At 36.7% G+C, this 72,089-nt stretch overlaps 2 protein-coding genes and 2 long non-coding RNA genes across 5 annotated transcripts; 3 read left to right on the top strand and 1 right to left on the bottom strand.

Annotated features, from left to right (window-relative positions):
* The first annotated feature begins 10,753 nt into the window (after positions 1-10,753).
* Positions 10,754-12,116, top strand: LOC128219365 (uncharacterized). The gene is made up of 2 exons (XM_052927173.1): positions 10,754-11,779; positions 12,015-12,116. Exons 1-2 carry the CDS (start codon positions 10,754-10,756, stop codon positions 12,114-12,116), a joined length of 1,128 nt encoding a protein of 375 aa, XP_052783133.1.
* Positions 12,117-34,213: 22,097 nt separating this feature from the next.
* LOC128219364 (uncharacterized) lies at positions 34,214-35,902 on the top strand. The gene has a single exon (XM_052927172.1). It carries the CDS (start codon positions 34,214-34,216, stop codon positions 35,900-35,902), a length of 1,689 nt encoding a protein of 562 aa, XP_052783132.1.
* An 11,732-nt stretch (positions 35,903-47,634) lies between these two features.
* Positions 47,635-61,805, top strand: LOC128218826 (uncharacterized). Of its 2 annotated transcripts, none has more exons than XR_008258476.1 (3): positions 47,635-47,705; positions 61,348-61,483; positions 61,730-61,805. It is a non-coding gene; the product is annotated as an uncharacterized LOC128218826 (long non-coding RNA). The 2 variants fall into 2 exon arrangements; XR_008258475.1 differs by lacking the exon at positions 47,635-47,705 and adding an exon at positions 47,750-47,944.
* On the bottom strand, positions 50,937-52,135 carry LOC128218825 (uncharacterized). Its single transcript, XR_008258474.1, has 3 exons — positions 51,945-52,135; positions 51,593-51,745; positions 50,937-50,963 (listed from the first exon to the last, which is right to left on the bottom strand). It is a non-coding gene; the product is annotated as an uncharacterized LOC128218825 (long non-coding RNA).
* Positions 61,806-72,089: the final 10,284 nt, after the last annotated feature.

The following is a 72,089-nucleotide window of genomic DNA, read 5'->3' as shown; positions in this document are numbered from 1 at the left end:
AACATATGTATAATGATCAAAAGTTGGACAAGAGCTTTTTTAGCAGTTTATTTATTCCGATTTACCAAACCACTCCTATCTCGAGTATAAAACATTAAATGTCGAGTCATTTTGTAGAACGCTTATGTCTAGTGGCGTGATCGTAAGGAATTCCCCCTATTTGTTCCATAAAAGCGAGTTTATACCTGCAATATTCCTCTACAGAATATCTGACAAGGTTGGGATTGACTGAATGAAGAGTTTATTGAACAAAAGCATTGAAAATGTTTGTTTTGTTGCCATCTGAGTGTCAATTTCGTACCAAAGTGTATAATGCATTATATATTTTTTCCTATTCATATACCACGATCATTTTGTATGACGAGCATATAAACCATTTTGATCATCTTATAGCCAAATAGAGCCTCATACCATTACATTTGTTGTGTACATATAACGTTTTTTGTCATCAGTTAAAGCTAGTCAAGCAATTGTCTAGCATTGGATCGTTGTCGGCAGCATCAACAGTGTGTTGGAGTACGAAACATTCCAGATATCCAAATGTAACTTGGTACACATATTACCTGAGATAATATGTAAAATAAAAGCAAAGACCATAAATCTGGTTTTAATAATTGTAGAGTTATGCCCCTGTTTGATTGAAAAACAATATACGAGTGTTTGCGTTAGCTCTGCAGTGTTGATCCGTCTGAAATATTCCTGCATCCGTCATCAATATTTTGGTTTTGTGTACGCTCATTTCATGCTGTACTTTAAGTATTACTAAGGTGTATTTTTACTTATAACTATGAGTTTATATGTTTATGTGTTCTTTATAAAGGTATAATCATGTACAAATTCTGATTCATTGATTTGTGTCATACTTGCTACATATACCTTAGTCCTCAAGTTATGTATCATGTCTTGTTCCATATATCAAAATGTTTTGAATTCACGTTAAGTGTACTCTACTTAAGTGACTATTTAGAGTCATTGTGATTTATAATGATAATACATAGCTTTACTTGCATGTAACCGAGAATTCCATCATAATCCTGAAAACTATGTTGATAAACATGATGTATCAACATTACTTTGATTGAGGTACTTAAAGTGCTGTTTCGTTAGAATTTTAGAAAAATATACAATCATTTATGTAAATACGGGTTCCAATAACCAAGATATTTCAGGAAAGTAATGTAATTTGCTAGAAAAAGTATAAAAGTATTAGAGTGTTAATACTATATTTTTACCAATGATTAGAGTGTTCTGAAATTCATTTGTGTGCTGCTTAATTTGAGAATGTTTATGCTTATTGAGAGCCATAGTTATGTATAACAAATTGTGTAAGATAATACATTTGTGTTTATAAGTTGAAAGTTAACACTTGAAGTTTGTTACAGGTGTTTATGTTTATTATTGTCTAGACATGTTTTGAATGTTTTAATGGCTTTAACATGTTGTTTTATAGAGCTCTTTCAAAGGAAACAAAACACAACATTTATAAAAGGCATATTGATTCTGTTTAAAACCACTATGCTTCATATTTTAATATCTCACATTATGTGAAGTATAATGTATATCATAGATAAAGTTGAATCTTTTGTGAACAGCGGTGTCGAGCAACAATTTTAATCTTCGAATGCAATACAGGCATTGCAGTAACTCTTATTTTCTACCTTTCATGATATTTTCTTGTTAATAAGTGATAAATTATTGAGCGTTTGCACATATCATATAGTAAAACACACTTTGTATTTAAATATGTTTGTATTTCAATATTGTTGTATGAAACCAAGGATAATGTAATTATGTTCCTTATAGATTGTTCACCATTGAACTATCTTTTCTTAAAAGGTAATTAAGGAATTGAAAAGGTATTCATAGTGTGCCGTATACCATTTCAGACTAACAACCTCAATGATATGTCATTCGATATGCCACTGAATAATGCTTACGTGCAATAATGAAAGGCAAATAAAGGTAATTGAAATATCATCAGCTCGCAAACCCTGTATCTAAGAGCTATAAATATTTACTCAGTGTCTTGTCGATATGGAAAAAAATGTTTTACCCTTTTAAAATAGAAACCATGTTTTAAAGATACACTATCACACATAAACTGTTTTGACCTATTTTCTTGTCCAAGAATCAGCTCATTTTGGCATCAGTGCCTTCAATTTAGTCAAATACGATAACTTACATTGGTATTTGCCCTACATTGTCAGCCAATCAGGGGCGCTAGATTTTTAAAAAGTTCAGTTTATTATTTATGTCAGAAGAATCGTTACTTATTGCTGAAGACATCTCTTCATGAATAAGTAAATTGCTATAACTGCGCATGCGCATATATTCACGCCTACTGTTTGCATGTGCAAAGGCGCGATTTCAGCGTCAACGCTGATTTAAATGACGTCACACTATCTTGCAGTGATTAACAGGTCTTTTTGACAGGCGCACGGATTCAGTTTAAAGCTGATTATATTTGGGAGGCGCTTACACTAAGTCGGTTAGAATCTATTAAGCTTCCCTAGGTTAATTATTCACGAAGAAATTACTTAACAAACTCTAACCTATACATAAAACAGATCTCGATTTTTTGGTGAACTGCCGGAAAAAATCATATTTCTTAAAGCTATTAACGCTTTGAGCCATTCCAAGACAAACATTAAAAGTTGTCGAAACAATCAATCTGTGAGAGTGCAGCTTTAATTGTGACCATGTAATAAATTATAATATTTTACAGATGAATTAAAACCAATTGCATTATCATTGAGATTGACTTTACTGATTTTAAAACATGTAAATAATGCGTGGTAACCAATGGTGATATGAAGCGAAATTTTCAAGAACATTTAGTTATAATTCAAGTGAATACCTACCTGATTGGTAATCAGTATACAGCAGTAGAACGCCCTATCTTAATAATGCTCTCATATCTGGTATAAATATGCATGTTTGATTATTAACCAAATATTTTGGTGTTGTTGTTGTTAATCTTAATCCAGATATTATACATCAACACCACTGGATAGTTTACACTTTATTCAGACTTCACAATAAGTAGTCACGCAGATATATTTCACACTGATGTTGCTTAGCATGTTCATAACGTCATGACGTCACAATGACGTCACCTAATGTTGTTTCTAAAGGAAGAGTATTCTAACTTAAAACAGAGTTGTAGAACATGAAATTAACATTCATTATATTTTCTTTTCTTTTCTTCTTTCTGATTTTTATCTATTTAATTATCAGAAATAAATATTTTAGAAATAATTCAAATTTAAATTAATATGATAAAATGAATATTAACACAGTCTATATAAATTCTTCTGAAAATCGGCGTCCATGGAACACTTCTAGCAGATTGAAACCGGAAGCTCCTCCTTTGGTCATGCAGTCTGCAAGGTGGTATTTACCCGGACACCAACGTATCTCCTTTACTTCATTCCTGGACAGAGAATCACTGATGGCTGCTATGTCGACACGCAGGCGCTTGTCATCAACTAACTTGGTGGAATGCACAGCATCAATGACACTCTTGTTGTCGACATGAGCAATTATTGGTATAGTGTTTCTTTGAAGCTTCATAATGTCCTCTAGCATCTGTCTATAGTAATAGCCACATTCAAGACCTTCTTGTAGACTGAGTGCCTCAGCAGCAATTGTTGACCGAACAACCCTTTTAATCTTGTTTGTACGCCAATCAAGTGGGCAACATTTTCCCTGGTTGTCAGCTAACCACACAACAAAGGCTGCAGTACTTCCAGTCCCATTGTTGATGTTACACAGAGAAGCATCTGTGAATACCACGATTCTCCAGTCACCGACATTTCTGCTAAGTCTTGGGAATGAAATAATCGATTTTACATCTTTCAATCTGTTGACTGTTTTTACAGCCCTTGACAAATCACCTACAGTTGCTTGTTTTAACTTGGTACTCAAATCTATGAGTTCAAATGCCATGTCCGGTCTAGTTCCCTGTACAGCCCAGTTGATCTGACCAAAGATTTGTCTGTAACTAGTTTGTTCTTCAGCTGTAAGAAAATCTTCTTTCTGCTGCACCCGCTTTGTATCTAAAGTTTGGCTCTTTATATTTCCTACATACCTTGATTGGTCAAGAAAAATTTCTCTGGACTGTTGCATGACTTTGAATCCAATATAATTAAAACTTCCTTCCTCTACTTTTCCCGCTACAAATCTTTTTCGCAGACTTGTCATAATTCTTTCAAGGCATTCATCTCCAGCATGCAAAAAAATCGTCAACGTGGCAACATATGATTCCGCTCAACTTTCCATTTGTATGCAAAAGGAACATTGCAGGATCCATTTTAGAAATTTGGCATCCGAGTTTCAGTACTTCTCCCTTTACACTCAGATAAAACTGTCTTGCACCATCCTTAAGTCCATACAATCCATGACGTAACTTCCAGACAATTCCATCAGCATTTTCGCAGTCCTTTGGCGGCTTTATGTAAACATCTCTCTTTATCTCTTGACCTGGTAAAAATGCTGATTTAATGTCGGTGGTCTTAACAATCCAGTTGTTGATGGACGCAGAAGAAATGTTCTCATGGCTCCTTTTCCCACTGTCGGACTGTCACATTGCATTGAAAATTCTTCTTCGAAACCCCTAACAACAAGGCGAGCTTTTGTCTGTTCATTCTTTGTAGTTATGACCCACCTAGTTGATAAAGTACTTTGGCCACAATCTTTCACCTCCTCATATGTGCTGCATTGTCTCAATTTCTGTAACTGTGCAATTTTTGCCTCTGAGACATTTTCATTAACATTACTGTTCTTCAACACTAGATGCACATCATCAGTCAGATGTCCCCATTCAACTTGATCCAAATTGATACTCTTTTTCTCTTTACTTTCATCTTCCATAATGTTGTACCAGTGTTTGTTATTTCCTGTTGCCTTTCCTGCCCTCCCAAGAACCTTTGCATGGATCCATACATCAGTGTCTGGTTCTTTATACTGAATATTATCATTGGGTTTCAGTATTTTTCTATCCTTTCTGGTATCTTGTGTCTGTCTTTCTCAGCCTAACACTACTGGTGTCTCCTCTAACCTTGTTTGTATGTCATCATTCAATTGTTCGGATGGTAATTCTTCAGAAATCATTTGTTGATCACTTGTGATCTTCATTTCTGGCTGAGCATGGTTTCGTCCTGCATCTAAACTCTGATTCTCACTGACATCATTTTCTCCTCCATTGTCCAAAAAATTGTTCACCTTTTGTAGTCTATTGGGGGATACACGTACAAACACTGCTCCATGTCGCACAAACACCACTTTCCCATCTTGGAAAACTACTTTTCCTGGTCTAAGCCAATGTTCTCGACCCTCTCTCTTGTAAAATACACGGTCTCCATGTTCAAACAACTGTTCCGAAGCTCTTACCTTATTTCTGAGTGCTCTTCTTACTCTTTCATCAGCTTCAGACTGTATAAAAGCCCTTCGAGTTGCATGCAATACATTCAAATGCTTTGCAAACTCTTCACTGCTTGTGGATCCTTGTAATGCTGGCAAATTCTCACTCATGATGTTTGGAATGTTGGGGTTCTGGCAAAAAAGACAAGTTGGTGGCTGCTGTAACCGTTCCACATTTGCAAAGAGTTCCTCGCCATGTTTGCCCATGATAGGAGTGTCTGCAAATTTACCTTTGTGTTATCTGCATGAAGCTTGGTCAACATCATATCAGTAATTGCATGCACTCTTTCACACAATCCATTTTGAAACGGACTATCAGCTGATGTGGTACATAACTGAATGTTCATTATGGATGTAATTTCCCTTAAGTCGTCCGAGTTGAATTCCCCCCATTGTCTGTCATCAAAGATCCCATCACTCCAAATTTCCCAACCCATTCCTTCATTAATGCGTCTATGATATTACACGGCTTCTTTCTGTCTACAAAAATAGACAAAGTATATCTTGACCACATGTCTATGATGTGTAAAATCCACCGCCCATTCCATTGTTTTAGGTCCATTGCAACCTTTTCGTTGAACTTGGAGGCCATTGGCATACCTACTACTGGCCTTGAAGGAGTCTTGGCATATACTTTGCAAAGTTCACATCTGTTTTCAATTTGGTCAAGATCTTCTTCATAATCGTTTTTCCATATCCCCGCATCCTTCAAAAGTGCTGCCAACCTTTTCTTTGGAGGATGTGCAAATTGTCGATGCAGTTTCAGAAGAGTTTTGTATCTCTCTTGTGTGTTCAAATTCTCGAGCTTGACTGCAAACACTTTTTCTACCAGAACTTCCACTGTTTTATCTATCGGAATGCAGTAATGACCTGATGTTGTTAAGTTCAGCGCTACCTCCTGCCCCATAATTGTTGCCGTATCATTTTCAAGATCCATTTTTATTGCTGCTGTCTTCATTGCAGTGCGGGAGAGTAGTAGAGGAATGTCTGATTTTACGACATCAGTTTTTATGGTGACCGCTTTTCCAGCAAATACAGCAGATATTCTAAACTCACCTTTTGATTTCAGGCAGGTCCCCCCTCCGAATTTAAACATTCTCTGACCTTCTGATTGCAACACTTTCTCTCTGTCTGTCTTGTCCAAAGATGCTATATAGTTGTCCATCCAACTGCTTCCACATACCGTACTGCTACAAGCACTATCTAGGACTGCACAGTTTCGAGCATCAACCCCCAGGCGTCTGACCTCGTTTTTACCATACCCTGTAAATAGAACAGCGTGTTCTTCTTCAACCGCATGAACTCTCTTCATATTTTCCCAACTATCTGGGCATGCAGATAATAAATGTCTAAAAGACCCACATGATTTGCATGTCAATGGTCTACCATCTGGTACTGTGGGATTCATGCTCTTTATCAATCCCTTCTTTCTATTTTCCGTGGCAAACTCTCCTCTCTGGTTCTCTCTCCCATTAGATTTTCCCAGTTTTCCTCGCTGCCAAATGCTTCCTCTCTCACTACTGTAATTACCCTGATAGCCTTTATAGCCACTCCGAGTTTTTGAATACCCGGCTGCAAGCAGAGCCTCTTCGTTGGCTGCCAGAAATGCCGGTTCTAGCTTGATACTTGCGTGGCTGTTTAATGATTCATTTTCATTGCCCTTGAATTTTTTAAGAGACTTCTTGGCTTCCTCATAAAGTGTCTTCTTATTGTCATAGTTCATACCAGTTAGTACTAGCAACTTCTCCTCCTTTGAAATGTTAGCCTTCCTTAGTAGCTTGAAAGCCAGTATCTCAGTAGGCAGTGTCATATTCTTCATTTCTATCTTTCGATACTTAGAGTCAAACATAGCCACAAATTCATTGATAGATTGTCCTTCTAACCTTTTTAAGTCTTCAAAGTCCTCAAATTTCTCCAGACTGTCAGTTAGGTCATCCTTAGGCAAGATGCTGATCCAGGAAATTAATTAGAACATTTAAACCGTCATACCCTTTTAATTCATCCAATCTAAGTTGGTCAAAAACTTTTTCCCGAATTTGTGATTCATCATTTTCAGGAAGTGTTAATGCCACAACAATGCCTTGTTTTTCTTTGCTTAATTCTGTGATTTCTTTCCATGCCAAAAGCTCTAACTTAAATCTTTCATAGTTCTTTTCTTTTCCAAATACTGGGGGATTTATCCTAGTTGTCATGCTGAATTCCCTACTTGGAAGCTTAATTCTCTGCTGAAACTCCAAAATCACACCACACTACATTGATTTCCTCCATGGATTCTTTAATACGCCTCTGCTACCATTGTTAATCTTAATCCAGATATTATACACCAACACCACTGGATATTTTACACTTTATTCAGACTTCACAATAAGTAGTCACGCAGATATATTTTAGACTGATGTTGCTTAGCATGTTCATGATGTCATGACGTCACAATGACGTCACCTAATGTTGTTTCTAAAGGAAGAGTATTCTAACTTAAAACAGAGTTGTAGAACATGAAATTAACAGTTGTGAATGGGTTAAAATTCAAATATAATGCCATATTGTTTTGTTAATTATACGGTTATATTTATTAATGCACTGTATACATTGAAGAGAAAGAAGTTTGAATACCTTATCACAGTAAATCTTTTAGCATTCACCACTCATTTAATATTTTTGCGTTTTCAGCTTTTAAATACACGGTTACAATCTTGTTATCAGTAACCAATAAATGCATTATTTAGTAAGTATTTTCGGAAGACCTTGTCCATATAACTGGCTTCGTATTGTGTAAATGAATTAATGATTGTGGTTTATCGAACTGCAAATGAATATTTTTCTCTGATTTGCTTCTAAGTTTATTGTTGAATTATCATCTTAATATGTGCCATATGTAGTATATATGACATTTATATGTGCCGTGCCTTTATGTGGCGTCAATTGTGTTCGTGGATCACAATATATAATTATTTAAATTAATGTAAACTTCTGCAATGAAACTGATATAACATTTATGTTGAAACAATGCTTAGAACCATGAACAAGCTCACGACATTTTTCATTTTGCTTTTAAATTACACGAGAACAAACCACTCATGATGATCAATTGTATTTGGTATTGTCCGTCGTCCGACGTCAACACTTTTCTTCATAAAGGGACTCGTTCACTTTTTATAGGTTCAGACATAGACAAAAAAGCATTCATGCGAAATATAAACAAACTGTTGGTTACAATAATAACACATCAACCAAAGTTCAACCTAGAACTGTTTTTTATTATTATTTTGTTAAAAGTTGTTTGAACATGCGACAAAAGTATGTACGTGAAGTTAGCGGCCTAGCGGCCTAGCGGCCTAGCGGCGTGAAGTTAGCGGCCTAGCGGCGTGAAGTTAGCGGCCTAGCGGCGTGAAGTTAACGGCCTAGCGGCCTGGCGGCCTAGCGGCGTGAAGTTGGCGGCCTAGCGGCGTGAGGTTAGCGGCCTAGCGGCCTAGCAGCGTGAAGTTAGCGGCCTAGCGGCGTGAAGTTAGCGGCCTAGCGGCGTGAAGTTAGCGGCCTAGTGGCGTGAAGTAACCTGCCTAGCGGCGTGAAGTAAGCGGCCTAGCGGCGTCAAGTTAGCGGCCTGGCGGCGTCAAGTTCGCGGCCTAGCGGCGTGAAATTAGCGGCCTAGTGGCCTAGCGACGTGAAGTTAGCGGCCTAGCGGCGTGAAGTTAGCGGCCTAGCGGCGTGAATTTAGCGGCCTAGCGGCGTGCAGTTAGCGGCATGGCGGCCTAGCGGCGTGAAGTTGGCGGCCTAGCGGCGTGAAGTTGGCGGCCTAGCGGCCTGCCGGCCTAATTTTTTTCTCTATTACCAAGCAATTTGTATGCGTATTCATTTTTATTCATACAGTTACATAGCGGCCTTAAATTGTTTTCTATTCAGAACATACTTCTATACGTTTTAATTTAAAACAATTATAATAAGCAGTTTTATGCACAAGTTATCACTCTGAAGCGTTTTTAACTTTTTTTCAAAAAAGTCGATCAAGCACTTCAGCGGCCTAGCGGCCAAGCGGCGTGAAATTAGCGGCCTGGCGGCCTAGAGGCCTAATGGCCTAAAATTGAATCCTATTTTAAAACCTGTATACATGCATTTTCTCCTAAAAAAAGCAGTCAGCTAATTCAAAGCATTAAACATGCCTGATCTTCTAAAACAATGATATATTTACTGTTTTTATGCACAAATTATCACTCTGAAGCGTTTTTCAACTTTTTTTCAAAAAAGTCAATCGAGTACTTCAGCGGCCTAGCGGCGTGAAGTTAGTGGCCTGGCGGCCTAGCGGCCTAAAATGGTATCCTATTTCAAAGCATGTATACATGCTTTTTATTCTCAAACAATGATATATTAACTGTTTTTATGCACAGACTATCACTCTGCTATCACTCACTATTAACAATTGCTTGGAAATAGAAAAAAAAATAGGCCGGCAGGCCGCTAGGCCGCCAACTTCACGCCGCTAGGCCGCTAGGCCGCCAGGCCGCTAACTTCACGCCGCTAGGCCGCTAACTTCACGCCGCTAGGCCGCTAACTTAACGTACATGACAAAAGTACTATACTTTGCCAAAACAAATTAGGAATTCAATTCAATATACAATACTTAAGGCTTAAGTCATAAAAAAATATGTTCAAAAGACTATCTGAAAAAGATTTGGATTTCATATTGTTACTTCACTGTTTCATAACTAGATCTTACTGATAAAATTATATTAACTACCGGAAAGCATCTATTTCATTAAATTGAATAACAATATAAAAATAAGCATGTATTGATTATCAACTTTTTATAAACAATGTATGAAAAACACAGTAGAAGAGTAAAGATGGAACGTGCCAGCCTATTTATTGTCTAATTGTAGGGAATAGTATTTATCAATTTATATTGATCACAAACTTCTTCTTTTTGACCATTTTTGAATGTTCAATATAACTGCATTGAAATAGTTCGAATATCAATCTGTGAAATTGATTACCTGGATTGTAATCGTACTCATATCTTTTACAAAATTCAAAAGAAACCAATTGGGCGATGTTTTATATGACAGCGTTTAAAACTTAAGTGGATAAAGAGAGACATACCATTCCAATGAACCATTAAATAAATTATAAAGACGACAAACTGAATGCATTTCTTTACCTGTATCATTATTGGAATAGACTATCTATAATCAGTTGAATATTGTTCCATTCTTTTGTTCAAATGTTAACAGAGGTATTGAATATGGAGCGCACACTTGATCAATTCAAACTTGAGATTATATTAGTCTGTTGACGTTCAGTAGAGACATTTTATATCGTTATACGCTTAATTTATTAAATGGCTGAGGGCTACCAAACGACCGTACACGATAAAGTCGGGGGACGATCAGCAGACGCGGATCAAACGTGTGCCGAGGATAACGTTCCCGGTCGGAAGGGGAAACGTTGCGATCCCTGTAGAACCAAAGGGAGGTGGAATGATGCGGTGGTGCTGTGTAAAACCTGCCAACAACACCAGTGTGAAGAGTGCTCAATGAACCATTCATTGAATGACATCATGGTTGGACACGATCTACAAGGTTTGGAGGAAGAAGAGCAAAGGAAAATATGCATCAAACACAAACAGGATGTAAACATATACTGTGTGGACCACGATGAAATGTGTTGTGGACTCTGTTGTGTAATGTACCATAAGCAGTGCACTGAAGTTACAGACATCACATCAGGTGGGAAATTGTCGCTTTCAAATATTCGTGGCATGTGTGAAAATATTAATAAAGATGCGGAAAAACGAATGCAAACTTACCAAAACCAGGCTAAAGACATTCCCGATCAAATCGATATCATGAAGAATGAAATAGTTAAACTATTCGATGATTTCAAGTGCAACGTTGTTCAGAGTTTCCGTGATGCAGTCAAGATTGAATCAAAGGAAATAGATGAAGAAAAAATAGTTCGAACGGCCATTACTAAAGATATTGATACAACATCATACAGCGACGATTCCTGCAGAATGTATCTCTTTACAAAAAAGATAAGACAGCACAAACATGCGATTTCGAAACAAGAGTCCGATCAACATGTTCTGGACTTCATTTTCGAAATCAACAAGACACTGCTTTCTTTCATACAAAGCGGGGATGACATCGGTTCACTCCATGTGCAGAATACTTTCACCAAGGCAACAGCTGGAACGTTTGCACGTCCTTTTATGTTACGTTTGTTGGCGTCAAGAAATTTGAAGCAAGGTGGAGGCTATGATCAGGAACCTTTCGTAACTGGACTTGACTTTCTTCCAGACGGCAGGATTGTTGGAGTGGACAATACGAACAATGAACTGCTGATTTTCGATGACAGTTTAGATGTACTAGCAACACAAAAAACAACACGATCCTATGATGTTGCATGTTTTAAAGATGACACTATTGCTTATTCATGCGGAACGCAGGTCGTTTTTACTGAGATAAGCAAAAATAATACAATTAAGGTACTACAAGCAACGACATATACGCGTAAAAAGGGTTCGTTCTCGATAATGCATGGCGATCGTTTATGTGCATCGACATATGACGACAAGTATCCAGCCTGTGTTGTTTCAGCATCTGAAGAAAAAGAATTTGAACCCAAACTGCCCGAACAAAAATATAAATGGGGTGAGTATGGAAGCGCCACCACCTTCATTCCTAATCGTCAAATTGTAGTTGTAAGTGACTTATTGGACAACTCTGTATCTTTCCATGACGTCAGCGGTTCGATCTGTGTTACCACAGTGGTAAAAGATGACAGAATCAAATCCCCTCGTGGACTTAGTGTAGGTCCCGGGGACTGTGTGTTTGTATGTTGTAGTGGTACCAACTCTATCGTCCAGCTATCTCCTACAGGGAGAGTGATTGGTTCATGTAAGGTTAACATGAACTCTCCAAGGGCAGTTGCTGTGTCCAAGGACGGTCAAAAGCTGGTCGTGTCGAACAGTTATCCAGGACAAAAACAAATACAAGTGTATCAATTTAAATAAAGGTAAAACATTGACATTCTGTATATATAAAAAAAAGAATGTCGATTCTTTTTAGCCTGTATCGATCATGGATCGTATGTTTGTTAACTTCCTAATATCTGAACTCAATGTGCTTTAAATCTACGTCTCGTACGTACGTGTGGTGTTATTTAGTTCATGTAGTTAGTTAACGTACTGGATGAATATATGGTGTACAATAGCTACTTATTGAATCTGTCATAGATATTTTTTGTAGTTCTAAATGTATTTAAAAACACACCTTATCAGAGTCCGTATATGTAGGGTGTTGCATGTCGTAAAGCCAGGCGTAAAGCACACAAGCAGTGCACCTTAATGTTAATGTTAAACATAAGTATTTGGGTAAAATGTAAGTGTGAAAACTAGCTGCAAGTCTGATTTCTTGTATGAACTTTATTGTCTTATTTAAACACGCCGCGATTTACCGTATGGTGATAACTATCATATTTGATGGTTATTTCCAGTAGCTTTTTAATTATTAGTAATTAGTTTATCAATAAAGTCCCGTGCCAAAAAAAATAACATATTACCGTATTTTTTTTGGCACGGAACTTTATTGATAAACTAAAAACTAATGTCACCTTAACAAATTATAAGCTTAATTAACAGTTTGAATTTTGCAAGTATTAGGTACCTGAAACTCCATGTATGATATATATATATATATATATATATATATATATATATATATATATATATATATATATATATATATATATATATATATATATATATATATATATATGATAAATATGTTCATTTTAAACTGATATAAATTATATAAGTATAACAGTTAAAAGCTTCATTAAAAGATGCACTATAACTCCCAAATAAGATGTACCACAATTGATGCAATTTGTTTTTATGCACCAAATAGGGTGAAAAAATGTCGAAATCAACGGTTTTTAAGAAGGATACAGAGTTGAATTTGAAAGAAAGGTGCAGAAAACACGGTAATTCTATCTCATGAGACGACAGTATATCGCAGTAAATCTTTAAACACTCACCGATCATTAGTACTTTTGGGTATTCAGCGTTTAAACACACGGTTGCAATCTTGTTATCAGTTATTAATATTTTCCATAAATGCATTATTAAGGAAGTAGTTAAAGGTTTATCACTCAACATTGATGTTCGTTATACATGTGTATGTATTGCTTTCGAATAAGAGTGTCACTTTAAGTATCTGTAAGACTTTCTTAAACTTATTTTTGTAACGTTTCTTTAAAGTAATCGATCAAAACATTTAAATGGTTTATAAGCAGTTTAAAAACGCATTATAAAATTGACGTAATTAAGGCACCAACAATTGTTCCTGGAATCACTACGACCTTGGAACTTGATATATAGTGTTTTAGAATGTTATAAAGAGCTTTATAAACCTTTTATACCTTAAACATTAACAAACAAACACTTTTTATTAGAAAGGCTTCCATATTATTTATGTACGAGTACATGTATACTTTGTGTTGTATATTTAGAATAAAACGTAAAATATCTCTTTATTTGCGTGTATCATTTTTACATAAATTCGACTTGAAATAAGAGTGTATCAAATTATGTTTGAAACAATTAATTTAGTGTTTTTTGTCGCAATGGAACAAAGCGTTTGGTCTGTATTGGCCCAACTATCTGCTTGTTATCCTGCTTGCATCCATAACTTACAGATTTTGTCAGAATATGTGTTTCTATTTTCCCACAAATATATTGAGATGTATATGGTCATGATCTCTGTATCTAACCAAATCAAAAAAGAAGGAGATGGAAAACAGTTTACCAATTAAGCAAAATGTTTATTGACTTTACTATAGTAATTGTGTTCCGGTCGAACGTGATTCTTATTTCACCGGTAGCGGTTTCGAATCCATCTGACGTTTAGCTTTTTGTCAAACCAAATTAAGTTACGTAAAATAATTGATATAAATTAATGATCAAACACGTTTTGGTTAGTTAAGTTAATTGATATAAGATTATAAATCAGTGATTGAACACGTTTGGGTTTTTAATTGCATTTACGTTTCATCTTAATAACAATTAAAACAGAACCTTTTACGTCGATAATAATTACTGTAGCATATTTGACATATTCTACACAGTAACTGTTATAATGGAACGGTAGCAAGTGGAACGTGCGTTTAGGAATCCATCATGTGTTTCCAGTACGGATAGAAATATCCGACCCGAGAGCACGCGCGTAAGCCGGTAACGAGGCTTGCTCCGGACCGAAACAACATGATTGATATTTTTATTGCATATCTAAAATTATCAATTTGTGGGAAAACTGACGTAGAAAACGTACTTTTGTTCATTTCACCAAAACGCGCGTGTCGTTGTTTACTGACGCCATAAAGCACTGTAATTTTGAATCACTTTTGACGTCAAATAGTTCCTCTAAAATCGCGTTTTTACGATTATTTACTTATATATTTAATTGCGCTTATTTGAAATGACAGAATATACTTTCCATAAACCATACAATAAAATAAGAAGTGGCGCGTTGTTGCGCATGACTTATCTTACATTGGGTGTAAGACGGGTTTTTTCCAGCATTGGTCACATGACCGGAACACATGTCCGGTATGCGAGAAAAAAACGGTCTATAACTTCTGTGCGGATAAATTACAAGCTATTTATTTACACCGCTCGCTATTTATTGAACGTTGTCCTTGACAATACGAAACAAAGCAACCATACAAGGAACCATCAGGATTGAAATGGTCAATTCATAGCACATTATTAAACAACCAATGGATTACCCTGACCACCCTTGGAAATTGCATCTACGTCGCATGTTAATAATAAATAAAAAGTGTTTTGCTTTTGTTTACACCCCCATATCGTGAGGGTAGCAAGCGGAATGTGCGAAACCGTTCTATAACTTCTGTGCGGATAAATCACAATGTTCGCTATTTATTGAACGTTGTCCTTGACAATATGAAACAAAACAGTTACGTCACCCGCAACCATCGGGTTTGAAATTAAACTCGCTCTCAATTTCTATCTTTCGTCAATCCATAGCACAAGATCAAACAAACCAATTGAATACTTTGCCCACCTCTGATAAGCAACCTCTGTCATGTGACGTGGGATGTATTACTTCCATTAGCGTCATGTTAATCATAAAACAACCTCATGCAACATTGTAGAGACAAGTTTTTCATAAATCTTCATTGAACGTGTGGAAAAGGTTGTAATCGCTAAATTAAGACCAAATTCATTGCGCATTTTAGATGACAAAGTTGGCAGTTTTGGAGTATTTATTAAGGATGAGTTGGTTGAATATTATTGTTCTGAACATTGGTCGTTTTCTTGAATTTAGAAATGTTTCAAGTGTCACTTAATGTTCAAGTAGCTACTGTCGTTAGGAATTGTATGGTCGTTTTGTAAAAATTATCAAACTAAATGATTCCTATAAATGTCAAGAGATAAAAATCAAAGCGCTAATAGCGCTGCATGAACAGGGTTTTATACGGGTTTTCATTATACATTATTTACATAAATATAATATAAAAGATAAATAGATAATATGCAACGGCTGGTGAATTATTGAAATAGCATGGAAACAAACTCCAAGAAGCCTTTCTCCACGTAAATGTGTGAGGTTTGATAATAGAAAATGAAAGGTAAAGAACACATACGTTTGCGCACACACATGGTAAGGCACACATACGGTAAGGCACAAGTACGTTAAGGCACACACACGGTAAGGCACACACACCGTAAGGCACAAGTACGGTAAGGCACACACACGGTAAGGCACACATACGTTAAGGCAGACATACGTTAAGGCACACAAACTGTAAGGCACACATACGTTAACGCACACACACGGTAAGGCACACATACGTTAACGCACACACACGGTAACGCACACATACGTTAACGCACACACACGGTAAGGCACACATACGTTAACACACACACACGGTAAGGCACACATACGTTTATGCACACACACGGTAAGGCACACACACCGTAAGGCACATACACGGTAAGGCACACATACGTTAAGGCACACAAACTGTAAGGCACACATACGTTAACGCACACACACGGTAACGCACACACAAGTTAAGGCACACATAAGTAAACGCACACAGACGGTAAGACACACACACGGTAAGGCTCACGCACGGTAAGGCACACACACGGTAAGGCACACATACGGTAAGGCACATTCACGGTAAGGCACACACACGGTAAGGCACACACACGGTAAGACACAAACACGGTAAGGCACACATACGGTAAGGCACACACACGGTAAGGCACACACACGGTAAGGCACACGCACGGTAAGGCACACATACGTTAACGCACACACACGGTAAGACACACACGTTAATGCACGCTTACGTTAAGGCACACACACGTTAACTCACACCCACGGTAAGGCACACACACGGTAAGGCACACACACGGTAAGGCACACGCACGGTAAGGCACACACACGGTAAGGCACACACACGGTAAGGCACACACACGGTAAAGCACACACACGGTAAGGCACACATACGTTAAGGCACACACACGGTAAGGCACACGCACGGTAAGGCACACACAGGGTAAGGCACACACACGGTAAGGCACACACACGGTAAGGCACACACACGGTAAGGCACACATACGTTTATGCACACACACGGTAAGGTACACACACGGTAAGGCACATACACGGTAAGGCACACGCACGGTAAGGCACACACACGGTAAGGCACACATACGGTAAGGCACACATACGTTAACGCACACACACGGTAAGGCACACATACGTTAACGCACACCCACGTTAAGGCGCACACACGGTAAGGCACACACACGGTAAGGCACACAAACGTTAAGGCACACACATAGTAAGGCACACATACGTTCACGCACACACATGGTAAGGCACACATACGTTCACGCACAGACACGGTAAGGCACACACACGGTAAGGCACACACACGGTAAGGCACACACACGTTAAGGCACACATACGTTAACGCACACGCACGTTAACGCACACACACGGTAAGGCACACACACGGTAAGGCCCACACACGTTAAGGCACACACCCGGTAAGGCACACACACGGTAAGGCACACACACGTTCAGGCACACACACGTTAAGGCACACACACGGTAAGGCACACACACGGTAAGGCACACACACGGTAAGGCACACACCCGGTAAGGCACACACCCGGTAAGGCACACACCCGGTAAGGCACACACACGTTAACGCACACACACGTTAACGCACACACACGGTAAGGCACACACACGGTAAGCACACACACGGTAAGCACACACACACGGTGTCACACACCCGGTAAGGCACACACACGGTAAGGCACACACACGGTAAGGCACACACACGTTAAGGCACACACACGTTAACGCACACACACGGTAAGGCACACACACGGTAAGCACACACACGGTAAGCACACACACACGGTGTCACACACCCGGTAAGGCACACACACGGTAAGGCACACACACGGTAAGGCACACACACGGTAAGGCACACACACGTTAACGCACACACACGGTAAGGCACACACACGGTAAGGCACACACACGGTAGGGCACACACACGGTAAGGCACACACACGATAACGCACACATCCGATAACGCACACACGCGGTAACGCACACACACGGTAAGGCACACAAACGATAACGTACACACACGGTAAGCACACACACGGTAAGCACACACACACGGTGTCACACACCCGGTAAGGCACACACCCGGTAAGGCACACACACGGTAAGGCACACACACGGTAAGGCACACACACGGTAAGGCACACATACGTTAACGCACACACACGGTAACGCACACACACGGTAAGGCACACACACGGTAAGCACACACACACGGTGTCACACACCCGGTAAGGCACACACACGGTAAGGCACACACACGGTAAGGCACACACACGGTAAGGCACACACACGTTAACGCACACACACGGTAAGGCACACGCACGGTAAGGCACACACACGGTAAGGCACACACACGGTAAGGCACACACACGATAACGCACACATCCGATAACGCACACACGCGGTAACGCACACACACGGTAAGGCACACAAACGATAACGTACACACACGGTAAGCACACACACGGTAAGCACACACACACGGTGTCACACACCCGGTAAGGCACACACCCGGTAAGGCACACACCCGGTAAGGCACACACACGGTAAGGCACACACACGGTAAGGCACACACGCGGTAAGGCACACACACGGTAACGTACACATCCGATAACGTACACACACGGTAGGGCACACACACGGTAATTCACACACACGGTTAGGCACACACACGATAACGTACACACAAGGAAAGGCACAAACACGGTAAGGCACACACACGATAACGTACACATCCGATAACGTACACACACGGTAGGGCACACACGTTAAGGCACACACACGGTAGGGCACACACACGGTAAGGCAAACACACGATAACGTACACACACGGTAAGTCACACACACGGTAAGGCACACACACGATAACGCACACACACGGAAAGGCACATACACCGTAAGGCACACACACGATAACGTACACACAAGGAAAGGCACAAACACGGTAAGGCACACACACGATAACGTACACATCCGATAACGCACACAAACGGTAAGGCACACACACGGTAAAGCACACGCACGGAAAGGCACACACACGGTAAGGCACACATTCGGTAAGGCACACACACGGTAAATCACACGCACGGAAAGGCACACACACGGTAACGCACACACACGGTAGGGCCCACACACGGTAAGGCACACACATGGTAAGGCATAAACACGGTAAGGCACACACACGTTAACGCACACACACGGTAATGCACACACACGGTATGGCACACACACGGTAAGGCACACACACGGTAACGCACACACACGGTAATGCACACACACTGTAGGCTGCACACACGGTAAGGCACACACACATTATCGCACACACACGCTAACGCACACACACGGAAGGGCACACACACGATAACGTACACATCCGTTAACGCACACACATGGTAAGGCACACACACCGTAACGCACACACACGGTAACGCACACACACGGTAGGCTACACACACGGTAAGGCACACACACGATAACGCACACACACGGTAAGGCACACACACGGTAAGGCACACACACGGAAGGGCACACACACGATAACGCACACACACGGTAACGCACACACACGGTAGGCCACACACACGGTAAGGCACACACACGATAACGCACACACACGGTAAGGCACACACACGCTAACGCACACACACGGAAGGGCACACACACGATAACGTACACATCCGTTAACGCACACACATGGTAAGGCACACACACCGTAACGCACACACACGGTAACGCACACACACGGTAGGCTACACACACGGTAAGGCACACACACGATAACGCACACACACGGTAAGGCACACACACGGTAAGGCACACACACGGTAAGGCACACACACGATAACGCACACACACGGTAAGGCACACACACGGTAACGCACACACACGGTAAGGCACACACACGATAACGCACACACACTTGGTAAGGCACACACACGGTAAGGCACACACACGGTAACGTACACATACGATAAAGCACACGTACGATAACGCACACACACGGTAAGGCACACACACGGTAACGCAGACACACGGTAAGGCACACACACGGTAAGGCACACACACGGTAAGGCACACACACGGTAACGTACACATACGATAAAGCACACGTACGATAACGCACACACACGGTAAGGCACACACACGATAACGCACACACACGGTAAGGCACACACACGATAACGCACACACACGGTAAGGCACACACACGATAACGCACACACACGGTAAGGCACACACACGGTAACGCACACACACGGTAAGGCACACACACGATAACGCACACACACGGTAAGGCACACACACGATAACGCACACACACGCTAATGCATTCACACGCATGAGACAATTCATTGTCAATAGCGTTACTTTCCCCATTTCGCAAAATTATGCTATTGACGTATAGCGACGGAAAGATACCGAACGATCGTACACAGTGGTTTAATGTTTCAGTGCAATCTGATATGACCATGAATTATACTTTAAATTGTTTTGAGCTGATTTATTCATTTCAACCAGTATTCCCACCCATTTAAACGTGATCTGGAGTTTATTATACATTGTCCATTGGAATACTAGTAAACGAAATAAGGGTTACTAAAACATAATCATGAATACTACGGCTATGCAGAATAGTTGTATGTTTTAATTGTAATGTGTTTCATACCATGCATATCATGCGATCAATGAGACGGCGTAAGAACGTAATTAACTACATTATTTTGCTTTCCATTTACTTTCAACAGTTGAGTAACCTTGACTCACAACAGGTGCAAACCGTCACAAAATCCTATTATATAAAAATAAATAAACTAGCCCTCTTATTGTTTTAGACCTCATTTTTATAAATTGATGACTGCTAACCCTAAATTGATATTGTTAAATTGGATATTGATATTGATTGCTGTTTACAAATTATTAAAACTAAATTGACTGTATGTTACATGAATGACAACATTATTGCGTTCTCATTTAAAGTGGAAAAAAAGAAATATTCATTCTTTAAAGGTCGAACAAGGAATGTTAGTAATATTTGTTCAAACATTCTTTTTGCATATTAATATATCCTGAAGTCATCAGACATCCAAAATACGGGTGAAATCCCATTCATCGTTACTATATTTATCACGAGGGGAGCAAGTTTGTTTTAACCTACCTCGGTAATATCACGTGATAACACCGTCTAGCCAATCACGAATAAGGAATGAATTCTACCCGGTAGAAATACCCAGTAAAAAAAAATGAAAAAATACGAAATAACTGCTAAACTTAAATACATTGTAAACTATGTAATACTTCAATAAGTAAGTTTCAATGCATTGTACACATCGATGCCAAGTTTATGTCATTATTTGACAATTCTTTTTTTTCGCTATTTTTTCATCTGTGAGTAAGCCCCTTTAAGTGCCTTACTGAAAAAATATTCATAATAATGAAAAATGGGAAATAGCCTTTTTGACAGTTAATTTATTCCGAATTACAAAAGCTCTCCTATTTCGAGTATAAAACATTAAATGTCGAGTCATTTTGTTGAATGTTTATGTCTAGTGGCGTGATTAGTGTTAAGCATGAATAGTAAGTAATCTTCAAATGCAAAAGAAATATTGAAGTAACCCTTTTTCTACCCATCATATTCAGTCTTGTTAATAAGTGATTAAATATTGAGATTTGGCATGTATTTTTTAGACAAACACACCTTTAATTAAATTATTGTTGTTTGCTATTTCAATATTGTTGTATGAAACTAATAATAGCATGCAATTATGTTCCTTACAAATTGTTTACTATTGAACTATTGGTTCTTAAAATTTAATTGAAGTGGCATTCATTATGGGCCGTATATCATTAAGGAAGTAAAACTAAAGTCAATTGTTGAAGAAAATATGTGCCCTCTCTATAATAACATATATGATTCGTCTTTCGATATGCCATTGAATAATGTTTACGTTTGATCTTTCTTAATAAAAACTATGTTTTAAACATGCTCTCTCACAAATTGACAGTGTTGACCTATTTTTGTCTAAGAATCAGATTATTTTGGCATCAGTGCCTTCAATTCAGTCACAAAAAGAAAATCACAAAAGAGCAGATCTCATTTGTTAGATAAACTGCCGACATATTTTTTTTTGTAAAGCGTTAGTTACGCTTTAAGACATAAAACATATTTTTTCAAACGTAACTATGAAAACTGTGGTCTGCTCTTTTGACAACATTCTTATATCAATGGTTTCCAGACATTTATGCAAAAAAGTCTCATTCCAAGACAATAAAAATAATCAAAACAATCAATCTGTGAGAGTGCTTCTTTAAATATGGCTATGTTATAAATTTATCTTTTTGACATAAAAATTGATTATACTGATCTAAAGACATTGGAATAGTGTGTGGTAACCAAAAATCATATGATTCGGAATTTTCAACAATATTTAGTTATAACTGAAGTGTATAACTCATTGAGAATCAATATACAACAATATAACGCCCTATTTTAATAATGTTATCATGTCTGCTATAAATATGCATGTTTTATAATAAACCAACTACATTGGTGCTGTTGTAAAATGTGTAAAGTCAAATATAATGTCTTATTGTTTTGTTAATCATAAGGATACATTTACAAATGCACTGTATGCATTGAAAAGAAAGAACGACATTTTTATCAGTAAAATTGCTTAAGTTACCCAAGACTATTTTATTGAGGAAGTAGTTTGATATGCTAACACTCAGCAGTAAACTACCCATTCATTGAAAGGAATGTAAGGGGGGTTTCCCCTCGATGAGAAGAGCCAATGAAAAAAGAGCTCATTCAATTTGAATAATTAATATCCGATGCTATGCCAGGATGTAAAATTAAATTTCAATGTTTAAATACCTTTTCAGTGATTCATAGAGGTGATCATTTTGCTATGTATTGTGGGGTTTTAACTGTCTTTGTCAAATGTACAATACATCTATCACAGGTTGTGCTATACTTTGAGCCTTTTACTTCGTTTAAAGATGCACTCTTACTCCCAAATTAGGTTTACCACAATTAATACAATTGTTTTAATATACCAAAATTGATGAATAAATGTTGAAAACAATGGTGTATATGAAGGATACCAAGTTATTTGAAAGAAAATGTGCATAAAACACGGTATTTCCACCTAATGAGACGATATTAAATCACCGTAAATCTTTTAGCAGTCACCAATCATTTAATATTTTTGCGTTTTCAGCTATTAAATACACGATTAAAGTCGTATTATCAGTAATCAGTAAAAAGCTTATTTAGTACGTAGTTAAAGGTTTATCAGTCGAAATTTATGTTTGTTATACATGTGAATTTATTTATTTGAATAACAGTGTCAGTTTAAGTGAAATATTCCTATTTATTGTGTTCATTAATCAATTTTATAAATGACAATCCCTCTTTAAAATATAAATATCGTGATGGTGGCCATCTTGGATTTTGGCGACCATCTTGTATGAAATTTAGATGGCGCCTGAGCGTTCTTTACCATAACATGCATATGTCAGTGTGTGCTTACCACGTGATAAATTAGGTCATAATGCTACGTCGGAAAGCAATATTTTGCTTTGAATGGAGACTTTAAACGAAAATAACTTTTCTATTTCTTCACCATTTACAATAAGACAAATTGCAGTCTACGCCGCTTACAAAGCACCCCTCTACAAGAGTTTGATTGAGAGTTCAATTTGACAAACACTTTCGCAAAACCGCTGGTTGATGGAGCACTGTCAAAACAGTGTTCTTTTGGAAACAGGTTTATCGCAGTGCATGGAGAAACTAATCACCTAATTAAACTACGGTACTTAAACTGAGGCGAGGCACTTAAAGCGGCATAGACTGTCTTTTGTTCCATTTAAAATGGTGTAGAAAAAGAAAAGTTGTCTTCATTTAAAGCAAGATGTTGCCTTTCGGCGTAGCATATATGACGTTATTTATCACGTGTTATACACACATGGTATGTTTTATCAGGCAAAGTTACATAATTTCGACCAAAAGTGCTTAATTTGGTAAAATTTTGTCACAATATGACTGGACTATTATGTGGTCTGAATGTCCACATGCGATAACGCAAACATGCAAACCAGGTACATGTATGTAAACATGTGTACAATTAGTTTGGGGCCATGAGTATAATCCTATGCACATCATTTAAAATATTGTTAATATGAAAACACAACTGGTAATCGACTTGTAAATTGCTAGCAATACCAGCGACTTGTTCATTCGACTTCCCTTGAATTTCAATTATCTCGGAACTCATCCAAATGGGCTAAAGATGGATATTGAGCGGCTCAAAAAGGAAACACGTGTCTGAGAGGGTTATGATGTCTAACGGTAACGAGAACTGTTAAAATATGGCAACAAACTGTCTCATAAGTTCTACAATATCTAATGTGTGTAATTCCACTATCATATCAAAAAATATACGCGGAATACTAGATACGTTTCTTATATATATGTTTGAGGTCTTAATTGCTTTAATCTTGAGTAGTCCCATTTCTCAGAAGTAGCATTTTCGATTTGTGTATGCTGATAATGCTCATTTAGTGCGATAAAGTTCCTCATCACAGATAAGCTTCAATGAATCTTCGGACATCGTAGATTATTAGCTCTATTTTCATATTTAGTCATATGTTTCTAAAATGTGTAATAGTTGGCACTAGAGGCCTATTATGAGAAGTTTACGGGGGCTTATTTTGCGGACTGGGGTTTATGGGTGCCAAAATGATGTGGTCTATAAGGCTTATTTAAAGATGCATATGAGATGGTTTGGCTCTGAAAAAGACCGCCTGGAACTTGTTTGATCAGTAAGCTTATCTGTAACCGAAAATAGGATACAGAGGGCTGCTTGGTGCCACAATTGAACAATTGAACATTCAGAGTTTCGCTCTAATCGGGTTTGGCGCAGTACGTAGACTCATAGAAACACGTTTCGACTTTCTAAATACCTGGATAGACATTGGTACTAGAATATTAACTCATTAGGTTGTAAAAACACTTGAATACCTTGAAAGTAATAAATCCGGCTGGATGGAATTACATGAAACTCACATGCTCTTTTTAAATAAAATGTAAATGTCAAAATTGGTCAATATTTGCGTTTCGATATTTAAATGAATTTGACCCTGCTTTTGAAATGCTAAGTATTTTATGTCAGTATGAAGTACATTATAAAACAGTTATCATCTTATCATCAAATGTGTTCCTTCAATCGTTTTGGTCGCGTTTATGGTAATATGGTAACTGAGAACTTTTAATATTTATAATAAAATGCAAATAGACTGTGCTGAAATGAACATGAGATATAATGATAAAGACAATATTTCTCAACTTATGCTATCAATATCTGTCTTAGCAGTATAATGTTGCAGGACATTGGGGAAAGTAATGAAATAAATATCTTTCGAACCAATAAAAGAATAGCATACTGTCAAAAAACATCTACGTATTCACGCTTGTTTTATACTAAAAGAATAAGAATCAAGATAGTGTTTCAACAAAATAACTGCTTATTTGCAGCTGAAATAGGAGAGCGATAGCGTGCAATAAAATGTTTTCGAACCTTTAGCATTCTATTTTAATAGTATATGCGTCTCAAAGAAAAATCTAATAGCTAAACTAGAAAAAGAAATATTCAAATAAGTCATAAACATGGTATTTCAAACATTTTATTCCTTTGTAAAAACAGTTTATATTTTAGCTTACTCAGTGACAAAAGTTCCACAGTTTGGCAACCGTATTGCCCACTCAGACCCAAAAAACACATGCGCAGCATTTATGCCACATGACACAGTTTGGGAAGAACTTTTAGAGCACAACAGAAACTTATGCAGTTCTAACTAAGTCTACTTAGTGGCAAAAGAAAATGTTTTGCCACCAATAAATCCATTTAAAAACATATCAAACATATGCCCAGCTCTTGTTCAGCATATTCAGTGTCAAATAGACCAAATATGGCAACCATGATGTGATTTGATCACATTCTGGCAATGAAAAAGGCCATTCACAGAGGCATATTTCCTTTCCGGTCAACAACATTTTCTTTACTATGTACTTCACTTTATTTCGTATTTTTAAAACAACAGAATTTGCAATGCTCTGGTACGGATCATTTTATTGATGATTCTGCGTTATAGATGCATAATGCGATAGTTCGATTTGAATACATACAGCGTTAAAGAAGGATACGGCGTACAAGAGAATACTGCGTAATTTATGAATATCGTGTAGAAATAGTGTGATATCACGTAATAGAGAGAACCAGTGGCGTAGCAGAGAAGAACTGCGTTAAGGAAGAAAGTTGAATTATAGAGGAATACTTGGTTATAGAAGAATATCGAGTAACATACTCGTCACAGAGGGATACCACGTAGAAGAATGATACAGCGTTTTAGAGGGATGTCGCGTTATATAAGGATACCATGAAATATAAGGATTCCACGTACTATATGGATACCACGTCAAATAGGGATACCATGTTATAGAGGGATATTGGGTTATAGAGCGATACCGTATTTGAGAGGGGGTACCTCGTTAAAGAGGATTACCAAGTAAAAGAGGTATACCACGTAAGAGAGAGATTAAATGTTATAGAGGGATACCATTCATTAAGGATACCACGTATAATAAAGAGATCCTGTAATAAACGGATACTATGTAGTAGAGGGATACCACGTAATAGTGATACCGCGTGCGGCGTTATAGAGGGATACTATGTAATATAAAGATACCACTTAACAACGTACCAAGAAATAGAGAGATGACATCTGATAGAGAAATACCATGTTATAGAGGGATGCCATGTAAAAGGTAGATATCATGAAATAGAGATATACCACGTAACTGACAGAAACCATGTAATAGAAAGATACCAAGTAATGGAAAGATATCATGTACTAGACGGATTACATGTAATAGAGGGATGCCACGTAATAGAGAGATAAAATGTAACAGACGGATTACATGTTATAGAGGGATACCACGTAATTGAGAGATATCATGTAACAGACGGAGTACATGTTATTGAGGAATACCACGTAATAAGTGAATATCAAGTAATTGATAGAAACCACGTAATCAAGATATACATATAATAGAGAGATACCGTATAAAAGAGGGATATTGTCTTCCGCGTTATAGAGGTATACTGCGTAATATACAGATATCCTGTAACAATCGGATACCACATCATAGATACCATGTTATTCAGGGATACTACGTTATAGAGGGACACCATGTAATAAAGAGATACCACGTAATAGAGATATACCGTGTAATACAGAAATACTACGTAATAGTGGGATGCCATGTATTAAAGAGAAACCACATAATAGAGACAAACCACGTAATAGAGGGATACCGTGTAATAGAGAGAAACCACGCAATAGAGAGATACAGCCAAATAGAGGGATACCATGTAATAAAGAGATACCACGTAATAGAGTCAATCCACGTAATGAGGGCTACCCTGTAATAGAGAGAAACCACATAATAAAGTCAAACCACGTAATGAGGGATACCCTGTAATAGAGAGAAACCACATAATAAAGTCAAACCACGTAATGAGGGCTACCCTGTAATAGAGAGAAACCACGTAATAAAGGAATACCACGTAATGAGGGATACCACGTAATATAGGTAAAGGATGTCATTGAGAGATACAATATAATAGAGGGGTCCCACGTAATAGAGGCATACAACGTTATAGAGAGATATCATGTCATAGATAGGTACCATTTAAAAGAGAGGCATCACGTAATAGAGGGATATCACGTTATAGACAAGTACCACGTAATATAGGGATACCACGTAATAGATGAAAAACACGTATTAGAGGGGTACACGTAAAACAGGGATATTTTGTAACAGAGGGAAACCACGTAGTAGAGGGATACAACGTTATAGAGAGATAAAACGTAAAAGAGGGATACTTTGTAAAAGAGGAATACCACGTTATATAGGGATACCTCGTAATTTAGGGGTACAACGTTATAGAGGGACACCACGCAATAGCCCTTATGATACTACGTAATGAAGGGATACCACGTTATAGATGGATACCACGTTATAGAGCGATACCACGTAATAGAGAGATAATATGTAATAAAGGAAACCACCTAACAGAGGGATACTACGTAATAGATGGATATCACGTGTTAGAGGGATATTATGTAACAGAGGGATACAATGTAAAAGAGAGATACCGTGTAATAGATAGATGCCATGTAATAGAGAGATACCAAGTAAAAGAGAGAAACCATGATAAAGAGGGATACAATGATTTGGAGGGACACCGTTTAATATAGAAAGATGATACATTATAGAGAGAAATCACGTTAAAGAGGGATACCACGTGATATAGAGATCCCGTGTTATAAAGAGGTACACTGAAATAGAGGGGAACCGCGTAATAGAGGGATACTGTGTACCGCGTTTTAGAGGGATACCGTGTTGTAGATGGATATTGCATAATATGTGTATTCTGCGTTATTGAGAGATAGTTCGATTTGAATATATACCGCGTTAAAGAAGGATACTGCGTAATAGATGAATATGGATTAAAAATAGAGTGATATCACGAAATAGAGAGAACCAGTGAAGAATATTGCATTATAAAGGGCTACTACGTAATAGAAGAATATCGAGTAACAGAGAGACTTCGTCAGAGAGGGATACCACGTAGAAGAGGGATACTACGTATAGAGGGACAACGTGGAAACCCTCTTTAACACACGCTGTCCGTCTATTACGTAGTATCCCTCTTCTACGTGGCATCCCTCTATAACGAAGTATCGCGTACTATAGGTGGATACTGTGTTATAGAGGGATACTGCGTAATAGAGGGATACAACGTACTAGAGGGATATCGTGTTATTGGGAGATACCGTGTTATAGATGGACATTGCATAGTATAATATTATGTATTCCGTGTGATAGAGGGATACTGCATACTATAGGGATATCGTGTAGTTGTAGAGTGATTTTACGTAAAAAAGAGTGAACCAGTGGAGTAACAGATGGAAACTGCGTTATAGATCAATACTGTGTTGTAGATGGATAACGCGTTATAAAAGGATAGCGCTATATAGAGGGATACCGCGTTTTAGAGGGGTACCACGCAATAGAGAGATAAGACGTAATAGAGGGATACCATGTTACAGTGGGATACTCCGTAATAGAGGAATACCACGTTATTGAGATATACCACGTGCAATTGATGGATTATGCGTAATAGATGGATTTTGCGTAAAACTGAGATACTTTAAAATAAAGGGACTCTAATAGTAATGAAGGAATTCTACGTCAAAACATTGCGAAATAGATGGATATCGTTTAATAGAGGAATACCGCGAAAAAATGAATACAGCGCTAAAGAGGGATTCCGCGTAAAAGAGTCATACTGTGGTATGAAGCGATTCTGCGTAAAAGCATTGTACTGCGTTAAAGAGACATACTGCGTTATTGAGGGATAGCGAGTAAGAGTTGGACATTGCTTAATAGAGGGATACTGTGTTTCAGACGGATACAGTGTTATGGAGCCGCAATCGAGGGATACAGTGTTATAGAGACGTAATCAAGGGATACGGTGTTATAGAGACGTAATCGAGGGATACAGTGTTATAGAGACGCAAAACAAGGATACAGTGTTATGTAGACGCAATCGAGGGATACATTGTTACAGAGTAATCGAGGGATACAGTGTTATAGAGACGCAATCGAGGGATACAGCATTATAGGGACGCAATCGAGGGATACAGTGTTATAGGGACGTAATACATAGATACAGTGTTATAGAGACGTAATCGAGGGATACAGTGTTATAGAGACGCATTAAAGGGATACAGTGTTATAGGGACGCAATCGAGGAATACAGTGTTATAGAGCCGCAATACAGGGATAGAGTGTTATAAAGACGTAATCGAGGGATACAGTGTTATAGAGACGCAATCGAGGGATACAGCGTTATAGGGACGCAATCGAGGGATACAGTGTTGAAGAGACGAAATGCATAGATACAGTGTTATAGAGACGTAATCGAGGGATACAGTGTTATGGAGACGCATTAAATGGGTACAGTGTTATAGGGACGCAATCGAGGGATACAGTGTTTTGGAGACGCAATCGAGGGATACAGAGTTATAGAGACGCAATACAGGGATATAGTGTTATAGAGACGTTAATACAGGGATACAGTGTTATAAAGACTTAACAGAGGGATACAGTGTTATAGAGACGCAATACAGGGATACAGTGTTATAAAGACGCAATAAAGGGATACAGTGTTATAGAGACGCAATCGAGGGATACAGCGTTATAGAGACGCATTACAGAGATAGAGTGTTATAGAGACATAATCGAGGAATACAGCGTTATAGAGACGCAATCGATGGATACAGTGTTATAGAGACGCAATCGAGGGATACAGTGTTATAGAGACGCAATCGAGGGATACAGTGTTATAGAGACGCAATCGAGGGATACAGTGTTATAGAGACGCAATACAGGGATAGAGTGTTATAGATATGCAATCGAGGGGTACAGTGTTATAGAGACGCAATACATGGATACAGTGTTATAGAGACATAATCGAGTGATGCATTGTTATACAGACGTAATCGAGGGATACAGTGTTATAGAGGCGTAATCGATGGATACAGTGTTATAGAGACTTAATACAGGGATACATTGTTATGGAGACGTAACAGAGGGTTATGTTGTTATAGAGACGTAACAGAGGGATACAGTGTTAAAGAGACACAATCGAGGGATACAGTGTTATAGAGATACAATACAGGGATACAGCGTTTAAGAGACGCAACAGAGGGATACAATGTTATAGAGACGTTACAGAGGGATACAGTGTTATAGAAACGTAACAGATGGATACAGTGTTATAGATACGTAATCGGCGGATACAGTGTTATAGAGACGTAATCAAGGGATGCAGTGTTATGGAGACGCATTACAGGGATACAGTGTTATAGAGACGTAATCGATGGTTACAGTGTTATAGAGACGTTATCGATGAATACAGTGTTATAGAGTCGTATTCGAGGGATACAGTGTTATAGAGCCGTAATACAGGGGTACAGTATTATAGAGACGTAATCGAGGGATGCAGTGTTATGGAGACGCATTACAGGGATACAGTGTTATAGAGACGTATTCGATGGTTACAGTGTTATAGAGACGTTATCAAGGAATACAGTGTTATAGAGACGTATTCGAGGAATACAGTGTTATAGAGACGTAATCGATGGTTACAGTGTTATAGAGACGTATTCGAGGAATACATTGTTATAGAGACGTATTCGAGGAATACAGTGTTATAAAGACGTTATCGAGGAATACAGTGTTAAAGCGACGTAATCGAAGAATACAGTGTTATAGAGACGTAATCGATGGTTACAGTGTTATAGAGACGTTATCAAGGAATACAGTGTTATAGAGACGTGATTGAGGAATAGAGTGTTATAGAGACGTAATTATGTATGTATTTTTTTTTTTAGACCTTGCGATCAAGGATAACCCGTGAAAGTGCAAGCACTTATTTCCAACGGGGTCCTTTGTTTTTGCTGAAGGGACAGCACGCTGAAGAGACAGTGGTGGGATACAAGGAAGTCCGGGTGCGAGACCCTAGCTCTTTTTCGAAGAGACCCCTTGGTTCTTTTACGTGCTCGGTGTAAAGCACCGATACACGGGGTACAACTTCCCTGGGTTAAACCAGTACTGAGTACACCACTTTTCCAAGCACTACCCTTTAAATGCCAAGCGCCAGGCAAGGCAGCTACTTGTACCAACTTTTAACGTCTTTTGGTATGACGCGGCCAGGGATCGAACCCACGACCTCCCGCTCCGTAAGCGGACGCTTATCCACTAGGCCACGGAGACGGTCTTAAATTGATGGTTACAGTGTTATAAAGACATATTTGATGGATATCGCGCAATAGAGGTATGCTAGAGAATACCGTGTAGGTATGAACCTTTGTACTCATTATATCGATAAATATAACAAGAAGCACCACATTTGAATAAACGATGCATTTTAATATTTTTTGGTTATGAAATAAAAAGTGAAATATTATGTTTATATATATCGTTCATAGAAATATTTTGTAATTGTTTTGGTTTCTTTGGGATACAGATTGCCCCGTTGATACAGTTTGTAGTACGTTAGTAGAATGAACGAGAAACACATTTAATATTAAACTGATTACATGGATCGACAAGCACCGTCATATCAATTTACAAATACAGGTAATATTGATACCTGAAAGTCAGTAGTTAAAAGTACAGTTTCCTCATGAAGCGCATCCCATAATACATGATCGTCCCTTTCAACTCGAAATATAAAAATATAACCTAATAATAGAGTTACGGACATTATTATGCATAAAACGAACATTGACATATACTAGCTAAAATATTGCTTATTATAGCTCTGATGTACATCTATTTCAGATTTGTTTAAATGAATATATATACATGAAATGTTTTATCGCTTATGAATAAAATAAAAATACTAATGCTTTGTAACTAATTATTAATAACTTTATTCATACAGTCTTATACATTAGGTATATATGATGAAATAAGTAGAGCATGCAAAAACTGTTTGTTTTGTCACTTTGTCAAATTTCCAATTATTGTATTTGTGGGTGTGTAAGCTTATTCATACTCGCACTCGGGCCTTGCCAATTCGGCGAGTGCTCCGATAAGATTGTAAGTCATTTTAGGTTTTTGGAGCATAGTGCACAGATAGAATGTGGCCCTGTTTAGATCCATCCTGGTTCTTTAAAATGCACCAGCGCATAGCACTGTCACACGGGACCCCCCATTAATATCCCTCCCGAAAGACGATTTGTATTTTTAGTTGAGCGGCGGGGAATTGATCATACGACCCCTGGTTTGACAGACAAGTGTGTGACCACTAGACCACGGATCCGCCACAGTTATTGTAAACATACGGGAAATGTTTTATAGTACCCGACGATATGTCCCTAATTGAGATATGGCGCATGTATAGTGTATTGTCATCAAGTTCATGCACGTCTCTGGCAAAAGGGGCCAACCGTTTTTTAAAAAAGTAAGACAAAATAACTTCATACACAACAGCACAGTTGTAGACAACAGGTTTTATCATTTTATTGTTTCAACAAAGAACAACGAAAATTCGACTATCGATTTTTGACATTCGAATTCCAAATGTTCGATCGAGTATTCGAATATTCGTTCGCATCCGATTTAAGCAATGAATTATACATTAAGGGATTAAAATTGAATAAATCCAGAATAGAAAGAGAACTTATTGATGTATTATTTATAAGTCAATACTGATCTGAAACATATTAGACTTTTTTACCAAGACAAGGTCAGACGAGAATAAAAAGTAAATTTAACGCTTAGAATGCTGATATGTCATTACACTCTTGACTTTATTTCACTCTTAAATTCAAAAGCATGTGGAAAAACTACCCAAGTTATTGTTCTATTTATTCGGTTATTTCATAATACAAAACTGTTGATATTCTGTTCTATACTGTTCTTTATTGTAGATTGTGAGGGTGTCCCTTTAACACCAGCGTTGAATTTATGGCTTTCATTCTTGACTTAAATAGCCGAAGTTGCTTTATTCTATAACTTCTACATTTGTGTGCTATTATGTGAGCACAACATAAGCTTGCAGCAACGCAAATCACGCTATTGGTTTAGATGTAGACGATTATATTTATGGTCAAGGAAGTAGAAGAACAAATATCTTTACAATGAGCATCCAAGTGTTGAACGACTGAATGTGAACGTCATATATAGACAATAGAAGCACATGATCGTGTAACATTATAACGAAAAATCCATCATTTCATTATCTTGACTACCAGTATACAATTTCAATTTAACGGCTTTGGTTACTTTACATATTCACCAGACGTAACGAGATGTGAAATGAGCAGGAATTTTATTTGTGTTAAAAATTTATCTTTACGAAAACTGGTGCATATGATCTTTAACAAAATTAATAATTAACTAAACGGTGTAACTATCTGAAAGAACTTAAATCAGTTCAAAGGTGTTTGATGTATTAAACATACACCGAATGGCTGAGGGCTACCAAACGACCGTACACGATCAAGTCGTTGGACGATCTGCCGACTCGGATCAAACGTGTGCCGACGATAACGTTCCCAGTCGGAAGGGGAAACGTTGTGATCCCTGTAGAACCAACGGAAGGTGGAATGATGCGGTGGTGCTGTGTAAAACCTGCCGACAACACCAGTGTGAGGAGTGCTCAATGAACCACTCCTTGAATGACATCATGGTTGGACACGATCTACAAGGTTTGGAGGAAGAAGACCAAAGGAAAATATGCATCAAACACAAGCACGATTTAAACATATACTGTGTGGACCACGATGAAATGTGCTGTGGACTCTGTGGTGTAATGTACCATAAGCAATGCACTGAAGTCACTGATATCAAATCAGGTATGAAAATATCGCTTGCAAATTTACATGGCAGATGTGAATATATTGACAAAGGTGATGAAAAACGAATCCAAGCTTACCGCAGCCAGGTGAAAGTCATTCCCGAACAAATCGATATCATGAAAAATGAGATAGATAAACTGTTTGATGATTTCAAGTGCAACGTTGTTCATAGTACCCGTGATGCAGTCAAGACTGAATCAAAGAAAATAGATGAAGAGAAAATAGTTCGAACGGCAATTACTAAAGATACTGATACAACATTAGCTACAAACATTGACGATTTCAATAGAATTCGTTTGTTTACCAAAAAGATAAGACAACACAAAAATGCGATTTCAAAACAAGAGTCCGATAAACATGTTCTGGATTTCATTTTCGAATTCAACAAGACACTGCTTTCTTTCATACAAAGCGGGGATGACATCGGTTCACTCCACATCGAGAAGACGTTCACCAAGGCGACACATGGATCGTTTGGACGTCCTATTATGTTACGTTTGATGGCGTCAAGAACTTTGAAGCAGGTTGAAGGTGATGATAAAGAACCTTTATTCACCGGTCTAGACTTCCTTCCAGACGGCAGAATTGTAGCTGTCGATAATTGGAACCACAGGCTTATAGTGACTGATCAGCAGCTAAACAATCTGGCTACACATCTCCTTGCTTCACCACCACAAGACATTGTCACAACTAGTGATCAAAAAGTTGCTATTACCACCGGTAGTGTCGGTAAGATCTTAAATTTTAACATAAACGCAGATGACACTATCATCGAATTACCGGCTATTCACTGCAATGGTTATTACGATGCTATATCCACCATGCCGGGAGATTGGTTTTGTGCCACCACACTCAGACACAAGTACCCTGTGGGCAAGGTTTCCGGCACTTTAGGGGAGAAGGAGTTTGAGCCCAATCTTCCAATGAAACAGTTGAAATATTATGAAGCCGTCACTACATACATTCAAAACCGTCAAATTGTGGTTCTCAGTGTTTGTTCTGATAATTCTATTAATTTTCACGACGTAAGCGGCAACACCGTTATTACCACAGTAGTAAGACACGCCAGCATCCAGATACCTCGTGGTGTCTGTGTAGGTCCCGGGGACTGCGTGTTTGTGTGTAGTGAGGACACTAACTCTATCGTGCAATTGTCTCCCACTGGAAGATTGATTGGATCTTGTAAAGTGGAAATGAGCATGCCCCGTTGTGTTGCTGTGTCCAAGGACGGTACAAAGCTTGTGGTGTCGAACAGGGTCAAACGGAACAGAAAACTTCAGATTTATGAATTGCAATAAAACTACCCAGTACAGTGATATTCTTATTCAACGAAGTGAAATAATTGAATTCCTTATTCTGAGCTGTATATCGTATATAGTATCCCAGACACATTTATTACACATGAGATGTATATCTTGTTGTTTAATGGCAAATATCTAACTACGTGAATGAATGTGATGCTTTAATACATGCTTCCTTTTCATATTGACTGTTTATCTTGTTAAATTGTTATAATAACTGTTGGTGTTGGTAGTCCAAACCCATTGACTGTACTTAATATGTTCGTGATAAATGGTTGAATAGCTTTGTGTGTGCTATTCGTGGAGTAGACATTGGATATCTTATAATCGTTATTATCATTACACTATTGTATCTATAGTTCGATATAAATTTATTACAATTACATTCCGTAATTATATTCATATTTATGAAGCATCTTAAAGCTGCCCTATCACATATTTACCGTTTTGCAGTTTTTGTTTTGTATTTGAATGAGCAAATATTTACGTAAGTATCTGCAAATCAGTGATAAAAGACTGCTGACAAAAGATCAGATCGCAGATTTTCATATTTCCGTTCGAAAATTAATGATTTATGGCTAAAACCCTTACTAACGGTCTTATATGACTGGTTTACATGCATTGTTGCATGTATTAGCTAGTTCATATACAAAAACTATAGAAAATAGTCAAAACTTTCAATCATTGAGCGTGCAGCTTTAAATTAAGTTTTTTTTTATTATTCCTTAATATCTACAATTACGAAGGTATTTTTCCACATGTACATTATGTTTTGCTCATACATATATAGCTTTAGCTTCTAATAAATAAACAATATAAAGTGGTGTTCTTATAACCGTACAACATTTGATAATACTCGATTATTGTATGAGTGGTAAAATAATTCTGTTACACGGCCACTTCAGTAATACTTGATATTATTAATCGTGATTACGACATTTGGAAATTATGGTATGTGTTCCCAACATTCTAAGTCGTTCGGTTATGGGCTTGGTCTGGTTTAAAATAGTTTAATAGGTCAACATCTCAGGTCAAAATACATTGAAATAATTCAATTGAGGCCATATTTCTACCCGATGTTAATGAACCAAAAAATGTTCATTTATTTTGGATCAAGTATGAATATGAGCCATGCCTTATTATGACAGTAGTTTGCAATAACCACCGATGCATGCTTGAATATTTACCCTTTGCAACGTCGGTACAGATATAAGTGAGACTTTAATCGGTTATTTTTATGAACATATTGATCCCAAATTATAAGTGGGACTATTTGTATTTCCTTAGGGCTTAACAACCCCATACTGATCCATAGGGGTATGGGGCGGACTAACCCACTCCCCAAAATACCTTAGTGTTTTTTTTTATTGATTACGTGGTGAAAAACATTCGGACAACAATTTGATGAACAGCAATGCTAATAACAGGGAGGCATTCGTTACAGTGCCGTACGCCTTAGTCAGCGGGGCTACAATGCGAATACCGGAAAGGCATCGTTACAGCGGCGTACGCCTTAGTCAGCGGGGCTAAAATGCGAATACCGGGAAGGCACTAGTTACAGCGGCGTACGCCGGAGTCGGCGGGGCTACAATGCGAGTACCGGGAAGGCACTCGTTACAGTGGCGTACGCCGGAGTCGGCGGGGCTACAATGCGAGTACCGGGAAGGCACTAGTTACAGTGGCGTACGCCGGATCGGCGGGGCTACAATGCGAATACCGGGAAGGCACTAGTTACAGCGGCGTACGCCGGAGTCGGCGGGGCTACAATGCGAGTACCGGGAAGGCACTAGTTACAGCGGCGTACGCCGGAGTCGGCGGGGCTACAATGCGAGTACCGGGAAGGCACTCGTTACAGTGGCGTACGCCGGAGTCTGCGGGGCTTAAATGCGAATACCGGGAAGGCACTCGTTACAGCGGCGTACGCCAGAGTCGGTGGGGCTACAATGCGAGTACCGGGAAGGCACTCGTTACAGTGGCCTATGCCATGCCGGAGTTAACGGGGCTACAATATGAACAAGAAAAAAGTTGATGCATAGCATCAAGTCGGCGCAATGAAATTAGAAGAAAAAAGTGCATGCAGACAACCAAAAATGGTTTTTATTTCAATGATAATATTGTGTTTTATGTTGGGTGTACATATGCTCGAAGGACATTATGGTTAATAATATTGTTACAATAGTTTAAGCCCGGAATTAAAGATATTATTTTTTTCCCCAAGCTAATCCTCCGGTTAAAACAAAATTATAACAAATATATTAGGGATGCAAACGAATATTCGAATAGTCGATCGAACGTTTGGTATTCAAATGTCAAAATCGGTATTCGAATATTCGATTTTTTTAATAAATAAAAAATAAATCTTTTTGCTACCACAGTCATATTGTGTATAATTTTCGTTTCTCTTGTTCTTACAATGAATGTTCCCTAGTGTCGGAGGCGTATTTTTAAAATATACATACGTTTCTTCGGATGAAATAGAGTCAATGGTCTAATACATAGATTTCACTAGCATGAAATTCACCTTTTATTTGTACCGGCATGCTATGTTAATTCCTTGGTTTATATTTTGTAACACATTTCACTCATGATATGAGTGTATAGAACGGGGATAAATCACTATACATCAAAGGGGAATTATCTGGAGTTCATTTCTTCGAATGACATTTTCAAAACAAACAATTAAGCTCAAGATTAATTTTTCAAAACTCGGCATTTTTGCTGTCACCAAGGGAGATAACTGCTTAGGAGTTAACAAACATAAAGGATATGTTAATAGTACCGTGTAACCTTTATCTATTTGATATCCAACAGAACACCTCGGCCTTTCTCGGAGATGGCGGAGTTGTTATGATTGAGTTGGTATTAAAATCAAAATTTTCAAAATGATAAGCAGGGCTGTTATGTTTTAAGGTTTCATTATCAATTAAAGTTTTATAAAACAAACTAAACTTCATATTTTATCATGCAACGTGGAAACTATTGAAAGCATTGTTCTGCAATTTATGAACTATAAGTCCCTAAGTTGGAATATTTCTTAAGTAACATCAAATATAGTCGGCGCCCTTCTGGGCGCCGACTAATAACGGACAGGGCGAACGCCGGAGAAAGCGCGGCTACAATAGGAATAGCTTGTAGGCACTCTTTACAGTGGCTTACGCCGGAGACAGCGGGGCTTCAATAGGATTACCGGGAAGGCACTCGTTACAGTTTTCACTAGGATTTGGGTCATCCTTATACTGTGATTATTTTAGTTTAATTTACATTAGACGTTACTTCAAAGGGTAAAGCACCCTCGAGAATACTTACACATAAATTGTGTAATAACACCAAGCCACGCGATCATACATTCCTATATATGTATATACATGTACATCTATGAGTACCATGCATTCGGCCATTTAATAGTTTATCGGGGTGTTTCGGAAATGGTTTAGAAAATTGTACTTAATTACGAAAAAAGAGACGGTGAAACCCGCCGACATTTTCAAGATGTCTATGTGACGTTATTTGTATTTTACAACCGCTGTAACGAGTTGTGCTACTCTATTGTAAAATGTTATATTATATAATCATTAACATCTTAAGTGTATATTTTGTCAGGTTCTTCCTGTTTGATACGGTCTTTCGTCTACGCTTCATATAATAAGCACATTATTCATGAGCGTAGCACACGAGCGAAAGAAATCTGCCCTATTGCTCTATGGTAAGTAAAACTTAAGTACTCAAACTATTTTCTCAGTCATTAAAGTTGCAAAATAAAGCAAATATACGTATTACATACTTATGCGCATGTTTACTTTTTCGTACTTTTAACGTTGCATTGGAGACAATGAGTTGTGTGGTTTTTTTTTATTTTCCGCGCCAAATTTATTATAAAAACAAACATTTAGTTCCGCTTGTCACCATTGAAGTTTACGAACAGATACTTATTATATGTCCCATGAATAGACAGACAGACAGCCATCGATGAAGCGACACTATATCATATTCACTGCGGTTTCTCATTTTCCTGATCAAAATATAGAATATTATTAAATTGATAAATTCAATGGGTTTTTTTCGGTTTTCTTTTCATATTCTTATTAGTTTGCAAATAAGAAGTTGTTTTCTTTCATTAACTAAATGTTCTTGTCAACGGAATGAGCTAAGATTATTTCTTTAGATCATTCAATGTAAATTATAGATGCATGTAATGATATAAGATAAACAAACACACAACATATATATGTATATAAATGGAATAAAACACGAGGCTGTAAAGGAGTTGGCATCTTAAAAATAAATTGTTGACTAGTGAATAAGATCTGATATTCAAAGGCTCACTAGTCGATAATTGTATCATATTATATGCATTTTTAGACAAATAAAACCCTTACCTCGTCTATAAGTTATGCTTTTATATTCTATTAATTTATTAAAAGTTGCACTGGACGTGCATTAAGTCTTGATTCTTTAAGTTCACATTATTTTAATGAAGTGTTTCTATCAAAGTGCACGACGAATAAGAGGAATTCCATAAGAATATAGGATAATTGTTTGCTTTAGTATAAGATGGCCGTAACGTTGTTTTGGAATAACTGTTTAAATGTTAGAATGGCTAATATATACAATAGTATAATTATTAAATGGCTGTCTAAATAATTTATCTAACTTCCTTTGCATACTGGTCAATGTTTAGAATATGTATTCTAGAGGTTATCTATCAACCCGTCGTCATAAAATATATACTCACAGATGACTTTTAAAATAATAATATTCCAGAATAAAACCATCGACCTGTGTGTTTGATCATACCTATTAAACCAATGTGTATTTCTATAAGCTGACCTTGTTAACTTGAACATATACGCACCATACACGGGTAATATATGTGCTCTATCATTCGTCGTATTCAAAAAGAAGAGGCAATCTGGATTAAACAAAACAAATTGTATCAAGTGTTAAAATTAAAGGTAAAACTTGATCTAAAACGAATTGAATTTGAACTCTCGTTTCGTTACCTAATGATAAATACCACAAGGGAAAGGCTTATCATGTATGCGCCACTGACGTCACTTAACTGATAGTTGCGATATAAGCCGTGGTATAAATATAACTAGCCTCGTACAGTCTTAAGTCATACACCGTAACGATTTATATTGTGGAAACGGAAACATAATACGTATAAATAGATACATGAGGAAAATCCTCCATGATTTAAACGGTGAAGTGCATGTAATGTCAATTCATCAATCGCACCGAAAAACGAATTAATAAGCGTATTCAAAAGCTTAAACAGTGAGAAGAGATTGTAGTGATTTTAGAAGTCTTCTCGAAGGAGAAGTTCAACATTAATAAACAAAAGGCTGCTAAAATTATTCTCAAAGAAGTACGGAAACCATTTTCTGTAACAAGTGAAGGCATTGAACACTTAGTCACCACGGATAGCATTATTATTCAGAGCTGCGTGGATTCGTACGAAGACATTTCGGGTGCAGAGAACTGTACAACGATGACCCGACTAAGCGAGGCTAGGCGTCTTGGTATGGCAAACATTTTCGATGGAGTAGAGCAAAATGAACTTGCCGAAGCGTTGTCGTCGTACTTAGAGCAACAACTTGTGGAGGAGATACACAGTGCTCTTCCTCGGCGGCGGTGCGCCATGCCGGACATTTTTGACGGAATTTCTGGGGAGGAAGTGCGTGAGATATGTCAACCTGCTGATGAGGTGTCGAGTGGGTTGATGACGTGTTTGGGTGATGTTGGTCTCGATTTTGATGTCGCTAGAGTGCTGATAACGCGTCGAGGCGCTGTGTCTGATGTTTTGGAAAATGTTACTGAAATGGAGCATGGAAATTTGAAACGTATGAAGGGGTCTGCTCTTAGCCGATGTCTTGAACGTAGCGAGAGCGTTATTAACTACTGCTACGGCAGGCGTGGGGCCATTGCTGACATTTAAGAAAACGTCGAATACGACGATCGGTCGGAATTTCTGCTCCATTATCGTAGAATGTCAGGGAATTGACGATTTAATGAAATGATTATTATGTTGATTGTCTGATTGTAATCACATGACAGTATTATCTACGCATGGAAAGAAAACAATGCTATTACATATATACTTAATATAATATAATCAATATATCAAAATGATATCAAACAGCCGTTGTATGTTGTACATGAATGTCGTCCTTTTTTAGACAATTTATTTATATATAGATTAGAATATTCGTCATAGATCTTTCGTGCATATGCTTCTATTATATTATAAAATATTCTATTTCAAAGTCTTCATGCTCTATGTGTATTTATTGCATTTCTATCTTATTGGTTGGTGTATAGACTTGACAACTCTGTTCATGTAGTTGCCAAAAATATATCACCGTTGGTTGTTTATTTGTCTATAGAAATACGAGGAACTTTTAAAAATAAAAGCGATAATTGTTATTAGTCTGATTAATTTCATTAGCCTTGTGGTTTAAAGGTTTTTTTTATAATGTTGATGTTTGTATGTGCACCACATTAACGGGCCATCACATCAACGAGCGAACGACTAAATGTCATAGGAGGAAGTATTTCAGTTAACTATATGAGTGGATGTCACAGATTATATTAAAATATTTCACATGCAACTAGAGATTTTTTTTGGAATTATGTTTACCGCCTGTGCCTTGCAAATTGGGAGAAAAAGTTGACGTTGGGAAAAATACTGAATGAGGCCAAAACAGCTAATATAATGGCAAATATACATTTTTTAACATTTTTATGTATACATTATGCTGTGAAAGAGTAAGTCTTGTTAAGATTTTGTCTATATTTCAAGAAATTCATTTCTCCCACCTCAGACAAGTAGATCCATTAATTTAACCATGCTAGAAATTTTTATCTTGCCCACGGGCGAAGATAAAATGCCCGTATGGAACTTCTTTTAATGGTCACCACATTGTAATTACCTCCCTTGTTGAAGACTGTCGCCTGTAGCGCATCATGGAAACCTTGTCTGGTGGCAATATTTAGAACGCGAGTTAATTATTTCTCGCTTCAAATGTCACAATAAAACAGTTTTCACGCACCTTTCAAGAAATAATGCTTCACTCTTCTTAGAACTATTTAAAGACCGATCAGACCATTTACATACTCTGAATCACTGCGCGAATATCCATGACAACCACGAATTATTGCATATAAGTACGCAATTATTTTCACTAAGCATAAAAGAGTTCCGGCAAAAATATACCTTTTTACTTAATTTTGTTTAACTGAGGTGGGAGAAAAAGCATCTACCATAGCCGCTCGTGTAAGTTAGGTTCATCCCGACCCTCGCGCAGGGTGTTTTGCGGAAACTCGGTAAACCTCGTTTCCGCACAACACCCTACGCTCGGGTCGGAATGAACCTATCTTACACTCTCGGCCATGGAAGATACTTATATGCTTTTTTATTCATTAACGTAATCTGCATTTATCAAACTGGGGAAAAAAATAATAACAAAATGGGGAAAAGGACAGTTTTTCGCAAGGGAAAACAGCCATTAGAAGGCAGTAAATTGCACAAAAAAAATCACTGGCAATATCATTCAAACATTGTCTTAACTCCCATATAAAGACTTTATAAGCTCTTGATTATATATTATGACAGACAGACAGATAGACATAAGTGTTATTGTCGTAAACATGTAATAGACATGAAGTGCATTCTTAATGATTTAGAATGGGCATATTGAGCGTAGCGAACGAGTCCTTCTTCATCATTAAGAATTCTCTTTGTGTTATATAACTGACTTAAACACGCGCGGAAGATGCAGTTCTTAATGATTAAGTCTATTACTTGTGTCCCCCCCCCCCGTAAAATCGTCTGAGTTTACTTTCTTTTGCAATATAGGAGAAAAAAGGTATATATACTAGGTAATACACTGCAAAATGCAGCATCGGACTAAAAATTGTTAACCCCCCTCCCAACAATTTAAACCAAGTACATTTTGCTCTGTATTATGAATGTGTCATACAAACATTTACGTATTTTGCATCATTTGTTGATCAAAAAACAACAACGACACCACTCGGCCTGGCCCACCCCCCACCCCCCACCCCCACCCCCGCTAGTGATTTTACTATGGATACGCCTTCTTTAAGGTTTAAATCCGTGAGATTATTCGTCATATGCTTGGTGCTGAGAGAGATTTAACTAGCAACCTTTATCTTAAATTTGCATTATAGCTGTTCGTTACTATGTTGTAAGTGCGCTAGCTGGTTCCGGAACCAATGTACGTACTTATACAAACGACAAAGTATATGAACCGTGATCACTTCAATGGTTATTTTTTTTCATATTTCTTGACTATCCTTTAACCAGTGTTTGAATGGTTTGCATTGGCCAAGATAAATGTAAAAATCACATCTGGAAATTTGTTGGTTTTATTTTTCGTTTCTTTGTTTTGAGTCGGTTTTACGTCACAAAATTTAGAATACGTACATGTGATGTTACACTTCATTCGTCAGAACGTGACAGAACGTATAAAAAAGTGTTCGATTTATTAGTACACGAACTATACCCTTTACTTATTAGCATTTTCGAGAGTCACAAAGGACAATAGTTATTGATAAGTCATTAATAACGAATTTACGAATGAATAATTAAGCATCAAACATCAAATCGACCCGTGTGCCAATACTGAATAAAATATACCCGATCCTATTCTTATAAAGTCAGACTTAATGAAATAGCTACGGTTGCAGACCCACACCGGTATTTAAATAAAGATTTCTTAGCCGAATGTGCTTAAATGCCTAGTTTAAGGAATGTTTGGCATGACAATCCCCTGTTGTGCATCTCCTGCTCATTGCACTGATGCCACAGTAGGGGCCAATTTCCTGTTTATTGGCTCAGGGCCATTTAGGGTCCATTTCGATAATACACGTTTTTTGTGTGTGTGTGTGTGCTTTTTTGTTTTTGTCTTGTTTGGTGTTTGTTTTTTTTTTTTTGTTTTTTTTGTTGTTTTTTTTTTTGTTAATTTTTTTTTTTTTTTGGGGGGGGGGGGGGTGCACTTACAGAAAAATTCAACTAGGCCTTTTATACAGATATTTTTCAACCTTCCTAACATTACTATTCGATCAGTAAAAGCATTGCTTGCATTGTGCAGTTGTTGGTTGGCGGTGGTGGTGGTTGTGGTGAGATGGGGTCGAGCTAGCTGCTGTGTTAACTTTATCACTTGATTGCCATGTATGCCTTTGTTTGGGTAGTTGAGGCTGCAATTTCAGTGTTTCCAGTCTTGTGGAGTGGGGGGGGGGCAACAACGCAGTCAGTTCAAAGACCTAGCTAAGTTGGCAGAACTTAACTTGTCTTACAAAAGTAATTGTTCATGACAAATCATGTTTCGTAAAAGTATTTAAAGTATTTAATCATTTAAACTGGAACTAATTATCTCACTCACGGACTGCTATAATTATGCAAACATGAAAAACAACCAGTATATCGTCACTGTGTAAGGATAAAGGTGTTATATGTTTACATGAAATATAAGTTACATTTTTTTTTATATTCAAAACCAAATGTTACATTTTAATAATGTTGCAGTTTGTGTTTATAGAACTAATATGTATGTTTTGAACTGTTTGTGTAATGTGTCTGTCTTGTTTTAAGAACATTCACTAATTTTAATTTAAGCTTAATTTAAAGTGGCAAAATACAAGTCTTTTAAAGTGTTGTATCAATATTAAAGATGCACTCTCACAGATTGTACGTTTTGACATCTTTTTTTTATTTTTTGTCATGGAACGAGCCATTTTTTGCGGTATGACTAAAATACGAAAATAACCTATTTTCGCGAACCTATTTAGCTTTTTTTAATAAAATACGAAAATAAGGTTATTTTTGATGAAAATAAAGTTATTTTCGCGAAAATAAGATTTTGAAAGAAATATGAAAATAGAGTTAGTTTTGGCGAAAATAACATTTTTGATCAAAATATAGTAAGTTTTGGTCAAAAATAAAGTTATTTTCGCGAAAATAAGATTTTGAAAGAAATATGAAAATAGAGTTAGTTTTGGCGAAAAAAACATTTTTGACCAAAATATAGTATTTTTGGGGGCAAAAATAAAGTTATTTTCGCGAAAATAAGATTCTGATATAAATATGAAAATAGAGTTAGTTTTGGCGAAAATAACATTTTTGAACAAAATATGGTAAGTTTTGGTCAAAAATAAAGTTATTTTCGCGAAAATAAGATTTTGAAAGAAATATGAAAATAGAGTTAGTTTTGGCGAAAAATAACATTTTTGACCAAAATATAGTATTTTTTTTTGGCAAAAATAAAGTTATTTTCGCGAAAATAAGATTCTGATATAAATATGAAAATAGAGTTAGTTTTGGCGAAAATAACTTTATTTTAGCCCAAACTAAGTACATTATTTTCAAAAAAATGTTATTTTCGCCAAAACTTTCGAGATTTTTACCAAAATCTTATTTTCGCGAAAATACCTTATTTTAGCCATAAACTAACTACATGTTTGTCAAAGATGTTATTTTCGCCAAAACTAACTCTATTTTCAGATTTTTTCGTATTTTAGTCAAAAAAAGCTATTTTCGTATTTTAGTCATACCCAATTTTTGCGAAAATCCATGGAAACCAGTTAAATAAGACTGCTGACAAAAAAATCAGATCGCAGATTTTTATATATAAGTCAAAAACATTACATTTTATGCACTTTTCTTAAACTGTTAGTAACGGTTTAATCCATTAAACATTAATTTTCAAACGGAAATATGAAATTCTACGATCTAATTTTTTGTCAGCAACTTATATCATTGCTTTGCCAATATTTACGCAAAAATTTGCCCTTTCGAAGACAAAAATAAAAAAGTTGTTAAAATGATCAATCGGTGAGAGTGCAGCTTTAAATGAATATCACATATTTTAGTGTTGTTGTTGTTTTTTAAATGTTTTATATGTTTATAGGAATATGCATTCGTGAGGAGTGAATACACTCTGAGTAGCTCCTCTAAATTATGCAAACCCTATATGGCTATAAGTTTATAGGTCCGTGGTTTTAGCCTAGGATCTATCCCTTAGCCGTTACCGCTAATATGATTGTAATGATACTGAACAAAACGGGTTTGCCTCGGCATTAATTCAAATCAAATCAAATCAAATCAAATCAAATTTTATTTTCAGTCGGTATGACATAACAGAGAAAACATTAGCTATGAATAGCTATTGACCGACTACATTGTATATATATATATATATATATATATATATCTACTACAGATATTAAGGTGACCATATATATATTAATCTAGGCATTATGGGGACCGTTGGATTAAGGCGACAAAAATTGGTCTCCTTAATATTTTCAGTCCAGATTTGATGTATCAAATGTCAATAAAAATGTCCATTGACAGTAAGTTGATAAGCTTGAATGTTTATTTACGAGATCATTTCATTGTTTTAAATATTATTCTCTTTTAATATTAAAAAAAATATTCTTAAACCTTTGTGTTAGTATATTTGTGTATCCATAAAAATACCTATTAAGGCGACCAGGGAAAAAATCATAATTTTGGTCAAAAATAGCTATATACTAAGCATTTTTTATTTGTTTTACTTTATTTAAAGCTTATTGTATATTATCCCGAAGTTTCATTCCATAAAAAACAGAAATGAGGAAATTCGATATTTCGTGTACCATCAGCATCCAAATTTTCAGTATACAGAAATTTAACTTTCCGGAATATAACGGAAATTTTCGGGTGTCTCCGTGGTACCATCTCCGTGCAATTATGCAGTATGGCGTTCATCTCTTACAGAAAGAGAATGGTAACTTGGTAAGTGTTTAAAATACATATTCAACGTTTTTTCGTTTATTTTTATGACTTTTGTACAGTTGTATAAATCGTCCACCCTTTGGATGAAAAGCAAATGATTTATCCGGATTTTGTTCATCCGAAACTAAATCACTAGTATCAACATCCGGTGTAATTTTTGCTTGTATTTTGGAGAAACTCGATTGATTTCTAGCAAACTTGGTTTACCACTACTGTACATCGTCGCTTATTATTATTTGGTATGTTCCAATCTAAAAAATGATTTGCTCCCATAACATCTCAGATTTTAATAAATAAAAGACGAAAGGATACAAATGCCTTACATTTTGTTTGTCAATGTCATGTCATTAGTCAGTCTCATCACCTTTGAATAGCAGAACAGAACGAACACTATCACCAATTCGTATTGTGGCTTTTTGCATGTGTCTTAAATTCTCATATTTGATAATAAATGCAACAATAAAATATTTCCCTTATTCTGCCACAGTTATGCACCAGTCAATTGTAACAATGGCGCCCAGGTCTTGTTTATACCGGGGATAGCAGGGGAAATGGGCCATGTTTTTACCTTCCAGGTGGACCGGCAGTGCTGAGTGAATGCGGTGTTATTGTTTTTGCGCTGATAACAGGGAATGGGCCTAACCTAGGATGTCCCCAGGGGCATTTGACGGGTATCTGGTCATTTCGTAACCTTACCATTTCGTAACTGCTGATCTTGGTTATTTCGTAACCATTCTGTTAGTCAATTCGTAACCGTCAAGTAATCAATTGACCTTTCGACAGCGGCTTCTAAGCCACGCCCCCTGATATCAAGGGAGCGAACTCTGTTTATGTCCGTCAAACAAACGAGGAAGTAATGGCGTCTCGCGTCGTTTCGCTTTCCGATATTCCTGACAAATTATCATAAATGTGACATTACAATGCGAAAAAAATAGAAGTCAAAGGAATTTGTAACTGGCTGCTACATCGGAAGGCTCGATATATCTTTAGAAAATGACGATATCTAACATTTACGGGGTGAAATCTATCCAAGTCAGAGAAAATCGGATAGCCGCCATGTTGTCAACATTGACATCGATACAAAGGAAAAGCGTGTGTGTGACGCATACTGTAAATGCAAACAAGGGTAAGTTTAACTTTTAATAACACCGGTCCTTCTTACACTGTAACTATGTAGGGGACGAATCTTAGTTTGGTACGATCTGGATTGGGTACGAATGTTACATTCAGCCTGGCTGTTATTTAATTGTCTTTGGTAAAATAATGTTTAATATACTAATGTTTTAGAATAAAATGACAATAAAAATCACTGCCCTTGCTTAAAAAATCACTTATAAAACATAGAACATTGATAAATTAACTCCGATTTTCGTTCTGACAAAATGGCGGTTTCGGCGATTTTTGACATGATCGTATCCATGATAGGTAAAAGCTACATAACGCATCAACATATATGTAGGAAACAAAGAAATTTTCATCATGAATATTTTACAAATAAGCTTTCAAAACATTTACTGAAAAAGTGACGTATTTGATTGTGTAAGCGCCACCTTTGTTATGTTTAATTCGGCAGTGACCGTCTGCTTCAAATCAACAATGTATAAATGGCAGTCTCGTCTGTACAATATAATTAACAATTATTTTAAAAGATTCAATTGTGCTTGACAACATTTTTCACCATCCCTTCGCATTTTCTATCGCATTTTACGAACTTTCATCATTGAATGGACGAATTCTCAATGTATATTCTGATTGGCTGACATTCAATAGCTCCGCCTCCTGCAGATGTTTCCCTATTTGGCTCTTCTTAATTATTGGATTAAAAGATGACCGATTATGAATACACGGGTCCTCTGCTCACTACACATATACACAATTAGCTGTCATATGACTTGGACAAGGCACATGAGAAGATGAAAGGGAAGTGCGGCATATTTTAAGCAGTCAATGTGGGCATGGTGACACCTAGCGGGAACACTGAATTGTCATAAGGATGACGTAATTTGTCTCAATTATGACAGCGGATTAAGGGCTGCCAATCTTTTACAATGATTTCAATAGTAAAAAGGGCACTAATGGGATAATTGGCGCTAATAGAGCATTTGTGAAAAGGGCACTACTCAAAAAGGGGCATGGCGGTCAGAAAAGGGGCACGGGCGCTGCGCCATTGAAAAATGGGCTAGCTGGAGCACTGATTACAGTATTGTTGAAACAAAGATTAAATCATCGCACAATATTAGTAAATCATAAATGGCCTGAATGGGGAACCCGGAAGTGACATTAAATAACAGTTACTTGCCAGCTATACAATATAACCTTGTATTCTATAGTATGAGCAGAAATGGTTTATTGGGGTTATGCATAAAAAGTTTCAGTTCTAAGCGATTGAACACTCCCCCTTATGAATAATAATGTAATAGTTGACAAGTGACAATCGTGGGTGATACCAATCTGTAACTTTTGCATTGCTCAAACATTCACATGCTTTGATTTTTGTTCTTACAGAAATTGTGGAACATGTTCACACACTCTGGCTGTAAAAGTAGACCTGGGAGGAAAAGTGCCCCCGGTGTGGGGCTCGAACTCACAACCACCAGAACACTAGCCTGGCGCTCTAACCAACTAAGCTGACTGGGCAGCTGGTTCTAACCCACACACACTACCCTCCCCCCATTTACCGGTTAAGGCTGGTGGAGGGTCTCCTGCTATTTACCGTTGACACCATTAAAGTATTCTGATTGATGGAGATAAGGAAGTCCCCTTATTATTGTCTTCAACAAGCCTACCGCCACAGGGGACCTAGCATAAGACCGGAAACCGCGCCCCCCCCCCCCCCACACACACACATGATATTTGCCAGTCCAGGCAATGTCAACCGCAAGAGAAAACCAGTGATGACAAGTTTTACAAATAAACGGTAGGACCTATTTTAAAGCTTTTTATAACATTTAGTTTTTACTTTGCTGTACAAAAGTAATGGACTATTTGTCCAGAGAAAAACAACAACCACAAAACATTAGCTAGTATCTTGTCAATATTTCATTATGATAAACATGTAGAAAGCAAACATCAAAGGCAGTAGCATTTACAGCTAGTATTAAAATATTTAACAATACATGTAACTGATTTATTTTAATATTGGCATCTTTTATTTATTTCAGGAAAGTGTGGTCTTTTGAAGAGAGTTCTTGAAGTTGTTCAGCATGTTGTTTTGATGGATTCTTGGAGGGATGTACCTCTATGATGTTAGCTTCAGTTCTGGAGTATAACACCAGTTGTTGCATATTTAATATCAGATTTATTAAATACATTGTTGTTTTGCAAACATTACTTAAACTTTGATATTTCGTTGATGTTTATGTATGATATTGTAGGTGAATATCTCTTTATTGCAATGGCAAATATATTTTAAAATATAAAGCATTAGCAGAAGTTATTTTTCACTGTTAAAGCTGCACTTTCACAGATTGATCACTTTGACAACTTACACAGGATTCGATTGCATTTATCATGTTTTGGCTCGGAGAAGTTTGCTTTGTGATTTATATATTAGGTCTTAATTTAAAGAATGCCAAAATAAGCCGATTCTGAGACAAAAAGTGTCAAACTAGAATTCTGTGAGAGTGCAACTTTAAGAATACTGTTAATCGAGTGTGCATGTGATCCGGACTCTGAACATTGGATGAACTATCATTAAATATTGTAGATTTACGTAAATGGCCCAAAATATAAGAATAACAATGAAAATACATGCATGTTTGACTTGTTCTTTATTCATAATAAGTCTAAGTCTTTACAGCACATGTTTGGCAGAATCAAGTTCTAATGAACATAATAATTGATTTAAATGTACAGTGAAATAAATTGTTTTATACAGAAAATAAAACCTTAACGATTCAGACCGATCTGTTCTCGTTTTGTTTTGGTGGCTCAAATATTTATCTGAGTTTTGGAGGAGGCCTAGCTGGTGTGAGCTGGTCAAATACAGTAGCTGCTTGAGGGTCAGTGTTTTCTTGATTGGATTTCCCGTCGACAAAGTGCTGATATGAAAATAAGAAATCTATGAAATGTGTCGGAATGACAGCTACAAAAGCCATTGTTTACATAGGAACCATAAGAGTATATGAGATTCGGAAGCATGCGATGGTTCGGACAAAAATCTAGTTGTACGATATTTCCTGATTTACTTTGAAAGCAAAGCAGTTTATAAAAACTACATAACGGTATCAACAAAAATACCTCTATCTTGAATGAAATCAATCGTGTCCATGTTGAACCTGATATTAAATGGCCATTAATGCCGATTTGACAACACAAGCCAAAGCATAAATGTACGATGTTTATAGTTTAAAAATAGTAACACTTATTTAGGTCATGCACGGACAATTTCAGTATTAAATAAATTTTGAGCGGATTGAAATAAGTAGTTTTGTTCAAAAAAATACTTTTGTACAGACGTATAGATGTTTCGCCTTTGAACGATCTTTCAAAATTTCCAAGTTCAGCTGTTGATGAGGTCTTCCACAGAGTCTGATACAGCACTTGCATTTTTCTAAATTACTCACTGGTTTCGAATACAGAACGAATTGTAAGCCATCTTTAGTCGGCCTGGCTACCTTGTATCCGAATTACAAGTGCCATGACAACACCTTTTTACCATAATACTTAAAAAGGCGAGGAATTGCCAGCGCATGTATATGACGGACTCTGGTCAGTTTGACGGACAAAATGGCGGATAGCAACACGGCTTATCAGCCCTACATTCTGATTGGCTGATAGGACCTGTCAATCAAATCCTGTCGTAAGGTCAATTGCTCATATAATAACCACCATTTAACAAGGTGATAAATAGTACACTTAGCACCTCGTTAAGTGTATTGTTCGAACCTGGATGTATATTGCACAGCAACCAAGACACCAATTGGGAGACATTACTCGAATTCTCACTAGTAACAAGCCAATAATTTATGTTACTCAATAGTTATTAGATATATATATATCATGCTAAAGTAGAAATGATTTGTTATACTACCAAAATATGTTAATTATTTTCTTACATTTTGCTTACTTATAAACAATAATTAAAGACTGATCGCGATGTATTTTTGAGTAAAATTACGTTTACATAAATGATCATTCTTGACCTATTTCATTGACTATATTTGTTTGAATTGTTTAAAACGAACAAAATTTTGTTCTGTTTTTTTCTCACTTGATTCATATTCTGCATACTTTATATCCGAAACCGACAAAAAACAACCTTAAATTATTTGTTAGGCCAAATAAAAAAATAGGTCTGTTTCAGGTTACCCGACCGACCCTATTTTTCCCGCCGACCCTAACCTATTTTTCCCTGAAAAAAAATGTGATTTGGGTACGAAAAGCATTTGTTACGAAATGTATGTACGTAAAGTTGACAATATTAGAGTTGGATTTTTTTGAATGTATTTACCGTACTTCACCTTAGAGTTCGGACACCTTAAAATAATTAATTTTTCGCTCTACGAATTCATAGAAAATAACCATTTTTACATTTTATTTACATGTATGGTAAACCTGCCTTTTTTCTTCATGTCTGCATTTTACCACTTATTAATTTATCCGTAGTTATCAATGGTTATTACGCCTATAAGTCACTGTAGCTCCTTCATCAAGATGGTTAAAATTCCCATTCAACACCATTTTATACATGCATTGAAATGAATAAACACCTTTTATCGGCTTCAGATCAAACAGTCCCATTGTGTGACGTCACATAACTCAGTTATACCCACGAGGATCTCATGGAGAGCATGGATATTGTTATGCAGGATTAATGTGTCTGGTGTTTTTTTATTGTAACTTGAGTATTGCATTTATAACTTTAATTCATCACATTTAATAGTTACCTGTATCATTGAATGTGTTGACTTTATTGTTTTCATGCCAAGAAATCCTATCCAATTTTCAATTAAGAAGGAAACCCCTGTATGCCAGCATATACCTGGATTTTAGCAGCATATGCATTATGTTCCATTCAGTGGTTTTGTGCTAAGGGTTAAAGGACTGACTTGGTTCTCCATGAAATTTTTATCAGTTATCTGCTGTTACAGCTAATTCATTTCATTTAATGGCCATTACGACCAGCATGAAATTCAGGGGAGCAATAATTTTGGTCATTTTTCGGAAAAATCTTTCTATAGTGCATGGTTCTTAGATTTAACGCTTCATCTCATTTTGTTGATTACGACACTTGTCAAAAATAAAAATAAAAATTCAATAATAGTTTATAATTAAGTATTGACATGATTTTCTTAACTATAAAAAGTATAATTATTAATTAACTAAGCTAAGCATTACATCTTTGATATTGTTTATGAACAATCTCCTTGATAACAATATTTAACTATCTAAACTACACTCTTGTTATTATGTTTAATTATGTTTAAAGATTGAAAACATCAAGTACAAATGTACTAACTATATTTCTTAGTTCCCCGACAGCTAAATATTTTCCTCACGCCGGCCAAATCCTAATAGCCTCTTATAGAACAATACCGTAATCAAGTCGTTTAATTTAACAACTTGAGTACGGTATTGTTCTATAAGAGGCTCTTAGGATTTGGCCGGCGTGAGGAAGTTTTTGAAACAAATAGAATCACAAACCCCAGTCAAACTTATCAACTTCCGGCTCAAAATGTTATGACTCATGTATATTTAATAAAATGATACCGGGGAGTTGTTTATCTGTGGATGTCGAAAATCTGCTTAAAGGGGCTATACTCCGATGATAAAATAGCGGAAAAAAGAGAAAATTTTCGAAAACTGACATAAACTTGGCATCGATGTGTACACTGCATTGAAACTTACTAACTGAAGAACCCGGTCTCCGACACAGTTTTTTTTTACATTTTGGTACTTTTTTTTTACAATTATGATAAAGCGTAACACAGTCCATTAGATAATTGTCCTGAGATTCGTTACAGAAGAAAACTTTTTTGGTGCGAATCTGGTGTACAGTCCCTTTAAGGGTTCATTGTATTTTGCGCTCATTATAAATAGATAAATGAAGGGTCTTCGCATTGATACAAAAAGCTTAGTTCCTTCATTCACAGCAACATATAATTGATTAACGCAAGATTAGCAGCATCAGTAGAAGTTATATGATAGTTAGTAGAAGGAATAGTAGTAGCTGTTGTTGTAGAAGTGGCAACAACAACAACAACAATTCAGCAGGAGAGGCAGTAGTTTAGGGGTATCATCATCATCATTATCATCATCATTATCATCATCATCATCATCGGTGGTGGTGGTGGTGGTGGTGGTGGTTGTGGTGGTGCTGACGGTGGTGTTGACATTGGCAATAGCAGAAGCAGTAGTGGCAGTATCAACAACAATAGCTGCAGCATTACCACCTGTATTACTAAGACTTAAGAGCACACATATTAAATGACCAACATAGTCGGTTCTGTTCGTTGGGGTTAAATACCTATTTACAGTAACGTTCTGAGTCATGTTATTATTTGGGGTGGGGGTGGGTCAATATTTTACAGAAAAGGAGTCACTCAAGGACAGCGACCATTGTTGTGAGTTTATGTCGGTCAAAACATGTTCTTTCACAGGTCACGGTATGAAGACAATGCCAGATGAACACAAAACTAAGCAATTTTTTAGATTGAAACATTGCAAAAACAAATCCCAATCAGTTATACGAAAATGCATTTTAACCGCCTCATGTGTTCATGATAATATGAACAAAATTGAAGTAAATTTAACATTCGGAGATTCAGTTTTGCCAATGTGATATATTTTTTCAAGTTTCGTTTGTATTTCCCATTTTCCATGGTGTATACGTATACTTACGAACTCAATATTTTTTACAGTGAAATAAAAACAACAAAGCTTTAAAAATGAACAATAAGAGTGCGTGTTTTTGTTAAAAAATGTGAACCCAATAAATCTGACATTTTAAAATCAATATCCATACGCTTGGTAAAGCATAGCCTTAAATATAATTCGACCTACAAGACGGCCAGATTCATATATAATGTAATATAGGTTACATTTTCATTACAAATAAAACGGTTGGTTAAGCATACCATTTTCATTAACATCTGTCATACACATGTATGTCTAAAACGATAATGTTACTCATTAAAAACATCATATTTTTGTTTAAGAAAAAGTAAATAATAAGTTTTACTAAATTAAGTACTCTGTAATTTTAATTAATTGTAGTTAACACTTGATACTTCTTCACGTCTTTCTGGGCAAAATTAAATACATTCTTCCAAATCTTGACCCAAACTACAGCAACTCCCTAGATATGAAAACATGATTAAACACATGGTCAGATTCTCGGTCAATTAGGGGTTAATGTGTAGCTGAAATTGGCTCTTGTGTAGAAATGAAAAGTGGAAAAATTGGCTGGTATTTCGTGGCATGATTGATGTTTCAATGAGTATTACTGTACGATTATTGCTTCATAAAGTCTATATTAAAAGTGTGATACAAGTTTCAAAGTTAATTGGCGGATCGTTTTACAAACATGTCATGTCTGTGTTTTAATCTCTGCATTGCCCTTGTTGTTTCTTTAATCCTCCATTGAATATATCACACATCCTTTTCACCAGGCAATAAATCGTTTAGGATGGGTAGTAACCAACTAACTTATCACAGTGATATATACGGTTAGGTAATCTAGCCAGGCATTGTAACGATAAAGATCAATAATTTTTGTCTGTGAGACTTAGTAACTGTAAAAGTTCAGTCGATGTCCTTTGGGTGTCCGAAAATTAGGTACCTAAAATAAATTATTTTTGAAAATAATAATGGATGTCGGAATTTATAGAATGTCCGAACTCTTAAGGCGAATTACGTTTGTGCTTGTGTGGCAGGTATGTTTCAATTCTTGAACTATATTTTCTTGTCAGATACAAATGTGTCAGATGCTGACTTTCGGATTGATATGTCAGACTTAAGTGTACAATTTTGGCAATAAAACCTGCATGTTACTTGTTCTTCAAACCTGAACCCCCAGGTCCTCTTGACAGCATTGAGGTTTCCTTGGCTAATGGCTTATATGGTAAATTTGCTGTCCCACTCTTCATGTAATTATGTTTCAGGGAGGTTAGTATTCTACAGAGGGTGATTGAAAGCAAACGGGTGCATAAAGAAAAGTAAAACCGTTCCTGGAAAGTCTCAAATAATAGGAGAGTGGTGTACCATAACTTAGTTGAAATCCAACCACCATTGTCAAAAGTATTTAACCAGACAAATAAAGAATGTTTCCTTTGAAGCATGTAACATGTTTAAAAACTACTGATAAACCTGAAAATTGATGACTTTTATTTTTGTTACTTTCTGAGTCAACAGTTACTGAAATCAATATATCAAAAAAAAAAAAAAAAAAAAAAAAATATTCCGACCTACCTACCCTATTTTTTTAGCAGTGTTACCTGAAACACACCTATTTTTTATTTGGCCTTATGGTATTAATTTCCAATAACAAGATACAAAATTAAACATATCGGCACATTTTTAATACAATAAGCATATAAAAAGCGCATAATCTCATTCGGCAAACTCACTACATTTTACAATACTTCTATGCAATTTAATAAAAAAGAAATTATAAAGTAATATGGTCTATATATTTAAAAAATATTGGCTTAAGGTCACAATTCCTCTCAATGGTAGAACATCTATGAATTAAAAAATTATTACATTTAATATTCAGCCTAATTATAATATTTCCTTCGCAACATAAAAAAATAGCTAGTGTGAATGTTTCTATTTGTCATAGTTTCAGAGTTTATTGGCAAATCGCACTACACTATTAGGAATAAAGAAGGAATACAACTACTAGATTTAACTTTGTTTATGTTGTTATTTTTATGTTTTATACTTACAGTAAACTTATTTTGTAAATTCAAATGGTATTAAATAACAATGAGCGGTTACGAAATGATCATAATTCATTTGACAGGGCTTTTACCAGCTGTTTGTCTGTGCAGAGCGGGAATTTTACCTGGGATTGGCTGGACCGAAAGTCAAAGTCCCCGCTATTAGCAGGACCTTGGGGGCCCATGCTGCAATTGACTGTTGCATTATTTGGATTTTTTCTTAACCTTACGACACGCCCCCCTACAGTATTTTATAGTCAAGTTTAGTAATATTTTTTTACAGAAATTGGATAACTTAACAAGTAAAGTAAACTGTACTGAGCTTTTAAACAAACCTACATACTTATAAATCAAAATTGATATTTTAGGGTCTACACTGAATAAACCCAAAATGTTAGTTTTGATTTGCTAAATTCGAACAGTATTTAGTCAATCAACACAAAATTTACAGGATCATCAGATAACAAATTTTCTAAAAATTCTCTGTTTGCCAAATAGGGAAGACAGGTTTAAGTGGGATTAAAAGGTTGCTATCTGTGACCAAAAAAAATACTGTTCAAAATTGTGAGTATTCATTTATCTTTTGTTCAGTAAAGAGCATGCAATGGCATAGTGGTTGGATTAGATAATCTGACAGCGGTGCTGGACGTCAGGAGTTCAAATATTGTTGTGAGTTCAATGTACCAAAAGAATACCTTTGGAATACACTACCGGGTATTATCTATAAAAATGGCAGAGCAAATTGCCCATATTGTAGTAATGTCTTAGATCCAGCTTGGATAACTTGGACACAGTAAGCGGTTCACACCCAGGGAAATTCTCAGATAAAACAGCGCCTTTAAACTTGAACATTACATTTTTCATTGAGACAATTAAAGAAAAAACATTATTGCTGATCTTCTGAAAACAAATCCTCTAACATTCAAATATTTAATTTGTTGGATGAACTAAGGTTTATATTGATAAGAGATTGCTTCAGTTGGATTTAAACTAATCACCAACAAAAATATATGCATTTAAATCACACAATGTAAACAACTGCGCCACATATCTTATCTGTATGTTTTGGGTTTTTAAAATTTAGCAGTTAAATATAGATTAGCATACTGGTAGGTCTGGTTGATCTGTTGCTTTAGTTGCTAAGTAAACATAATGTCAGTGATTTCATCACTATTTCTATTAAAATATCAGTTTTCTTCTTCAGGGCTTCTCACATTTGCACCATTTTTTTACCATTTGAATCATAAAAAGATAACAAACACAAGAACTTAACACTTTGTGAATATTTAAGGAATGTAATGGGTCAGATTTCAGATTGCTCATTATTGCTGGAACACTAAATACTTTATTTGATTGTGTACACTGCACTTTCTTGTTAAGCATTCATCCAAATCATTTGGGTAAATTTTGGCAGAAAAACTGCTTTTGGATTTATACTGGTCATCAAAACCGGCACTGACAAAACATAAGACGTGTTTAATTAATGTGCGGGAAAGAGGTTTAAAGGTGTCGACCCACAACGAAAGGCTTGCGGGTTGCAGTACCCCTTTAAGTAGTTCTTGAAAAAAATGATTCTCTGAGGTAGCATTTGATTATGTGTACATTGTATTCTTGTATGTATTTTCAAGTTAACACATGATTTATATAAGGTTTGTATAATTTTAGTTTTATTTAAGTTTTAAAATTTTGATTTTTTTTTTAAGATTTGCCTGCCCCTGTCTGAACACTTAAATTCTTGGTCTTTGGACTATTGTCTGCAACTTCAAAACACACTTTTTGGAACAGGACACATTTTCCTGATATTTTATCCAGTTTGACTGCAATATAAGTTGTATTTATCAATAATTTAAGTTAAAAATGACATTTATATTTCCATAATTACCTGGTAGTTATTTGTTAATTTGTTTTAATTCATGGATAGGTTTATTGCGAGTGTCATGGAAAGCTGGAACTTTTCAGTACACAACATGCAAACTGAGAATGAACTGTGTGTGCCGGCTTTGTGAACAAAAACGCAAGGCGGCTACTGAATTTATTGTGTTAAATCTGACTTGGGAGTAAGAGTGCATCTTTAACAATTAAAAAAATGTTGTAAAGAAATATTCCGTTTATGATTATGTCATCACATATTGAATATAAATGAATTTGCATTAGCATCAAATACTACAACTACAAACTTTTAGAGAAAATGTCATTTTTGTACTATGACCTTTAAATGTCATTGACTTGACCTTGAGGAATAGGAATGCGACATATTCATTTAAGAAACATTAAAACACATGAGCAATTTACATTGCGGCCATTTCCAATAATTTTTAGCATTATGACCCGACTATATATGATATACTTAGATTAATATGAATTCATTGTACAACGATTGTGAAGAAATTAATTTACATTATTATGCCTGTTACTTTCGAATTCGTCTAGATATTTTCAACAATATATAATGTTATTCATGCAAGAACTAGTTGAACAAGATATTATTTAGATTTTAAGGTCAAATGGTTATATTTGCCAGAAAAAGTCGGGCAACCTACATGATAACAAAACATTATTTACATTTGTAAAGGTTTCGTACCATTTTATTCGACAAAAGAGTTCAATAGCATGCCCTTACTTTTAAAATCTTGATGTAGCGGTGACGGTGTTCGAAAAAAAAACCCACCGTACTCGTGCTAGGGAGAAGTGATTTTTTTCAATGGACTACACGTTAAATTATTTGGCCAGTAATATCATTCAGTTCGACAAAGAATAATAATGAATATTGGATTGAAAATGGTCCAATGTTGAAAACACTTGTGTTGTACAAGTGTATTGTTTCTTGAAATAAATTATACGACTTTAGCTAGAACAATGAGGAACACTACACAATTTCCGATATTCGTGAAAAAACACTACAAGTGCGAAGAGGTCGCATGTGTTGTGAAGTACTAATCTAAAGTGTTCTAATTCATACATGATAGAAACATATTCACATCTCATATTTTATAAATATACTATCAATCATAAAACAATATTCAAGATATCCTTGGGACCCCCCCCCCCCCCTGGACACGCAATACAATTCGTGTTTCGCTGATCTGTTGGCTGGGATCAGATCATCCATTTAGGGATTTAGATATGTTACCCCAGCCACCAGGCTGAATGTTTAACCGTCACCAGACACTCTGCCATGAATGTGAGAGAGTTTAAAGCTATTTCTTATTTTCCTGTGTAACTATATTGATGTTTGATTAAATTTACGCCGTCGTGTTACTGAGTAACAATTTGAAATTCGGCCAAAATCATCAAGCTAGAGCTTTGCATAATCTTTTTCAAACTTCTGGGAGATTTCTGCCCTTGAAAGTATTTGCTCGCAGCCCGCCTCAAAGTTACACTTCGTTCAGTATTTAAAGCTTTCGGATACACTTTTTTGTTAATTTGAGATCTTAATGACGCTACATTGTACTTCTAAGTAAATAGATGCTCAAAGTAACTAGATGCTCTGGGTGTTCACTGGGTGACAAAGGCTACCCAGTATTGGTTGTTTCTTTTTTCTGAAAAGATGTTTCTAGTGAATTGCCAAGTTGCAGTGGTTTTGACGCCACAGAACCAGCACAGCTCCATGACAGATATATATGTTTTCGTCATTGATGTCAGTACTGCTGTATTGGTGGCCTCACAATTTCTGTGTGGAAATGTCATCTGATACACTCATAACGGCGTATTTCTAGCATAGCTTTCATACGTGCATGGCCATTCTCTGTCATTTTCAGATACACTGTGTTGTGTGTGGATAAGAAATGCAGAGTGGTACCACCAATCACCTAAGCCACCATTCCCCTAACAGACAAAAGGCTCATGGGGACAGTTCCTGCAGTTTACAGCAAATTGTAGCCCTACAAACTTCAGGTAAGTGATAAATCTGGGCTTCAAGATATCTCTGTACTCACTTTAAGTTTATACTTTATTTGAACAAAACTTACAATTTCAGCATCAAAATCCAGGTTTAGATCCCAGACCGAACCTTGTCTCCTTTATTAAACTTCATTTCAGATAATCTATAAGCCACATACATGTTCACTACTTATGGCGGATAAGAACTTTCGCAAATTGATTATAAATGCGTTTTCCCAGATATACACCCTCCTCTTGCAGATACTGCCAAGCTTGGGTGCACTGGGCCGGTTATCCAGCCGTGTGGAATCAACATCTCCAGCTGAACTTGGGCCGGAAATTATATAAGAATCCTTAGCAGCATGGTGAGCTTTTGTGTATTTATTTCCAGGCTCGTATACCCGTCCAGACTTCTGCGTTTAAGCTTTCCTTTCGTCATTTTTTTAAATACGGTATCTCAAGTCTTTCAATGCAATCACAACTTTGGAGGCTAGATTTAAATTAAGGAACCATTATGTGTAGAAAGCCTTTTGGGTGATTTAAAATCAAATTAGTTAACAGGATTCTCATGGTTCATGGTTTATAATTGGCCTTGTGGACCTTTCATTCTTTACTTTGGTAAGAGCCGCTTAGGTATGTAAGAAGGGGGGAGGGGGGGGGGGTACAGATGTGATAGTAAACAGTGTTTAATAAGGTATATTTGTTTTTATTAGCTCCACTGGCCGAAGGCCATGGAGCTTATGTCGTCACAGATTGTCCGTCGTGAGTGCGTGCGTGCGTGCGTGCGTGCGTGCGTGCGTGCGTGCGTGCGTGCGTGCGTGCGTGCGTAAACTTTTACTTTAAACGACATCTCCTCTGAAACTGATGAGCGGATTTTGACAAAACTTCACAGGAATGTTCCTTTAGTGGTCCTTTACCAAAATTGCTCAAATGGTTCCGGTCCATTGCACAATATGGCCGCCAGAGCTAAAAATAGCAAAATCTTTAAACGACATCTCCTCTGAAACGGTTCGGCAGATTTTGATGAAACTTGACAGTAATGTTCCTTGGGTGGTCCTTTATTAAAATTGCTCAAATGGTTCTGGTCCATTGCACAATATGGCCGCCACAGCTAAAAATAGCAAAATCTTTAAACGACATCTCCTCTGAAACGGATAGGCAGATTTTGATGAAACTTGACAGAATTGTTCCTTGGGTGGTCCTTAACCAAAATTGCTCAAATGGTTCCGGTCCGCTACAACATGGCTGCCAGGGCAAAAAAATAGAAAAACCTTTAAAGAACATCTTCTCAGAAACCGATGATCAGATTTTGATGAAACTTAACAGAAATGTTCCTTGGATGGTCCTTTATCAAATTTGCTTCAATGGTTTCGGTCCACTGCACAAGATGGCCCCCAGAGGTAAAAATAGAAAAACCTTTAAACGACTTCTCCTCAGAAACCGATGATCGTATTGCAATGAAACTTGACAGAAATGTTACTTGGGTAGTCCTTAACCAAAATAGCCCAAACAGTTCTGGTCTGCTGCACAACATGGGCACCAGAGCTAAGAATAGAAAAAAAATCGAAACCGATGACCTTTTTTCGATAAAACTTGACAGAAATGTTTGTTTGGTGCTCCTTTACTCAAATTGCCCAAATCATTTCGGTCCACTGCACAACATGGCAGCCAGAGCTATTAAAGTAAAAAAAAAAAAAAATAACTTCTCCTCAAAAATTGATGATTGTATTTCTATGAAACTTGACGAAAATGTTCGTTAGGTGGTCTTTGCTTGAACCTTTTGGCCAGTGGAGCACAGGCACTGATGTGCCTCTTGTTATTTAATATGATGAAGAGCTAGTTAAGTTATCTTTTTTAAAAGTCTTCATTTGAAGCAAAAAAATGTTTCAATACCCTGTATGAATTTTCTTCACCGGATATTGATTCATAAAAATCATTGCTCCAGGGTGCGGAGCTACTTTTTGTTATATGTCTATATGGAAAAATCTTCTCCTCAGAAGTCAACTTTGTTCCCCAATGTGCAAGGCACAATCGGTGAAAATAATTTCAGTAAAAGTCACTGATTATTATTATTGTGCTTATTATTAATAAACTTTTACTATTTCAGGAGACAAACAGAAACACAGAGGTGCTATACATTCCGATGGAAAATACAACAAAAGCATCTCCCATCATTTTGGCGTGGCTCAGATCAAGAGGAGAATTTTAAGAAAGGTAATAACTGAGCAACTAAGAACATGCACGTTGCACTGGTCAGAGTGTAAGACCCATCTCGCTTCATAAGAATTGATAATCATCAATGTATTAAATCAAGAAATTGAAACGTAAGTGTCTTGTCTTTTGCAGTGTTTTTGAAATAGAATATAATTTAAAAAAAAAAAAAAATTATTTTTTAATATGATTGTGAATGTGTGATGTTTTCTTCCGATCATTCTCTCTCAAAAACCAGATACAAAAAAACATATTTGTAGATTTTTATACGCCCGAAGGGTCGTATTATGTTATGGCCTCCATCGTCTGTCCGTCTGTCTGTCTGTCCGTCCGTCTGTCCGTCCGTTAGCAATTCCGTGTCCGGGCCATAACTTGGTAACTAATAAAGCAATTTTCAAATAACTTTATACAAATCATCACTACATTAAAAGGATGTGTCGCGCGCAATTTCCAGGTCCATACCTCAAAGACTAGAATCACCATGGAGGGGCGTTAGCAATTCTGTGTCCGGGCCACATCTTTGTTACTCGTCCGTTAGCAATTCCGTGTCCGGGCCATAACTTGGTAACTAATAAAGCGATTTTCAAATAACTTTATACAAATCATCACTACATTAAAAGGACCTCGAGCCGAATCTTCTTCGGGCGTATAATGCTCCGTTTCGCGGTGCTCTTGTTTTGTTTTACTTGTAAATATAGTTTTAAGTTTGTATTTTAGGCAAAGCCTTTTATTCTGCTCAATACAAACTTAAATATTGTAAGAGTTATGGCCCTTTGTAATTTTTAAACAAATACATTTTATTTCATGTTTTTGTAAGCCCATTATTTAGGGACTTTTAATATTTTCACCAGCAGCATTATAAAGTCAGACCAAAAGTGTCCAGTTAGTGTCCAAACAATAACTAAGTTAGAATCCTTTCTCAAATCAGGTGAGCGATTTAGGGCCATCTCTGTGTTTGTCTGACAAAAAAACAATAATCAATCTTTGAGTTAAATTGACAAAATATTGTTGTAGAATGTTTTGTGAAGACATACTATTGGATTACTTTTGTGTCAATAGGATTAAGGTTTCTGCACATAAAAATTATTTAGAATAGCATTTGGGTCAGTCGGTTCACGTTCAATATTACTGATAGTATAAGTGGAAGCAGTGACTTAAAATTAATTACCAAACAGTTTCTGCTCAATTGCTTTGAGTTAACATACGAGTTATGAAACTTGGAATACTAGTTCTTGGTGGCATAAATGAAAGACCTTTTTTTGTCACATTGACTTGTAATCAAGCACTAACTTCCTCTAAAAAAAATTCAGGTGATGGTTGGGCACACACAAGAAGACATAGATCACATGTGTCCAGGCATATGAGTAGACAGGAGTTTCACACTCTGCCAAACTTACTTCATCAGAGGAGCAGAAAGCTTCTCAAGATCCCGCACTGCACACTCAGATATAGTCTTTGACTACAACAAGGGGATGAAAGTACAGAGAGGTCCAATTGAAATCAATTCTGTGCTGCGTCATTTCTTCATTCTGGAAGTCGATGGACATGATTTATCATGGCATCAGGTGTGCAGTTTGTCGACTATCAGCAGTCTTGTTCATTAGTTGTGCAACTTGAGCTGGTAGCTTTATTGCTTGAAGCCACAGCATAAGAGGGGGAAGGTGCAGGCTCATCAAAAAGTCTCAAAAGTTGAAACTAGGAAAAGAAGTTTGTCAAGAGTGTGAATATTTGCTTTGAAAACCATCGTTACGATGATTTGGTTTCCTTTGAAACTTGATACATACTATGTGTATGTTGAATGAATTGAGATGCTTAAATAAAGAACCGCTATTCAAATATCAGGAAACTGCATTTTTCATACTAAAGGGTAAATGATGTCGCCATTTCCTGTATGTATTTAAATGAGATATGTTTCCACAATTAATATTTTTAGGGAATTTTTCTCATCCTAATGAATGAGATTAAATTGTACAGCGTTATATGAGCTTAATATGTGTTTTCTGTTTCTTTAAAATTGGTGAAAAATTGTCAGAAGATAATTAGACCAGTATCCATTACTGCAATCATACAATCAAATATACAGGGCATATAATATAATTAAACCCTGTTTAGGGGCACGAGGCAAACAGAGTAACTTTCAAACGTTAAAGCTGCACTCTCACATTTTGGACGTTTTGACAACTTTTCTCATTTTATGTCTTGGATTGGAACCATCCAATTTTTGCGAAAAATTAAATGGCAGATTTTTCTATTTAAGTTAAAACATTGATGTTTTATGCACTTTTCTTAAACCGTTAGTAACATTAATTTTTGAACGGAAATATGAAATCTGTGATCTGATCTTTTGTCAGCAATCTTTTATCATTGGTTTGCAGATAATTACGCAAAAAATTGCTCATTCAAAAACAAAAAAAGTTGTGAAAACGGTATATCTGTGGGAGTGCAATGTTTAATTTCTTGATTTTACTACTGTATTAGAAATTACAGGGGTTGGGGCATATTTTTAGTGTTTTTATTGCTTTTTATTTTCATACAGTCATACTTTATTCCTCAGGGCATAACTTACAAATAGACAAAACTGGAAAATGGTCGTTTCAAAAGGCCAAAGATAATGCAAGTTGAACAATCATATTGTTCATGGCTTGTATTTTTGGTATATTTTGTTGCATATGCTATAGAAAAGTTGAAAGTTAAAAATAAATTCATAGTTGAAATGATGGCTTTCAGTGGTATTGTCAGATGAGAAACGGCACTTTTAAGAAATAGGTATAATGGTACTTTATTTATTTTGATCAATTTTAGATATTGTATGAAAATTATTATCTTATTTAGTACATGATACCTTTTAAACAGTTATTGACAATATAACAATGTGTATATGAAGCTTTAGATCAACACTTAAAGCTGCACTCTTACAGATTGTCAGTTAAGACACAAAATTGTCTCAAAATCTGCTGATTTGGTTATCATTCCTTTAATTCAGTCATATTAGATAATTCACAATAGAACCCATCAGAAATGTAAAAGTGCCGAAAATTTCATTTACATTAAATTGTTCGTAATGCTTTTAGCCATAAAACATCATTTTTTTTAACATAAATATGATAAACTGCTATCTAATCTTTTTTCAGCAGTCTTATATCACTTAAAATTGGGTCTAGACATTTATGCAAAAAAATTGTCCATTTATAGACAAACAATAAAAGAGTACCGGTAGTCAAAACGATCAATCGGTGAGATTGCAGCTTTAAATACACCATTTAAGACCGCTGTAAAATTCCAATGGTTTGCCTAAATCTTTAAAGCTAGCATACTGTTTAATTAACAACCATACTTATTGTTTAAAAGTGTCATGATATCTTTGTACAATGTTTTTATATAATTCATTAAAGAAGTCAAAACAAATTTGTTTATCTTGTAAATTGTTTTCTATTATTTAAATGACCCAGACAAAAATGGGAACGTCAGTGCTAGTTCTTTTACTATTAACATCCCATGAAGTTTCTATTGGTGTAGCAGCAAGGAGGTGTTATATTAAGGATGCATCATTTAAACCAAATTATACATTCATATGCACAACATACAGGCGTGTAGCCGCCTATACGTGAATACGCGGCTGAATCCACATGATTCTGACAAAAAAATCAACCAAAGTTGCAGTATGCGAACTTGACTACATGAATCTAAAACTGGTTATTTTCCAGTACTAAATAATGCACATCGGAACGCCCAGAATGCACTAGATTGCACCATGGTTTTCAAAATTTTCAAGTTTGCCCCGAACCCCCAGCAAATTTATGAATCCTCATGAATAGAGGGGTAGCTACGCCCCTGACATAATTGAAAACACAGTGTGGCTAAACAACACTTTGTATGTTTATCCTACGCAGTGATCTCCCATGGAAATGCAATCGTCAAAGAATCTGAAGGGGATGTTTATATGGACTACATTTGAAATGCACCAAGTGTTTAAAAAAGTTGATTTCAGTCACGAAGAGAATCAACCATACCCCACACTTGTTGGAGTAAGATGAAATGTCCACTTTCCGCGAGAAAGAAAGTACATTGAAAATGTTCATTTGATTCAAGTGACTATTTTTTATAAATATGTTACAATACATAAAATACGTTATTTTTTTATAATTGTTTACCCATGTTGAATTTTATTTGGCAAATTTATAAGAGACTTATATACAAGGGCATAGCCAGAAGTTCGTGGAAAAGCTTGATAAAATGAAAACAATATGCAGCATATCTTTTAAACTTCCATACAATAATAATCAGGTAATTTGAAATTAAGAATGCGAGATTCATCGTAAAGCATGTTATAACGACAACGTAGTGATCACTATGGAAACAGGTGGTCGCGCATTCCTCCGCAGTTGCTAAAATAACCCATGACAATATCTTGTTTTGTTGACCACTCACATTGAAACCAATAAAACGGCGCGAAGGTTTGCACATTGGACGTGACGTTAATAACGTGTGATGAAGTGAAGTTTTAAGTCAGTGCGTTTGTTTGTTTATTTCAAAGGAAACATTTTAGCTTGAACGGAATAGTTAAATTTTGTTTAAAATGACGCCAGAAGACAGATTGATAAAACGGGCAGTGATACAGTTCTGTGTAAACCTAGGGAAAACTCCATCGCAAACACTTAAACTGATGAATGAAGCATCGAGTGAAACTCAAGTGAAGCGAATGCTCGTTTACAAGTGGCACAAGCGGTTCAGTGAGGGGCGGGAAAGCATTTGTGACGACGTGAGGTCTGGGCGACCGGTTTCACAAACTACAGTGTGTGACGTCGAGGCCGTAAAAAACATCGTTGACGCTGATCGTCGAGTCACTCTTTATGAAATATGCAAGATGTTGGACATGAGTTATGGGTCGGTACGGAGGATAATGAAAGACAGTTTGAAAATGAGTCGAGTGAGTGCGCGTTGGGTTCCACGGCTGCTGACAGAAGATGAGATGAGCAAAAGAGTACGGGAATCACGCCGATCCTTAGCTCGGTACTAAAAGTAAGGAAACCGTTTTCTTGAGAAGATAGTCACTTGCGATGAAACCTGACTGTTTTATTTCGACCCTGAGACAAAACAGCAAAGCAGTCAATGGAAGACTACCAGTTCCCCGCCTCCGAAGAAGGCACGACCATCCTGCTCGATAGGAAAGTATATGTTCATTTTCTTCTTTGATGTGCACGGTGTTATCCTACTCCATGCAGTTCCTGCAGAGCCAATCTGTGACGGGTGCTTCCTACTAAAAGGTAAAGTGATATATAACAAAATTCATTTTTATCAATATTTAGGACTTGATAAAATCTGCATAAAACAATGTTTTAAAAAGTTTATGATTAAAAATATGGGATTGAATAAGTGTTAGTTTTAATTATATTTGATGAAGTACGCAAAACGCGACAAATGTTATAAGCCTCAGTTATGTTCTCCATTTAAGGTTTTGAGGCGTGACTTGTAGAGGGCGATGGCATTTAAGAGACCACTGGCGTTGCATGATGGGTGGATTCTTCACCAGGAAAATGCATCAGCGCATAGATCGGAGGAGGCACAGACTACCGCGACAATCCAGCTTGAAGCGGAGATCCTTCCCCACCCCCCTTATTCGCCAGACCTACCACCATGCGATTTTGCCTTATTTCCGAAACTTAAATGTGAACTAAAGGTAAACGCTTCAATGACTTTCAGGCATTACAGAGTGAAGCTCAGACACGCCTGTATTTTTACAAGTCAGAGTGGTTCAGTGACATTTAGCGGCAGTGGCTAGCGAGACTTCGACGTTGTATTGCGGCGAACGGCTCTTACTTTGATAAGTTATGACGTTGACGTCAGATTCTGACGTTTGAACTGCGCGGGCTATACTGATCTCATGTTAATGAAAAAGCTGTAGTTTCCTTTATATTTTATGTATCAGTTTGAAGTTTACTATGTCATTTACAGCTGAAATAGATTTTATAGCGAAATGACGTTCGTTGAAAAATATTGAAATGTGTTGATTGTATTAAGGAATTCCACGAACTTCTGGCTATACCCTCGTATTAAGAAACTCGGAAAGTATGTGAATGGTTTGGACCGGCTTCCTCAGCCGCTAAAGAGGATATGATTATGACATACTTTTTTAATCTTTCGAACATGAGTTTTTGAGTGAATATAAGCGAAGCGTTAAGGGTTTTAAAAATGCATCTTTTACTTGGATTTTATAGATTGTTATTACGAAATAAAGTATGGCGTATCAAACGAAGTGTTAAAGCTAAGCTATTGATGGCTGAAACCCTTCAATAAATGTTGATATGTGCTAACATATAGTCTTTGAAGTCCAATATTTGGAAATGCGTTACTAACCCGATTCAACAAAAGGTTGTTGCACAATCAGTTGATTGACATAATCACGTGATAAACCAAAAACTTCCATTAAGGTTAAAATATTCATCACCTTAGTATGAGTCCCTGTGGGCGAGTGGATAAGCGATCCGTTTTTTATTCTATGTGTTATCTGCACCCCTATGTGCTTGCTCCCAACTTGAACAAGATTAATTTTTAATACTTCAATCGTTTTTTAAAAATGCAAAAGAAGTAAGAAAATCAACCTGGTTACTATTATTTCTGCAATTTCAGTACCAAGGAGTAAAATAAATATACATGTAAGTGTTTTCAGATGCATTACGAGAAAAAATATGTTTGGTGCCAAAACATGAGAGAGTCCCTTTAACGGAAAAGTTTTGGCAGTTACTCAGTCAGTCAGATGGTGATAAATATAATGCATAGCATCATCGCTCTGGAGTACGAGAACGTTGTATACAGAGTATTTTTTTACTGAACATGCGTTTGTTTATGTTGATGACATAAAAGGTTTAAACTGTTTAAAGGAACAATAACATTATGAAACAACAAATCTGATTACAGATATCAGTGGCAGATCCTGGAATTGACTTAAGAAGGGGTACGTGAAACTCATGGGCTTAATCTTTCCACATCCGTCCCTCCCTCTGAACAGAAATTGAATGGCTTAAAATGTTGGACCGGGGTGGGGGTTAGACTCCCCCAATTTATAGTCCGAAATAGTGCATTTTTATCTTAATATTGTATTTTTCCCGATATTGACTGAGAACATATTATAAACGGACGATTCAAAGGGGTGGGGGACGGCGCGCCCGCTGGGACCGATTCCCCCCACCCCCAACCCGCCCCCTGAATCTGCAATTGAGTACATGCATTAAAACCGTCTCCGTAGCCTATTGGTTAAGGCGTTCTATACCCTTCATTAAATTGACTTAATACTTCACACAATTGTTCAGGACCATAAGCCAATGAGGTTACATAACTCCATATCCTTAATACAAGTTATGGCCCCTGATTGACTTAGGTTAAACTTTTAGGCAAGTAAAATTTAAGGGGAAGTTGGAATTTAATAAAAAAAACTTCCATGGGTCACAATGAACCCAATGAACAATGTTCTTTAATCATGAGCTATATAACTGTTCAAGCGTTAACAGACACATTCGTGTGCAGACGAAACTTTTATTGTTTTTACAAGCACAGAACTTGTATTTAGCATTTACAGTTTCTATATAATTCAACTGAAAGTTCTATTTAACCATAATATATCAAATATTAAGTCACCATTCACTAGCGGATTGAGAAGGGGTGCAGTTGGCGTGCGCTCCCTCTAAAATCGTCCAAGTTTACTTTTTGTGTCAATATATGAGAAGAAAATAATAAAATATACACATAATGCATCATTTCCGACTACAAATTGTTAAAAATTACTTGATTGAGTAACCCTCAATCCTCCTGCAAACGCCCCTAAGTAACGCCCCCTTCTAACTGAGAATTCCTGGATCCGCCCCTGGTCATTATATATTTTGTTTATCAAACGGTACAGAGACCAAGTGACTGAATCTGACTTGCATTTAATGAATGAGATGGTCTGTAAAAGATTTCCGATGAATATCCTATGAAATTTGCAGTCCTCCCGTTTCGACTGGTCATTGTTTGTGGATTTATTATACACAATTATAAAAAATACTATTACCAAGTTGTCTCTTAAGGTTACGGGAATCTATACTGTCAAAAGTTAAATATATATAATTTGTCCCCCTAATGCCATAAAATATGGATGGTCCCCTTAATGCCTCAAAAATAATATTATATATACACTGGTCTCCATAAACCCTTCTACATATATACCTGTCCCCTTAAAACCTGCAACATACTTACAAATTATTAAGGAGACCGCAAATTACGTATATTTTTTGTTAATTAATTTAAGAAGCCTAAATTTTGTACTCGTAATAAATGATCATTTCAATACTAAATTATCAACAAAAAAGCAAAATAAAGTATAAAACAAAAAATATACAAATTGTCTCCTTAATGCCGTAAAAAATATACGGTCACC

The sequence above is a fragment of the Mya arenaria genome, chromosome 15 (assembly GCF_026914265.1).
Source record: "Mya arenaria isolate MELC-2E11 chromosome 15, ASM2691426v1".
In the NCBI taxonomy this organism is placed as follows: Eukaryota; Metazoa; Mollusca; class Bivalvia; order Myida; family Myidae; genus Mya; species Mya arenaria.
The sequence above is the reverse complement of the archived record's forward strand: the minus strand, read 5'-3'. Positions and strand labels throughout refer to the sequence as shown.

Bases quoted from the DNA above. Each gene is read 5' to 3' on its own strand.
- LOC128219365 (XM_052927173.1), top strand. From the start codon at position 10,754: ATGGCTGAGGGCTACCAAACGACCGTACACGATAAAGTCGGGGGACGA. The intron at 11,780-12,014 runs GTACTAGCAACA...GTGTTGTTTCAG, and splicing joins TTTTCGATGACAGTTTAGAT to CATCTGAAGAAAAAGAATTT.
- LOC128219364 (XM_052927172.1), top strand. From the start codon at position 34,214: ATGGCTGAGGGCTACCAAACGACCGTACACGATCAAGTCGTTGGACGA.